The sequence below is a fragment of the Lissotriton helveticus genome, chromosome 6 (genome assembly GCF_964261635.1).
Source record: "Lissotriton helveticus chromosome 6, aLisHel1.1, whole genome shotgun sequence".
In the NCBI taxonomy this organism is placed as follows: domain Eukaryota; kingdom Metazoa; phylum Chordata; class Amphibia; order Caudata; family Salamandridae; genus Lissotriton; species Lissotriton helveticus.
Genome location: NC_136067.1, coordinates 1,838,397,755 through 1,838,469,843, shown reverse-complemented (window position 1 = coordinate 1,838,469,843; position 72,089 = coordinate 1,838,397,755). Strand labels below are relative to the sequence as shown.

Here is a 72,089-nt window from a genome sequence, read left to right as displayed (position 1 = left end):
TTTGCAGTCCTAGCAAGACCATTGATAAAAATGACAAAGAAAGGAGCTAAGGACCCAGTGGAGTGGGATGACGAAAGCATGACTGCTTTTGTAAAGTTACGAGAATGCCTGTGCACAGCTCCTGCATTAGGAACGCCTGACTATTCGAAAGAATTTGAATTGTTTCGTGACACACGAGACAATTGTGCAATTTCAGTCCTGACCCAAATTCATGGCTTAACAAGACGTCCAGTGGCATATTTTTCTTCCACATTGGACCCAGTGGCAGCTGCATTACCTGGATGCCTGAAAGCAGTAGCTGCAACATGCATGAGTCTTGAGCAAAGCAAATCCATCATTATGGGACATCCCGTAACTGTGTATGTTCCACATGCAGTTTTAATTTTGCTTACAAGAACAAGTACCCAGTATCTCACACCTAGTTGGCTAAGTACGAGAGAATCCTTGTAGGTGCAGGAAACGTAACCATTGCTAGATGTAATATTTTGAATCCAGCTACCCTACTACCAAATTCACTCTCAGCAGAAGTAAAGGGAGAAGTTGAACATGACTGCATTGATCTGACCGAGTTTAGTACAAAACCACGCCCAAACATAAAAGAAGAGCCTTTAACTAATGCAGAATTTGAGCTGTTTGTAGATGTCTCTTGTATGAGACATGAGGATGGAGGCACTTGCGCCTCAGGGGCTCTTTGAGACCCATGATCATTCCCTTGAGGGTCCGGTTGAATCGCTCAACCAGACCGTTACCTTGGGGGTGATATGGGGTGGTGAACTTGTACGTCACCCCACATTGTTGCCAGAGGGATTTCATGTACTTCGAGATGAAGTTTGTCCCTCGGTCGCTCACTACTTCTCGGGGGAATCCCACCGGGAGAAGATCCCCATGAGGGCCCGCCCCACTACGGGGGCCGTCACCGTTCGGAGGGGAATGGCTTCGGGGTATCGGGTGGCATGGTCCACCAGGACGAGGATAAATCGGTGGCCTAAAGAGGTCCGGGGGTCGAGAGGCCCCACGATATCTATTCCCACCCGCTCAAAGGGGGTACTGACCACGGGGAAGGGTTGGAGGGGGGCCTTGCGCCTTCCGCCGCTCTTCCCGCTGGACTGACATGTGGGGCAGGACTTACAATGGGCCTCCACATCGGAGCGCATGCCGGGCCAGTAAAAGTGCGTGACCAGTCGGTGATACGTTTTGTCTTGTCCCAAGTGTCCTGCCAGGGGCACATCATGGGCCAGGTTCAGGAGGAAGCCGCGGAAGCGTAGGGGTACCACCAGCACTCGGGCTGAACCTAGCTCGGCAGACTTCTGTTCGCTGTACAAAAGGCCGTTTTCCCAATAGACAAGGTGGGAGCCGGACTGGTCACCGGCGGCCTGGGCGACGGCCTGCTGCCGCGGCCCAACCAAGGACGGGCAGGAGATCTGTTCGAGGCAAAACTCTTCTCGGGACGGTCTCCCTTCCTGGCGCCACTGGCCCAAATCAGGAAGGTCGTCGAGGCTCGGGATCGGTTCGACGTCAGGCCCGAGGGGACCTGCGTCGGAGATGAGGCTCTCCCCGGGGGACAGCTTGGGGGTTTCAGATGACCTGGGGACCTCGGGGTCCTCTGGGACTGGCTGGGCGTTCTCAGGGATTACCCCCTCGGGGGTGGCCACTCGGGCGGTCATGGAACGGGTGCTCACACATGCCCATTCGGGCAGGCCCACCATCTCCAGGTGGGTCCTTCGTTCTACCTGCTTCCACGGGGAGCTCTGCAGGTCATTGCCAAGCAGGCAGTCCACGGGCATGTCGGTGCGGACCGCTACTCGTAATTCCCCGGAGACGCCCCCCCATTCGAACGGGACTTGAGCTATCCGGCAGGTGCGGACGGAGTTATTAGCTGCGATCACCCTGCAGGAGACGCGGGGTACAATTTGGGCTTCGGTGACCAAGTGACACTTTACTGCAGTGATGCTGGCCCCTGTGTCTCGGAGCGCCCCTATGCGGTGGCCATTGACGGTCACCTGCTGTCTGTATTTCTCAGTGTTGTCTGGCAGGGGGGCTCCGGGGACCATTTCCCTATCACCCAGGGAGACTAAAATCATGGCTGCTGGGTCACCCCCCTCGAAATCCTCCCCCTCTTCTTCTTCTAGGGCTACAGAGGCTATCTGGCACGCTGAGGGACCCGCAGCAGCGGGCTTCTTGAATAGGAGGCATCGGGGGTCATTGGCATAATGCCCTGGTTGCTGGCAATGGTAGCAGGCTTGGCTGACTCGGGGCCCTGGCTTGGCTGGGGGGAACCCTGCTCGTGCTGTGGGAGGAGAGGTTCCGGACTGGTTTCTGGGGGGGCTTCGTGGGGACCCTACCTGGGACCCCCTCTGTCTACTCTGACCCCCCCTCCCCTCTGGCGGGAAGATCCTTGTTCATTTCGGCCATAGTCTCCCCCGGGACCCTGGGGGACTCTGGTGCTCACCCAACGATCTGCCTCGACGGCCAGTTTCCGGGGGTCAGCCAACTTGCTTCCAGGAGGTGCTGTCTCAGTTCCACAAAGCAATTTGTGGACAAATGTTCATAAGCGATGAGATCGAGGAGTCCCTCAAAGGTGGGCCCCTTGCTGCCCTTGATCCACCCTTCCAAGGCCCGGCTGTAGAAATTCACATATTCTACCCACTTGGTGCCGGGGATCTTCTTGCAGTCTCTAAACCGTTGTCGGTACATTTCTGGGGTGAGACCGTACCTTGTGAGGAGGGCCTCTTTCATGTGGCTTTAGGAGGTTTGTTCGGAGGACGGTAGATCGAGCAGGGTGTCTCTCCCCTCGCTCAGGAATCGACCCCACAGCCCGGCTCCCCAATCCGTCCGCGGAACTCGGTGGGAGGTCATGGCGACCTCGTAGGCCTTGAACCATTGCTGGATGTCATACTCCTTTACCACATCCTTGGGGAGGTGGACTTTGGGTTCCACCGGGGGAACGGCCTCTTGGGTCCCCGATGTTCTGTTGTCGTCGCTCCGGGCCTTCAGTTCGATCGCCTTCAGGCCGCGTTCGTGCTACAGCTGGAGTCTTTTCCCTTCGTGTTCTCTCTGGAGTTTCTTCTCCTCCAGTTCTCCTTGCAGCCGTAACTGGTCGATGGCTAGCTTCTTCTCGGCCAACTTGAGCTCTCCTTCTATCTTCAGGCGTGCTAGTTCTAGCTCGTGGTTTCGGTTGCGCTCTCGGTCTGTCATCTCCTCTGGTGACAGACCTCTCTCCGTGCTGGGACTCCGCGTCGGGGACTCTGCTCTCTCACCCTCTTGGGCGCGGGTTTCGGTCAGTGGCCCTCCCTCTCCGCCGTCTTCAGTTGGCGGGGGAAGATGGGCTCCGGCCTCGACCCATGCTGTCAGGGCTCTTTGGAAGTCCTCCTTGGTGCTTAACCCAGTTGTCGTGATATGGAGATCTTTGCAAAACTGTTTCAGCTCTCGGTGCGTATACTTTTCCAGACGCTCCATCTGGAAGGTGGTCTCGTCGTTCGTTAGGATGAGGCTCATGGTTGTTCTTCTTTCGGGTAGTGTGTCAGTACTGTACGATCCCTAGACGTAGGTTCTTATCGCGACGCTGCCACCAATGTTAGAAGGGGCGATCTCAGGGGGCCAGGTTGTGCTCACCCGACCCCCCAGGACCCACCTCTCCCCCAGATATTGCCGAGTCTTATCGTGAGGTCCCCACCGGGGAGGACTTCGAGTCTAGGATCGTACACACTGAGCTCACACCACATTTACGAACGGACACCACACCGTAGGTTTTCAGTAACAAGTTCTTTATAAACAGTGAAAAGGAAGTAGCATTCTTATGTACAACGATCGAGGGATCGTGAAGTCTTTAGGGATTCGGGAAGAGGGAAGCGGGACAGTCTTTTAGTCTTTAGGCCCGTACGAAGCGTACCCTGCGCACAGCTCTCAATCCTCGAGCTGGGGGATACGGAAGATGATGGGCGTACTAGCTGCTTCACTCACGTCGAGTCGGCTCAGGTCGTGATGGTAGCGTCGATGGTTCAGCCGGACCAGAGTACTTCTCGGGCCGCGGCGAGGTCAGCAGGGCTCGATCCGGAGAAGTTCTTGAGAAGCCGCGACAGCGTCAGCAGGGCTCGAGGTCTTTGAGAGGACGAGCCGCGACAGCTTCAGCAGGGCTCCGGGGTCTTAGTTCGGTCTTTGCAAGGATGAGCCGCGACAGCGTCAGCAGGGCTCCGATGGTTCAGTTCCGTGTTACGAGAAAGGAGCCGCGTCAGCGTCAGCAGGGCTCAGAGATTCAAAGGTTCAGTTCTCGTTCAGGTCAGCCGCAATCAGATCGGCAGGGCTTTCTTGTCCAGGATACAACTGCCCGCTAGTGGTTGGGCGGGCCTTGATATAGTCCATTGACCCTTTGATGTCCGGACCCTCGCAGGCGGAGGTCTCATGCCTTGGGGGCTGGTCGTTGGAGAGGTCCGGCGGTTGGCTCTTTGATCCTTTGAAGATGCGCCCGGGAATTCCCAGACGCCCAGCAGGGTCTGGAGCCAGCACTCGGGGAGGCCAGAGGTGCGATCGAAACTGGCCCACAGTGGAAGGCCAGAGGTGTGATAGAAACCAGTCTCTCAGGGGAGGCCGGAGGTGCCATCGTAACTCCCTGGCTTATCTCACTCGGGGAGCCCTTTACCCCCCAGCCGGTACTGGAGCGCCTTGGAGTCTGAGTTTCGCTAGGGCCGGGGTCACGCTAGGCCCAGGGAGTCAGGGATCTCGGGAAGGGAAAATGGCTGCCGGGCCTTGTGGGGCATGCAGGTTCTAGGCGCTCGGAGCCGGGAGTGGGACGGGATAAGCGGGGCTGGTCGTCGGTTACGGGGTCTGGCGTACAGGGAGCAGGACGACCAGGGAACTCAGGGTGCATGGCTACGCTAATGGGGTGCTGAGGAACGGGGGGAACCACACCACGAGGCCAGGTTCAACACCTAAGTGCTGCTTACTCAGTGTGCACTTTGGGAGGTCCAGCTGAAGCATCCTATTTACCTGAAGTTAAGTCTGCACAAGTAGCTGAATTGGTTGCATTGGCAAAAGCATGTACATTTGGAAAGAACTGGAAAGTAACCATATATCGTGACAGCCAATATGGTTATGGAGTCGTGCATGCCTTTGGCCAATTGTGGATGCAAAGGGAGTTTCTGACTTCTTCGGGTACTCCAATCAGAAATGGAAAATATGTACAAGATTTACTGGAAGCAATCCAGTTACCGAAATAATTGGCTGTGGTCAAGTGTGCTGCTCACAAATCTGGCAACGACAAAGTGACAGCAGGTAATCGATATGCTGACCAGTTAGCCCAACATTGTGCAAAATACAAAATGGCTATTAATAAAAAGGTTGGGGTGAACGGAAACAGCTGCCAACTTATGATGCTAGAAGGAATAAACACCTGGGAAGAGGTGAGAGATTTACAGGACACAGCAGAGCCAAAAGAGAAGGAAAATTGGAAGACATTTGGTTGTCAGAGAAGGGTTGAAGATGGTGTCATTGTTTACCTTGATGGTATGCCTGTGTTACCAGACTGTCTGCTTGCTCCTATGGCTAGGTTGATACATGGAGACACGCATTTGGGAAGAGATGCTATGATATGCATATTTAGACAGGCATGGTTCAACTCGAAATTCAGAAACATAGCAGAGGCACTCTGCCAAAGGTGTCTGGTTTGTCAACAATTTAAACCAGGAAAGAAAACAGTAGTGTTGCTAGGAAAAATTGGAAAAGCAGAAGACCCTTTTATACGATTACAGCTTGATTTCATTCAATTACCCCCCTGTCGAGGAATGAAGTACATACTGGTCATTGTATGCCTGTTTTCAAAATGGGTGGAAGCCTACCCCACACGCAGGAATGATAGCATCACAGTAGCTAAACTGTTACTTAGGGAACTTATACCTTGGTATGGTTTTCCAGTTACAATTGAATCAGACAGAGGAAAACATTTCCATAGTGAAGTGATACATCAAATTTGCGCAGCATTCAATATTACGCAAAAACTGCACTGTGCATATCGCCCAGAGGCTTCTGGAGTGGTAGAACAATTGAATGGCACAATCAAATCAAGTTTGGGAAAATGTGTGAATCAACTCAAATGGAATGGCCAGATGCTTTGCCCCTTGTTTTGATGGGACTCAGAAGTATTCCAGACCGGAACACAGGCTTGAGTCCCCATGAGATACTGATGGGAAGAGCAATGCGGCAAGCATGGGTGCCAGGATACAAACTAATAAGCATTTCTGATGATTTGGTGCTAGAATACTGCAAAGAACTGGCTGACCAAGTGCGTTCTATCTCTCACCAGGTTGGGGAAAACACTTTCGCCAGATCAGCAACACCAGCACATGACCTGAACCCAGGTGATTGGGTAGTGATAAAGAAACATACTCAGAAAACTTGCCTTGCACCAAGGTGGGGAAAACCACGACAAGTAATTCTGGTTACCACCACAGCTGTGAAACGTGCAGGAGTACCACATTGGATCCATGCCAGTCACACGAAGAAAGTGACTGAACCTGAGGAAACTGAGGCGGAAGGTTGTGCAGCTGAAGGGTCTCGAGAACTTGATCTAGAAGCAGCTGAAGAGGAACAACCGAGCTCCAGTCAAGGTGATTGGGTCTCAGTAATCAACCTGACAATAGATCCTGTGAAAAAAAGAAGACAAACCTATTTAGATAGACAGTTGGAGAGTGAGGACGAGACAGGTGTAGAGAAAGATACTCAGATCATCGAAATCCAAATCAAATCTGATACTGAGGAGGATCAGATAGGGAAAGAGCTATAAGTAATTGATCGTTGTACTGTGCTTGTGCCATGCCACTGTTGAAATGCTATTCACTGTACTTGATCTCTGGTGCGTCTTACCAACCCTTATGTGCGACACTGTTGGCCGTTTTGGTCTGTAACCTAAATAAAGAGTATTACAAAAAAAAAAAAGATAGGGAAAGAGCAGGTAATCGACACACCTCCGAAAACTCCTGAGCCAGAAGAGGGACAGATAGAAATTAGGCCAGAGGTTCAAGCGGAAGAAAATCAAAAGCTCGAAGAGCTTGATCAGATAGAAATAGACAATTGTGTTCAGGAAGAAGAAAACGAAATAAACCAAAGCCAAATCCAGCATATACCTGAACAAGGCCAGTTTAGAGACCAGGCACAAGAAGCAGAAATAAGACCTGGACCTAGTCAGTTAGGGAAGAAAACAGAAGACGATCTTGAAACCAATGTGCCACAACTGAATGAAAATAAAAGAGCATTTGAAGAGGGCCAATACACAGTGCCAGTTAAAAGACTCAGAAAAGGAGACAAGCTGCCTAGATTTGTCAAAAGACTGAGACTGCGACTAAAGACAATCAACGAAGAACCTGAACAGGTGAATGAAGTCTCAAGTCAAGCTGAACCATCAGTGATACAAACCAGAAGAAGGAGTCCCCGAATAAAAAGACTAAATAATAAATATAAAAGCCCTGAATGGACTTATTTTGTGTTGGAAGACTTTGAAAACCTGGAAATAAGTGACGAGAGTGATGAAGAATTGATTACTGACCAGACTGATGAAGAAGTGAGACCGACCTGAAAATTCCACACAGGGTAAAGAAACTGTGTAAAGTTACAAAGAGGGGTCGAATCTCTTTTAAGTCAAAATGGCTGATTCTTCTGTTAATGGAAGACCGAAACGAGGTTGTTTAAAAACATGCTGTAAAGTATGTTTATGTAGTATAGCAATAGTACTTATTCTTTGGATAGGACTAACAATAGCTATTCCTTACATGATGAGTAAAGACACAAACCTGTACCCTACTAATCAATTGCCAAAAGACACAGAAGAAACTAGAGAGACACCACAAAGAGTAGATACACCAGGAAGAGCACTTAGCCTTAGACAGACAAAAGTAGACTTGGAAGCACTAGATGAGGAAGGACTACATTATAATAAAATGAGTGAATATTTTCTAACTGTAGGTAAAATAAACATAGATGACGCACACAAGAATAACCTAACATGTTTATTACACGAAAAAGAGAAAATGTTTCTGAACATGGTAGAGAAAAGAAGAGAAAGTTTCCAAAAGAAAGCAAATGACAAGAATCAGAAAACTCCTAAATGGGCTGAAAGCATAGGGAGCACCTCAAATGGTGGGGCTAATGCTGCTATGTTGCTGGATTTCGAAAAGAAGGGGAAACTTTGTCTTCACAGAGAAAGAACCAGTTATTATAACAATATATTCATTGGTTCCAGTGAGTGCGAAAACACAATTACAAGGTAATTGGGGGTTGGGGTTTCAAAGATGGGTCAGAGCCTGTGTTTCCTGGAATTTATTATATATGTGGGAACAAGGCTTATTTCAAATTGCCTGACCATTGGTATGGGAGCTGTTATTTTGGTATTGTCTTCCCAAAGATATACCATGCGGGGAAAATCACTGGAAGCAACGAAAGAACTAATGAATTAGTACGTAATAAAAGAGAAAGTGTTGGTGAAATAGTATATGATATTTTTAGTGCATTGATACCTACAGTGGGAGTGGCTCTGAATACACACAGAATTTGCAAATTGTCTACAGTAGTGGATCGGTTATCCACTTACACTGCTGGAGGTTTCCTGATGGTCAATACCGAATTGGTTTCGATCAGATCAATGGTTTTACAAAATCGACTTGCTCTTGACACGTTATTGGCAAAAGAGGGCGGAGTCTGCTGAATGTTGAAAGTGCAACTTTGTTGCACTTACATACCAGACAAGAGTGTGGAAATTAAAAGGTATTTGAGAAATATTACAAATTTGGAAAAAGAGCTTAAACCACTGGAGGTTGACAGTGCATGGAAGAGACTTACTGATGGTCTCTCCGCCGTATGTAGTTGGTTTTCTAATTTAGGCAAGAGTCTTGTGAGCAAAATACTGATGTCAATAGCGGGAATAGGTCTACTAGTATTCATAATAATAATTTGCTGCAAATGTCGAAAACACAAAAAGAAATATTCTGTGAATAGGCGAGGAGTAAAAAGAAATGTCGAAGAGCTCGAATTAGAAGAATTGAATATTCAGATTTACAAAAAGATGAACAATTCTCCTCCTGATAAAAATGCTGAGAAAAAGCTAAATAGAAAGTTTGAAGAGATTGAAATGGGTGAAATGTGAAAAGTTGGCATCTGGTTCCATTAATTTTGATGATATAAAATATCATCAAAGAGGGGATTAATGGAGCAAGGATTCGCACTTAAAGCGACTTGCTTGCATTCATGAACCTCGAATAATAGTATTAAAAGGCAACCAACATGTTTGTCTTACTAAACTTTCCTTTTCCCTTACTTCCTGGGTGTCCGAGTGAAGCTTGCTTATGTGTTTTCTAATCCTAATACGCTTGCGAATAAAATGGCTGCTGCTACGCTGGAATTTCTACTGCGCATGTGTCAGTCATACCCATGTGACGTGACGTACTCGCAGTTTTGGAGGGAAGCTGTTCGCATCTGTGCATTAGAGCTAAGATGGCTGCTTTGTGTTCTCACATGCGAGAAGCTTGCATCGCTGCTTTCGCTAAGCTGTTCGTTCTGCTTAATCCTAATGCTATAGTTTATTATAAAGTAATGGGAGTACTGTAGAGATTCATGGTGTACAGGGTATTCATTTATTCTGTGTTCTAAAACTGGTTTCCTTTTACTTTTCATGTATCATAATCTTTGGGCCGGAGGGACGGGAATATTCCATTTTGAAAATCCTTTTGCACACGGCACTCTACAAGAGGAGGGCTTAAGTCATTTGTCATTGAAACCCAGTCAACACCGTCACAGCCAAGATGCGCCTGGGAAGCTGACCTCTCCCCTTGGTGGAAGAAGTCAGAATGTACCTGCTGTATTACATTGTATTTATTAATAAAGCGACCATTGTGAAGTGAAATGCAGATGTAATGTGAACCTGAAAATGATGGGCGGGAACGTAAAAATTTATATTCAAAGTTGAAGTATCAAATATTTAGGTGGTGTGTTGACCTCTCCTCCTCTCTTGTCCAATCAAAATTGGGGATCCTTACACTTGCAACATTGGGGGGTGGTACACTGACCTGAAAAACAGTATAACTAGCGTAGGTTTAGCTAGAGAATTTGTCCGACTTGTCCGAATAGCTGACCTGTCACTGACCCAACGCACTCAATAGCTGATCGAGAACAGAGGTGCTGCGGAGCACTCTGTCAGAAGACTCGCTGACCCAATCGGGGTTCTGGGACCTTAAGTGCTGGCAAAGCACTTTGCTGGGGAAATTGATAACCCAATCGGGGTTCTGACTGATAGCTGCAGAGAGGGAGTAGTGCAGGCGTTGCAACTGAACTGCGGGTGCTGGTCTCAACTTTCGGTGGTCCTGTTCTGATCCTAATCTGGTCTACCCTGTCCTGATTTTCCACACTGCACCTGCTGGCCTACTGGCAACTGCATTCCTTGGGGTTTCTTCTGTCCTTTTTACTGGGTTGGTCTTCACACCGTTCTAGGTAAATATAAATCTGCGTGGGAAAACAAATAGTTCAATTTTGCGTCCTTTTTCCTACCCTCCCTGGATCTTGCTAAAGTTATAATTGCATATGTTCCATTTCTATCCCCCTCCTTTGTGGTAAAAAATCAAATCGTGATTCTTGCTATTTTAGCATGACCCATTTTCTCCTATCCTTTAGATTTGAAGATAAAGAACTGTTCATGAAAACATGAATGTTCCTTTTCTTTACCCTCCCTTAGAAGAACTAAAGTAGTTATTCTGAATTATTAGAGTGTTCCACTTTCTTACCTTCCCTATAGCTACATGGTTACCCAATTTTCGTCATTATAAATTGTGTTCCCTATTCTTATCCACCCTTTTTTTTTAAAGCAATTATACTGAGACTTCTATCATGTCCCTAATCTTTCCCATCCTTTAGAAAATATCCTTTCAAATCTAATTTCTATAAGTTCATTTCAGTATGTTCCTTGTTCTTACCTTCCCTTTAGAATTCTAAATGGTTGGCATAATATATTTTTTGCATAGTTATACACTTTCCCTGATTTTGATTATTGATAGTTTTCTTGCTGTAAACCTTTGGCTTATGACGTACAAAGAAGATTAGATAAAGGTTTTCAAAACTTCTCGAGTCTGTGATTATTATAAATGAGTGCAAATGTTATGGTATTTTTGACTGTTTACCTATCTTTACAACCAACTCCCTGATCCATTGTGGTGATAGGTACCAGTGATAAGAATTGGTAAGTTGATGGTATAGGAATCAGGGGGATTAATAGACTGGTATTAGAGGGTAGGTTACCCGATTGAGTAAATATGGTGAATTGAATTATGGGCCCAAGTGATCATTAATAAATTATAGTCGGGTGACTTGCACGCTCTATCAAGGGCAATAACTTCTGTGACTAAATAGTTCTAGCAGCCAGTTTGTCCCGAACAAACAACGAAACCAGAGATGTCACGTATGTAATGGTCAGTATTGACACTCATAATATGGTATCAAGTACTGTAGCGTAATTGCATACATAATTCTTTTCCCTATGTCTTCACAATAAATCAACCATATGCATTTTCCACACTGCCCGTCATAAAAAAGACTAACGCAGGAATCCTCCTTCCTCCAGTTGATCATAGGTACAACTTATTCCGACATTACAGTACACTATTGGTGGGTGGGTTGTAGAATGTAATCTTTCATAGGATCCAAGTAGTGATTTTTATTCTGTACTTCCCAAAGGTTGTCAACAGGGCAACACAAGTGGGAAAAAGATGTCATCCTGGATGGCCTCCCTCTCTGAGTCTTGCCCAGAATTCCCAGAGTAAGTCATAATCCCAAAACGACAGGTATTATTCTAGGAGGTGGGTTCCTATTGCCTCTGTAACGTGGAGGTGCAAGCCTCTAAGTAAGATTGCATCACTGTGTCTTGTCCATTATTTTAACCATGCAACCACTTACACAGCTATTCACACACACATACAACCTCTGAACACAGCCATACACTCACTCATGCAGACATTCACACAAACATCACTTACCAGTACATCCACTTACACAGCAACTCATTCAACCAAACACCCACTCAAGCAGAAAAGTGTCACCTATACTGCCAGTCACACACCCACTCACTCAACCATTTAGCCACTCACACACCCAGTCACTGATTCAGCCACTCAAGCACCCACTCGCACACCCATAGAGCCACCCACACATACATTCACCCACCTATACAGTCACTCATCTATCAATACAGCGACTCTCACAGCACTCCCCAATACAGGGACTCACACACCCATTTATTCAACCATACAGCTACTCACACACCTACTTATTCACTCATACTACTCACACACCACTTACATACCCATAAAGCCACTTGCAAACGGATACAAAACAGTCACTTACATAATATATGTTAGAAATAGTATCACTCAGTAGTACACAAAGTATATTAATTTAGTCTTTGTGGTACTTTGGTATTTATTTTTCAAGCTCATAAACTTTGAAAAAACACTCACAATCACTGGACGATGTCATCATTGATGTCATTTGAGATGTCATCAGTGATGTCACTGACCATGTCATGAGTGATGTAATATTTGAGGTCATAAGTAGTGTATTGCAGGGGTCTAAGTTATAGTTGGCTCAGATAACTAAAACTGCTGAATATCTATTGACATCTGAGCCTAACTATAATGTTCCCTTTAACCTGAGTTTTTGTCTGAGTATGTATACATATATATATTTGAACCATGCAGGGGTAATCAAATGTGAGCAGTTAACACATTATTTGGAAAACAAAAAATTTACAGATTCCTACATTTATTACTACAGTGCAAAGATGTTATTATCCCAGTAGAACATAGCCGGCTTGAACAATCTGATTAATGCATCACAGACTCAATTCTATAATCCTTTTTCATTCTTTGTAGCTCTAGCTTTTCATGTGGGTTCAACAATAGCAGAACTGATCTTGCTGAGCAACGGTCACCAGTCTACAGTACTCGGTGTCAAAATATCCATGTTATGAACCTTAAAAAGCATATGACAATTAACACTGCCTCTCAAACAGCCGAGCTTCGGGTTGGAATTAAAAAGTGAATAATTCTTGACACTTGAGTAGTCTGTTAATCTCTGTCAAATTCGTGTCATTTTTCTTGGAGGGGCCTGATTTCTGATGTCCACATGAGCTCTTAGAAATAGAGGCTTTGTGTTCTGCTTGCCTGCTCAAACTTATTGCTGATAAGATACGGACTAAAGATCTTCTTTAACCCCTCCCATGCTGGTGACGGACCCGCTCTGTCACCAGCCTCGGTCGCGCTGTGCTGACGGCGGAGCGGGACCGTCACGTCCCGCTCGGCGCGCCTGCACGGCGCTGATTTCGTGCCTGCGCGGCGCGTTCTATTGAGCGGGCGGGACCGTGACGGAACCACTCCGTCATCAGCACAGCGCGCCCGAGGCTCGTGACGGAGCGTTTCTGTCACGAGCATAGGAGCGCCGCGCGGCCCCCCCTCCTCCCTAGCGCTGCGGCGGAATTACAGCCGCAGCCAAGGGGTTAAGGTTTACCAGGCTGTGTTCTGTTCTGCCAAGTCAGCAGAGGGACATACTCAGATGCCCTGGTGGAGTACAGCTCACCATATTCAGAGGTCTCTGCCAGGAAGGCCTTGAACTCTGCCTTCAAAGCAGTTTTCCCGGTGCATGGTCATTCATCTCTTTTCATATTTGGCAAGCCCAGATTTCCCAGGTAGTTACAGTAAAAAAAAGTGACTGATGTCCTAATATCAGGTGTGCTATCAGAGATAGTGAATGCTCCACTGACAGAAACATGGCAGTTCTGATTCTAAATAGAATGAGGAACCACGGGATTTGCAGTCAAGATACACCACCATGTTTTTGGCTTAGTACCTTATCTGCCAAACTCTGAATATATTACAGTTATTCATGAACACAAACCTGCTTCCATAGGATAATACAGCCCAGCGAGGTCCCTATCATCCTATTTGAGAATCCTACAGCATAATTTGCAATAAAACTGTTTGGGGCCCTCTCAAAGGATAGAATTCTGTGACTTCTTCTCTTTATCATAATTGTAACTGTTGTGTATTTCTTAACCTGTTATTTTCTAGACAATGATTCTTGCTGGACATTGAAGTGTGTGTTTTATTTTTGTGCCATACTGTACATGATTTCCAAATCCACAATCACCCTTGGAGTAACGCTTGACTCCTCGATCGAACCACCTTTGAAGCGTCCAGGGTGCAAAGGGAGTAACACGCTTATCCGAATGGGATTCATGACCCTACATGAAAGCTTGAAAGGGCGGGGGTAAACCACACTACCCACCACAGATAATACCCAGTAACCACTGGCTGCTCCAGGACTAAAGGAAAATGTCTCAAATGATGACAACACTCAGTGTTTTTCTTCATCACACAAAGATGCAACAAATCGTCTAGGTTTATTCCATTATGATGCATGACATTTAGAAACACCAGGGTGCTGCATGTTCTCACTTTAGTTGGAGGTAATTTTCTGTTGGAAAGAGAGAGGGGAAAGTTTTAATATAATTTATTTATCATAAGTGGTGCTGGTAATGGTATGCATATCTTGTGCAATGAGTCTTTCTATCAACATAGCCCTTGTTCGTTTTATTTATTACTTTTTTGCACTAATATAGACTACAAGCAATGTTGGGAACCAAAGCTTTGACCACAGCAGGATATGCAGCTTAAGGATGTACATTCCATTCAAACCTCTGGATATAGAGCTCTACACTACAAATCCACAATTACTTGTAATGCAACAATGTCTATGGGGTACTAAGACTCTGTGTACAGAGCTGCTATTAGTCTCCTTCGTTGGTTGACCAATGGCTTTGGAAGGCTAGTTAGTTATGAAGTTAGCAGTGGAACTCACACCTACTTAGCCCAAAGCAGACTGTAACACATCATACGTCACTGACATGTAGCAACAGAAGATATATCACACTTAACGCAACTTTCAGCAGAATTTATAAAGCTTACACATCAAAGAGCTCCAACATACAAATAATAATAATGGTCAGTAGCATGTAAATGACAGCAAACGAAAGCTGAGAACCAGCTCTCTTTATTTATCTGCCATAGATGACTTACTTTACTCCGCTACCCCTGTGCTGAGCATCATGGCATTAACCCAAAAGGCCAGTAAAGCCAGCTTGCATTGGAATGTTCCTCATGCAAACTCCTTATAATCCCAGCCTTTCCCTATTCTTATCATTCACTGCCAGATGACACACTGTTGGAACCTAACCAAGCATCACCAGAAATAAGATCGGTCATTGGATGGTGGTGCTGGTGCAAGGATGTGTCTGGTTGCAATCAAAACGTTGCAGGTGGGAGCCAGAGTTCCATCCAATTTAATCCATCTGGTTCTGAGGACACCCTACTTGGCCACTGTATCTCAAACAGTATCCTGCCCCACATTTTCTAGTGCAGGCCATAATGGCTACCATCCACTACATGGTGTAAGTATCATGATATTCTCTTGGAAGATCATTGGTACTTTTGTACTATTTTTAACAGAATCTTTGTGGTTCAATATTGTCCCAACACTAAAGTGAGGAGATGAATTGCCCTATACAATTTCTCTCTACAAATCCCACTGTGTGATTGGCATGATTTTTAGCTCTTCCATAGCAAAGATCCATTCTCTTTAGTATAATAATCATGAGTTTTTCTATCTGCATGATGAGCAATACACTGTATTCACCGTACATATTCTATATTGTACTGGATATATTAGATATAGAAAACAAATTATGAAGAGCTTAGTGCAATGTACATCCATTCTCCACAACCGGCATGCTAGCTTTATAAGTGCAACACATACTATGTACTAATGTTGAAATCCACATGACGCCTTGTTTACATGAAGATAAGAAGTGTCTACTCACGTCATTGATCCAGTCGATGTAAGCGGAGACGCGAGTGAAGACGGTGGGCTTTTTAGCAGTGTTGCAACCCGTACTTGAACCAAAGCTCATAATGCCATGAACGTCCCATTTGCCATCATCTGCTTGGCAGTTCAGAGGGCCACCAGAATCTCCCTGTCATCAACAAAACAGGTGAATTTAATGTTGCCACTTATTCTTTTACTAAGATATTGCGAGAATAAACGAAAGATGTAATGTGTGCATTGGAAGTTTGCGGAAGTGTTGTACTGCTTTTGAATCCAGGTCAATTTTATTGTGTATTTTAAATAACTAACGTCTACCCTATACGTCCTGACCCACATCCAATGTTCAGGCATGCCATCTTTTTTTGTCTGGCTAACAGAAAGGCATATCTTGAGTTTCATGTAGCTTCAGATAGCATTGCATTCTTCATAATCTACCTCGAAAAGTCCCTAAGAAGAAGTATCTTGGACTATTACACACCATGAGGCATACGTACACTAAAGCATTTTGTGGTACATATGGTAATAGGTCTTTAGTACTCTTTTACGTACACATACAAGACTTAGTGAATTGGCCTGAAAACATCTGAAATGGGGATATTTGGGATATATTCTGATGCAATTTTTATAACTGGAAATGACTATGTCCTCTCTGCACTCTTACTAATTGGGAGTTGAATGTTTCCGGAGGATTCATTGAGGCTTGTAACAGAGTATTCCTATAGCCTCACTTCAAATACTCATAAATTCTTGTTTGAACCAGCATCTTTGTAAACACTGAGCTAAATGCTTTACCGGAAATTAAGTCTGAGGGCTTCCTTTCAATAATAATATACATGTTAACAATTCGTCTTGGGAGGGAACCTTGCTAGACAGCAATTAAGCCATCAAGAAGAGATAGCTGTAAACCATACCTGCCCTTTGTGTTGAAAGGGGTGCAAGATACTTCTGCTGAGCAGCCTCTTCCATCTGCCTTTCGAGCAAATGATTCAATGTAACAATTGATGGACAGGATGCAGGACAATGTCACACATTCACCCCAGTACAGAGATCTGGGCCTAAATCCATCGTTCTTTTACTCACCATGCCATTCCAGTTTGGACCCAGCCATATGCAAATCACTCTTGACCCTGCCCCCAATGGGAACAGTCCAGCCCGAACTGCCAGGCCAGGTTCTCCCTGGAATGGAAACAAGAATCCTAGGACCGGTTTTGGGCTTTCTGCCCTCATCAGCCTGGATAGCTTGACTTCAGTGGCATGGAGAGCACGGGTCGCACATCTGGCCTTACCCGTCCCACTCGACAAATGCAAAAACAACAATTGATGGACAGAATGCAGAACAATGTCATACTTTCACCCCAGTACAGTGATCTGGGCCTAAATCCATCGTTTTGAATGTTTTGGGTTGTTCTGCATTCAGTCCATCAATTGTGTGTCTTTTGCTTTCTTTCCCTCAGTGCACCAAATATGCCCAGGTGTGGGTCCTGGGATCACGGTGCCACTGGAGTTAAGCTATCCTGGCTGAAGAGGGAACCCTGAAATCGATCCTAGGATGCTTGTTTCCGGTCCAGGGAGGTCCTGGCTTGGCAGTTCGGGCTGGACTGTTCCCATGAGGCACAGGGTCGAGACTGATTTGCATATAGCCAGGTCTAAACTGGGGTGGCATGGTGAGCAAAAGAATGATAGATTTAACCCAGATCTCTTGACTGGGGGAGAATGTTTTGATTTCTTCTGCATTCAGTCCATCAATTGTGTGTCTTTTGCTTTCTCGCCCTAAGTGCGCCAGGTATGCCCAGACGTGGGTCCTGGGCTCACTGTGCCACTGGAATCAAGCTATCCTGGCTGAAGAGGGGTGAAAACCCAAAACCAATTCTAGGAAGCTTGTTTCTGGTCCAAGCTATCCTGGCTGAAGAGAAGTGAAACCCGAAACCAGTCCTAGAATGCTTGTTTCTGGTCCAAAGAAGACCTGGCTTGGCAGCTCGGGCTGGACTGTTCCTATTAGGCACAAGGTCAAGACTGATTTCCAAATGACCTGGTCTAAACTGGGGTGGCATGGTGAGCAAAAGAATGATGGATTTAACCCCGATCTCTTGACAGGGGGAGAATGTTTTAAATTCTTCTGCATTCAGTCCATCAATTGTGTGTCTTTTGCTTTATTTATTTATTTATTCATTCAAGAGTTTTATAAAGCGCTGGCTAGACCCGGAGGTATCAGAGCGCTTTGCATGAGGTTCCACAAAAATGACAATTACAAGATTACATCAGTTCCAAATTACATCAGTTGCTAGACAAACAATTGCAAGAGCGTAGAAGACGAGATACTTGAAGTGTAGAGGGGAAGTAGTGCGGGGTAGGGGAGGTGAGAAAGTGAAGATAGGGGAAGAGAACAAACAGTAGAGACGAAAGGAAGTCTGTCTAAAGACCAACTGGGTAGGTGACGACCAAAGGAGGTTATCCACGGCCCATCTCCCCTATAGCTAAACCAGGTAGCTCCATTGGGCATCAGACAGAATAGGTCAGTCTCACTACATTGAGAGAGGAGAGAAGGAGAGAAATAGAAAGAGCGAGGAAGCGAGCGGAGACGACAAGAGAGATGAAAGGAAGTCTGTCAAAAAACTGACTGGGTAGGTGACGTCCAGGGAGTGAATCCCCGCCCTGTCTCCCCTATAGCTGAACCAGGCAGCTCCATCGGGCGTCGGACAAAATAGCTAGATCTCAAATGACGAGGGAAAAATTCACAGATAAAACGGGGGGACTAAAGGGCCAGGACAGGTGAGGACAAAGGTCAGAAGCAGGAAAGTGGAGAAGAGTAGAGTGGGAAGAGTAGAGTAGAGTCATTGCACAGTTCCTTTTTGGAATCTTTTAAACATAACCGCCAAATCCGCTTTTGTGATCACCATTGCAGAGGCTCCTGCGTCATCTCACAGCCACGGGCGTTTGTCTGAAAGAATGAAAATAATCCGAGACTTTACCCGTCTGCTTGCTCATCGTCTTCTTTGACGGCATAGGGTGTGGACGAGGCTGGCCCCTGAGTAGCTGTCTGGGATGAGGCTGCTGCACTCCCAGTTGTAGGTGACTGAGTGGGGGGGTTAAGGCAAAGTGAGGGCTGTCGGACCCCCAGGCGCAAATTCTGCGAGGGATATGCGGCCTCAAATGTAGGAATGCCTCATGGGGAGTGCATCGTGGCTAGTCGGTGCCAGCAATGCCATATAGGAGGACGACCAGCAAGTAAGGACCGATGCGGGATGGTATGGACTGTGGCCCTTCTGGTCGTGCCGGAGTGCATAGGCAGCACGTCGAGAGTCATTGGTGTGGGCTGGGTCCAGCCTTCAGGCGTTGGTGGCCGCTGGCAACGTGGTGTGTGGAGGCCACGGACCCCCAGGGCATGATCAATATCGCGGAATCGGTGTTGTCAGGGTCATATCAGGTCCGGAGGCAGATCAAGGTTGCTCTATAGGGCCGTGAGGTAATCTGGCAATGTCGATATCCCCGGACCATGGTCTAGGCCAAGTAGCAGGCTGGAAATGCAGGGGGAGATCGCAGGCTGAACAGGGAGCTGGTGCGAGGTTAGAGTGAGCCAGGTAAGGCACTGATCTTCATCCGACGGTTGCCAGCGGCCGCCATCTTAGAGTCAGGCAAGCGCCCGATGGAATGTCTCAAAGTAGGGCCGCCGCCAGAGTGAAGTCGATTTGTGTGCCCCCCCCCCGGTCCTAGGATGCTTGTTTCCGGTCCAGGGAGGACCTGGCTTGGCAGTTCGTGCTGGACTGTTCCCATGAGGCACAGGGTCAAGACTGATTTACATATGGCCAGGTCGAAACTGGGGTGGCATGGTGAGCAAAATAATGATGGATTTAACCCAGATCTCTTGACAGGGGAGAATGTTTTGAATTCTTCTGCATTCAGTCCATCAATTGTGTGTCTTTTCCTATGGATATGAACCTGTTCATGAGTACTATAATGACCCATTTTCAGAGTTGTCCCATGAACCTGCGGCTGCTTCAAGATGCATTGTATGAGCCACTCCATCAAGTGGAGATAGGTGCTTTAGCATCAGGATTACCGAACTCTGGCTGTAATAAAACAGATGCAGGTCAACAAGCTACTTCCTCAGTATCAACTGATCACGAGGATCATGTCTGCTCTTTAGAGCTTTTAAAAGTGGCTAATGAGGAATCATTGTCTGTGGAAACTGAATCAGTTTTGGATTCACTAAACATCAATCTTTTTGCAGAAATATTGCCCCGCCACCCCCTCTCCAGCTACACCTAATTTGGCCCCTTTTTTCAAAATTTGCAGTTCCATTTTTAATCATTGTTTTTCATATTCCTGTTTATTAAATGCAATAGCATTGTACTGAATGTGCTTAGCTTGCAATTTTTATCATTTTGCTATCAGCAAGTTGCTTTCCCAACGAATGAGAGGGTGTACTCATTCCCCTTCTGGCCCAATTTGGTTCTCCCTTAGTTTTACTTATTAGATGTTTTAGGCTGCCTCTGCACTGCACAGCCACACATAATACATTTGTTTTGCGACATTGTTTTGGAAACATGCTGTACCTTGTTGTTTGTTATTCGGGAACTCCTCACTCTACACATCTACAAGGTTGCCTGATTATGCACAACAACTTGGTTCATTGTTCTCTTTGTTTGTTTTAGGAACAGCTCCTAACATTCTGAACATAACACGGTGGCATAACTGCAGCTTCCCAACACAGTAGTTTCTCAACACATTTGTTTTATTATATGAACTGTGATTTGTCTCCGTGGGAGCAGAGGGAAGAATTCTGGCAGAGAGGCTGGTCTTTGAATGAAGGCATGCAGCAGCCTGGCGTAAACTGAGTTTACTCTCATGATGCCGACCACCTAACTACACCAGGGAGGGGGTCTGTTGCTGGTCTCAGAGATCACCTATAATGTCCATATGCTCACACAGTGAGGATATGCCTAGACAGATCTATCATTTGCCATGATAGAGCTATTCATTGTATACAGTTTGCCAGTAATGTTGATTACTTTGCTTAGTTGTATTTATTTTCTAATCGCAGGACAATTGCTTCATAAAAGACTATGGAGTTCATTAGGATGGCGGGCGGGCTTTGCCCGCCAGCCACCCTTGCGGTAAACGGGACCGCCCGCCTAAAGGGCGGGGGTCCCGATATGTGCATTAGGATGCGCCCGCCACTGTGGCAGGCGCGATCCTTATATTTAACATTGTGGCGGGCGGTGCTCACTGCACCGCCCGCCACAAACTTAAAAAAGAATGCACGCATTTGCATACACGAAGCGGCAGGCACCGCGCAGTGCCTGCTGCTTGGTGTATGCAAATGCTGGGGGGTACCACAGGTACCCCCCCCTTTGCACCCACCACCTCAGACTTCACCAGGGGGGCCCGCAGGGGGCCCCCAAAGCAAAGACCGCCTGCCTTTCCGTGGCGGCATCGCCGCCGCGGAAATGCACCTCTGGCCACACATCATAATATGGCTGGCGGTGTCCATTGGACACCACCACCATATTATTCCTTTTCCACCCCGGTCGCCTTGCGACCGGGGCGGAAAAGCGGCGGACGGTCTTTCCGTCCGCCGAGGTCCCCCCCGCCATACTAATATGGCAGGGGGGAAAACGGGAGATGATGGCGGGCGGATTGCCCCCGCCAGGCTGGGGGTGGCCACCGCCAGCCTGGTGGGGGCAATCCGCCCGCCATCATAATGGGCCCTTATGATAGGTTCAATAAATATTGTAACTGTATCTGTTTGTTTCTTTCTTTTGTTTACTATGGGCATGAATGAGTGAGAAACAAAAGGTGATGACCTGTTTCCACCGTTCTCTTTGGAACTCGATGGAGCCTATTATGCTGGGAAGATTAGGATTTCAAGCGAGGCACTGTGCGCTAGTCGGATTTGGGCCTGCAGGTACAGATGTGGTAGAGAGACTCAGTCCCCACAGTCTGACGTCCTATTATCCCGAGACATAGTTCTGTTTACTAGCAGAATCCACGCGACAGCTAATAGTGGCTCTAGTGACCCTTTGGCCAGTTTCAGTTGTGGCCCATTCTCAGCCATTTCTCATAGAAATAAAACGCTTCGGAAAAATCCAAAGACTTTGTGTGAGAAATCAATCTATTGCACAATGATCCACAGTTTGTTCCACAGAGTCAAACAGATTTACTTCGCTCACTTTCAGTAGATAGGCTACAAACCCAAGCCAATCGTTAGAGAAAATGTGTGAAGTGTTATAGTTACCATTATACAAGGACAAGGGAACCCAAAGGTAATTCGGTAGGGACCTTGGGTAGTATCATGTTATAGAGAACAGTGGTTCCTATTCTAAAAGAATAAACAAGGGGAGATAATCATACACTAGATAGGAAGTATGTCTTTTGTCCAGCCAGACAAGAATTTATTTTCATAATAGTTTTCAATTAGTAGCGTTTAAGAAACCGTCAATAACAAGTGGGCACAGCCGTGACCCACAAAACACAAGACAAAACAACGAAAAGGATTCGCCAAAAGGCAAGCCAAAATGGGTCTGTATACTTGTACTCAGTTTACACAGACATAGATTAACTTATAAACACCATTGCACACTCTAATACAGCTCAATCTTAGTGCATAAGGTGTATTGGTGTCGATGACGTTTCGATGCCACTATTAAATACAAGGCATCATCTTCAGGACAATAGAATTATACATTGTAGTCTTGACAGTAACATGCTGCGTCTTTTTACATTTACTTTACATTTAAATTGACCAGGATTCAAGCAAGCCGGGCCGACGACGCCTGAAATGGCAGAAACCGGTCCCCGGAAGCTTGTTTCCTTCCCAGTACAAGAATTGGCTTGGTAGTTTGGTTTGCCCTGTTCCCATCATGCACTGGGACAGGAACAGACTAATTTGCATATAGCCAAGTTCTGAGCTGGGATGGTGCAGTGAGCTAAAAAACGGTGATGGATCAAGCCCTGATCTTTGGACTGGGTAAGAGTGGTCTGCTTAATTCAGGCACTCTGTTCATCACCACCCCCTTTTCTGAATCATTTTGTCCACCATAAGCGTGGAAGGGTATACTCAGATGTGAGTCCCTTGCTCATTGCACCATCAGGATTCAAGCAAGCCGCGCCGACGACGCCTGAAATGGCAGAAACCGGTCCCCGGAAGCTTGTTTCCTTCCCAGTACAAGAATTGGCTTGGTAGTTTGGTTTGCCCTGTTCCCATCATGCACTGGGACAGGAACAGACTAATTTGCATATAGCCAAGTTCTGAGCTGGGATGGTGCAGTGAGCTAAAAAACGGTGATGGATCAAGCCCTGATCTTTGGACTGGGTAAGAGTGGTCTGCTTAATTCAGGCACTCTGTTCATCACCACCCCCTTTTCTGAATCATTTTGTCCACCATAAGCGTGGAAGGGTATACTCAGATGTGAGTCCCTTGCTCATTGCACCATCAGGATTCAAGCAAGCCGGGCCGACGACGCCTGAAATGGCAGAAACCGGTCCCCGGAAGCTTGTTTCCTTCCCAGTACAAGAATTGGCTTGGTAGTTTGGTTTGCCCTGTTCCCATCATGCACTGGGACAGGAACAGACTAATTTGCATATAGCCAAGTTCTGAGCTGGGATGGTGCAGTGAGCTAAAAAACGGTGATGGATCAAGCCCTGATCTTTGGACTGGGTAAGAGTGGTCTGCTTAATTCAGGCACTCTGTTCATCACCACCCCCTTTTCTGAATCATTTTGTCCACCATAAGCGTGGAAGGGTATACTCAGATGTAAGTCCCTTGCTCATTGCACCATCAGGATTCAAGCAAGCCGGGCCGACGACGCCTGAAATGGCAGAAACCGGTCCCCGGAAGCTTGTTTCCTTCCCAGTACAAGAATTGGCTTGGTAGTTTGGTTTGCCCTGTTCCCATCATGCACTGGGACAGGAACAGACTAATTTGCATATAGCCAAGTTCTGAGCTGGGATGGTGCAGTGAGCTAAAAAACGGTGATGGATCAAGCCCTGATCTTTGGACTGGGTAAGAGTGGTCTGCTTAATTCAGGCACTCTGTTCATCACCACCCCCTTTTCTGAATCACTATTAAATACAAGGCATCATCTTCAGGACAATAGAATTATACATTGTAATCTTGACAGTAATATGCTGTGCCTTTTTACATTTACTTTACATTTAAAATGACCAGGGACAAGGTAAGATACACACAGGAAAAAAGGGGGGAGAAAAAGGACCACCTTGACAGTTTTTTGTATTTGTTCCAAAAGTTTTTTTGCGTCGGGTGGTATTTTTGTCTGTGATTTGTTTTTCTAAATCAGAGATCTCGATGTTTAGTTTTTTCAATTCTTCCATAGCAATGTCTATCCCAAGCACCATCCAGTGCCTGGAACATGTGGTGCTGATATAAGTAAAGCCGTTCAAATATTTGGGGTTATTGGTAAAGACACCCGGAACGTTTCGGACTTGAAGTCCGACTGGAATTATGTTGGCTTTTAAGTAGTCTGTCAATAGTTTGATCATGAGTATCATGCGTACTTCTTTTTTCTTTCATTTTTCCAAGTCATCTCCTAGAGAAAAGCTCGGCTCAGAGGGTGTTTCTGCAGAATCTGATAACAGGGAAGGACCTCCTAAGATTTTATTAATGTATTCAAGGGTGTACAAAGGTGGGTGGTCGGACATGCCTAACAAGGGGAACGTACCAGGGAGTATTAGTGAGGACAAGGAAGGAGGGGTTACATGGGGTGGACCCACTTGTGAAAAGGGGTAAGGATTTTCCAATCCCTTGCAATCCAGCGATTGCGCTAAGTACTATTATACAAGGACAAGGGAACCCAAAGGTAATTCGGTAGGGACCTTGGGTAGTATCATGTTATAGAGAACAGTGGTCCCTATTCTAAAAGAATAAACAAGGGGAGATAATCATACACTAGATAGAAAGTATGTCTTTTGTCCAGCCGGACAAGAATTTATTTTCATAATAGTTTTCAATTAGTAGCGTTTAAGAAACAGTCAATAACAAGTGGGCACAGCTGTGACCCACAAAACACAAGACAAAACAACGAAAAGGATTGGCCAAAAAGCAAGCCAAAATGGGTCTGTATACTTGTACTCAGTTTACACAGACATAGATTAACTTATTAACACCATTGCACACTCTAATACAGCTCACTCTTAGTGGATAAGGTGTGTTGGTGTTGACGCACTTTTGTTTAATTGTACGCACTGCGCCGATTTTGAACCACACACGGCATAAATGACTACCCGTTTTCCAATCGCCCTTCACCACTATGTACTGCGCCCTTTTTAAATTTTTGTATCAGCATGTACCCACGATGGAACCCGTCCTCACGAGCCAAGTTCGGACCAACCTGCTAAACACGCCAATTTTAACCTACAGGACTGGGTCACGCGCATTATGCTTGAGAAAACTATGAACAACCACCTATTTTTTTTTTTTTTTTTAAAGACCTTTATTGTCCAACATACAGTGTACACAGCATTATAGCTTACAACCCAGCCGGGCCAGCTGCATATAAAGCACCTCGTAGTACATAAAGTAAATGAACACAGCTGAAAGTCCGGCAACCCTGGGGTCCGGCAGCGTATACTAGTACTACACGTTACACCTTGGCATGTATACATTTAGTGTCTGGTAAGTGCATGGTCTGTGGGTTTTCCTGTATGGAGTCAGTGGATCAAAGTGGATGTGCCTAATCTACCCTCATCAGTGGCAGTGGTGGTAGCCGTGCCTGTCACGTCTAATGTGCGTCAATTGTGATTGCCTTTGTGCGGGTCGGCATTCAGACGGGCTGGGCGTCATATGAAGGAGCGTTGAGGGTATTTGGCGACTAAGCGCATTTGGGGCGTGTAACTTCCTGATGTACCTATTCCGGTGGAAAGAGTTGTTCTGCACCTCAGTGCCCAGGCGAGGTGCCCCAGCTTCGGTTGTCACACCCAAGGGTGTACCGTGGCGCAGAATGATGTAAAGTATGAAGTCGTATGTGTACGGACATGGTCTAGGGTAAGATGAAACCAAATCAACAACTAACTACGAAACAGGGACATGGACTATACAGGAGGCGGGTAGGGGCAGGTATGTGTAGAGTTTGCCATAGCGTCGAGGGAGTGGGAATCCGAGTCAGCTTGTCAGTCGTGTCTCGCGGGGTAGGCAGGCGGGGGGGCCGGGGTTCGGGACGGGCAAATCGGTTGTGTAGTGGAGCCATTAGGGGGGGCGGGCCCATGAGCGGTCGGCGGGTGTGGCATTCCGGTGCGGGGCTCAGGCTCCTTCGCAGTGTCTCATGTGACGGTGCGTATCCGGGAGTGAGGCAGGTGATCGTTAGTGTGAGACAGGAGAGTACAAGGCAGACAGTGTGCTGAGCCTGACGGCGACAGGAAGGTGTGTGATACAGCATGTGCGTGTATTAAGGTGCCGTATCGGAAAGGAGGGGTGGCAGCACAGGGTCCTTCACGTAATTCCCTGTTCCGTACATTTCTGCAGGAAGGAGTGCAGTATGTCCTCCCATTGTTGTGCGATGGGGAATTTTCTGAGCCTAGCTGTCTCTTCCCGCTTTAGGACAGAGCTCTCAGCCCGTGCCCAGTTTGTCAGCGACAGACACCAGTGTCGGAGGTGTGGGGGTGTGGCTGCCTTCCATCTCTTGGTAAGTAGTCTTTTGGCTGTGATAAGTCCAAGATCCCAGTATCTAGTCTGGACCCTATTTAGGTGCGTGCGCTTATACAAACCCAATATACAGGCTTCCCACGTGTACGGTACCTGTTCCCTAGTGCAATGTCGGAGTATCATGGTCACTCCGTCCCAGTACTGCTGGAGGGCAGGACAGAGCCAGAGCATGTGGAGGAGATCCGCGCCTATGAGAGAGCAGCGGCCGCAGGCAGTGTCTGTCACTGAAAAGTATTTATTTATCTTGTCAGGGGTGAGATATGCGCGGTGCAGTATATAAAATTGTATGATTTTAAAGCGAGGACTGCGGGGGATGTTCACCGGACCAGCCAGGATCATAGCCCACTCTTTGTCTGTCCAGTCCCGCCCTCTGTCTGTCGCCCATTTGTCCCTTAAGTGCACAGTCGCCGGGAGTGTATGTAGGAGTGCTTGTGTTAGCCAATGACTAATGTGAGTGCCGTTGCTCATGACATGCAAGTACTGTATGAAGTGGTGTATTGGTGGCTCACTAGACATGTCCCCCCAAGCGGTGGTCAACGCGTGGACGAGGGATGCATGTGTTAGGAACTGTCCAGCCGGGAGGGACGCATCCTCTACCAGGGCTGCAAAGGGCAGGAGGGCGCCGTCAGAGTAAAGGCCGCCCATCGTGTCAACTCCCGCGGTGCTCCAGCTATCTAACTGTGCAGCGGTCAGGGTCCCCGCAGTCATCAGGGTGCCTAACAGTGGCAATATCGGCGCATATGGCGTCGTTGTCCGTGTCAGACGTAGGCAGCGGAGGAAGCATTTGCGTGCCACTGCGAGCAGTAGTTGCGGTGGTCGGGGAGTCCGAGTCAGTGGATGGAACAGTATTTGAACCTGGAACAGGGACCAAACGGTGGTATCTGTGGCCGTGTCGCTCAGGTTCTTACCGCCTAGCCAGCTTGACACCCACTGCATTTGTGCTGCCAGGTAATATAATTCCATGTTTGGAACTGCGAGTCCGCCCTCCGCAGTGGGCATGTAGAGTTTCATCAATGCAACCCGAGGTCGACCTTTGTTCCAGATCAGGTTTGGTAGCAGAACTTCGAGATCTCGGAACACCCGAGTAGGGACATATGTGGGTATGTTCTCAAAATAGTATAACAGCCGCGGCAGTACTATCATTTCAGCTAATGCTATGCGACTAGGGACATTGAGCGGTAGTGTGTTCCAGAACCCCACCTGTGCCCTGGTAGAGGCGATCGCCCTCATCAGATTGCCTTCCAAGATGTCCATTGGGTCTCGGTAGATGTGTATCCCAAGATACCTGAATGTGCTGGGGTACCACTGCAATCTCCCACCTCCGATGTGTATGTCACATTCGGGAACGTCCGGGCTAAAGGAGTAGGCCCCCGATTTGGCCCAGTTTACTCGTAATCCCGACATTTCCTCAAAGGTGTCGAAGATGGTAGTGAGGGATTCTGGGACGTTGTTGAGGTCCTTGACGTATAAGAGTAGGTCGTCAGCATATAAGGACACTACATGCAGTCCGTCCGCCAATGGTATTCCCCAGTCAGCTCCCTGCGACCGGAGCATCACGGCCAGGGGCTCCACTGCCAGGGAGAACAGCAGGGGCGACAGTGGGCAACCCTGTCTGGTGCCCCTCTGCACTCGAATGGGGTCAGAGAGCAATGCCCCAGTGCGGACTCGGACTGTTGGCTTACGGTATAAGAGGCCGACCATCATCAGATAGTCATCCCCCAGCTCAAACTTCTCCAACACCGCTCGCAGGTAGGGCCATTCCACCGAGTCAAAAGCCTTCTCCAGGGCGAGTACAAGGCACCCTGCTCGTGGTCATTTTCTCGTGGCGTATTCCTGCAAGCGGAATAGCCGTCTGATATTGTGGGATGTGTGTCTCGTCGGTACAAACCCGTTTTGGTCTTGATGCACCAACGCAGGGACTATAGAGGCCAGCCTGCGGGCCAGTGCGGAGGCAAGAATCTTGTAGTCAGTATTCAAAATTACGAGAGGGCGGTAAGGGCCCATCTGCGCGCCATTCCTGCCAGGCTTGAGTAAGGAGACAAGCGTCGCTTCATTAAGGGTCGGGGGCAGGGTGAAGTCATCGACAGCCGCGGAGTACATCTTCACCAGGTGTGGGATCAGGATGTCAGAGGCGGCCTTATAGAACTCGGCCGGCAAGCCGTCCGGTCCCGGAGTCTTGCCGTTCGAGAGGTTTAATATGGTGTCGCGGAGTTCCTCGGGATCCAGTGGTGCTCCGAGGTCATCCTGTTGTGCCGCCATCAGGGTAGGTAAGTGTATGGCAGAGAGATAGTCCATAATGGCAGGCAATGGGACACGGAGTCGAGAGCGGTATAGGCCTGTGTAATGATCCGTGAATGCCTCGTGTATTTGGCGCTGAGAGTATAATGACCTGCCATCACCGGCTTGTATGGTCGATATCGGAGCCGATCGGTCTTCCCGTGCGATCAGCCAGGTCAGCAATCTTCCCGGTCTGTCACCCTGCCTGTGGATCCGAGCAGAGTGCGCCGCAAAGTTGACGCTTTTCAGACGGTCTAGTAGGCGGTCCAGTTCCGCCTTAGCTGCAGTCAGTCGGGTGTTTGCACCTCCCCCCGCGGGGCCTTCGAGGTCTAGTAGTTCCGATTCCAGTCGTGTCAGGTCTCGCTCAATTTGGCGTCTCATGTGTCCCTGTGTTCCCAGGCAGAGCCCCCGTGTCACCAATTTGAAAGCATCCCACTCGGTTTGGGGAGAGGACGCCGTGCCAGTGTTTAGTTCAAAGTATTGGGCTGATTGCGTAAGCAAGGAGTCTCGGAATGTCGCGTCAAGCAAGAGGTCTGGTTGGAGGCGCCAGATGGGAATGGGAGGATGCGGGGCGTCCCATGCAACAGTCAGTGTGTGAGGGTTATGATCTGAGTGGGTGCGGCCCATGTATTGGGAATCCAGGATCAGCGGAAGGAGGTCAGGGGAAACCATGTATCTGTCCAGGCGGACATGTAGTGCGTGCGCGCCTGACCAATAGTAATACGTGCGTGTCGTGGGGTTGCGGGTCCTCCATGCGTCCTGTAGGCGCCATTGTTGGGCCCAGTTGTGGAGAGCCTTCGTCGTGACGTGTGTCTGAGCGTTAGGTGGGGGAGCAGTGGACCTGTCTAAGTGTATGTCCAGGACACAATTATAGTCTCCTCCAAGGATCCACGGAAGCCCATGCCAGGGCGCCAGCGCCGTGGAGAGGCTGTCGAGGAAGCTACCTTGCTCAGTGTTTGGGGAGTATATGGAGGCAAGTACTACCGGGTGTCCATCAAGTCTGCCTCTCGCTATCACGTACCGGCCTCCTGCGTCTATCTGTGTATCCATGCTTGCCCAAGGAGTACCTGGCCTTATCCAAATGAGCGCCCCTCGGGCATAAGAGGAGTACTCCGTGGCATAGATTTGTCCGCGCCATCTCCTGCGCAGCGCGTGAACCTCAGCTTTGTTTAGATGTGTTTCCTGTAATAAAACTACATGGAATTTATGGCGACGTATATATGAGTATATTTGGTAACGTCTCGATGGTGTGTGTATTCCTCTCACATTCCATGTGCAGATCTTAATCTCAGCCATAATCACTATCTCGGTACGAGGTATCCGCCTCCCCTGTCACCCACCCCCCAGGCAACCGCTTCCACAAGGTTCCCCGCCTCCCCTCCTCACCCCCCGCAGACACACAATCCGACATTTCTATCAAGGGCATAGGCAGTTCTCCGATGTGGGGAAGGAGGAATGTAACTGGGTTCACAAACACTGCTAAACAGCAGTAAATACCAAAAGGTCGGCAACGAACATGTCGCCGTCCAAACGCGCCAGTAGGGCGAAATATTAACGTTCAAGTCTAGGGGGCAGTTCGAGCTAGGTATCAACAAGGCAGTTCTTCAATGTCCAATCAAGTGAGAGCGATTCGTCTGTTGCCCCTCCCCGGACCACAAACTATTCCCACCATGCAGTCTAGTGCGGCATCCAATTAGGCCATGTCTTCACCTGAGGTGTAGCCCCCGGGTGGCTGTGCATATGTTCGTGTGGGAAGCAAACTGTATTCCCCGAATGTGTGGGGGAAAAGGCCCATCCACGCGGTCTGGACGGTTGACAGAACAATCCCTCCCCCACCTTGCCCTTTCAGCGTCCATACCTCTGGGTCAGTACTCACTGCGCTAGGGCTTCTCCGTCTGTTCCCAGGGCGGCGAGGGGCGTCTCCAGCTGCAGCCGCATCCGCTGCATCCCATTGATTGTTCGTCTATGAGTCTCGCCTCCGCCGCCCCGGTGCCATCCGTTGGTTGCATATGTCGCGTTTCAATGGGGCAAGTCAGCCGTTTGTGGCGTGACCTCCGGAAGCTCCACCGATAGTTGAGAGTCTGGAATTCCGTAGATGGCTTCATCATCGCTTTGAGTCATCTGTGGGCTGGTGGCTTGAGCATTGTCAGAGGTTGGTGAAGCGCTTAGCTGGGAGACCCTTCGGAGAGCGTCCCGTTGTTCCTGGAGCATTTGGTCCAGCGGCGGGGAGTGGCGAGTCGCGTCGTCTGGGCGGTCGTTCGTGTGGCCTCTGTTCCTGCGTCTGCGCCGCGGTCCGCGTCCCCGGGGTCGCATCTCAGGATGTTGCGCATTCCTCGGCGCCGTATCCGTCCCTCTATCGAGCCAGTCGCTCACCTCCACTGGGTTGTCAAAGAAGTAGGTTTTGTCTCGCGCTACTACCCTCAATTTTGCGGGGAAGAGTAGGGAGTACTTGAGGCCAGCCTCCCGTAGTCGACGCTTCACCTCCAGGAAATCATGGCGTTGGCGTTATACTTGTATGGTGTAGTCCGGGAAAAACATCACCGTGGTGTTATCAATCCGTACCTCCCCGAGCCGTCTGGTCTCCCTTAAGATAGCGTCTCTGTCACGGTAGTTCAGGACCTTGAAGAGTAGCGGCCTCGGGTTGGAGCCGGTAGTGTGAGGTCTCGTGGGCACACGATGCGCTCGCTCTACCACAAACTGTGGCGAAAGTGTGTCCTCAGGTAATATCTCACGTATCCAGTCTTCCACACGCTGAGTCGGTCTGGCGCCTTCCCATTTTTCCGGGACTCCGACGAGCCTGATGTTGTTGCGTCTCGCCCTCCCTTCCGCATCCTCTGCGCGGTCTTCCAGGAATTCTACCCTGTTCAGGAGATCCTGTACTTGCTTGTCAGTTTGTGAGACTTTGGGGCCAAGTTCGTTTACCGTGCCCTCCAGTATCTTGGTGCGATCAGCCAATTTCTTGTGGCCGTCTCTCAGGTGGGTTAGGTCTATGGCAACACTGTCTATCTTTGACTCCAGGGACGTCCTGGTCTGTTGGAGGGACTGTTCCAGGCGTTCCATGGCAGCGAGCACGTTATCCAACCGCGATGCGACTTGGTCAGCCGCCATCTTGCGTAATGACTTGTCAGATTTTCCCTTCGGCGGGGCTCCTCCTGTACCAGTGCGGGTTCTCACTCCTCCGGACATGTGCGAGGTGGCCCACCGGCGGTAAAGCCCGGGGACGGGATGACCGTCGTTCCCAGGGTCAGCTGTGTCCTCAGGGCACAGGGGGGTGCTCCCGGCGTCCGTATCCGCGGGGCAGCGCAGCTTGTCCTCAGTGCGTGTCTGACGTGAGGGGTGAGTCAGTGCAGCGGTGCGCTGCGGTAGGCAGCCAAATCCTATCTCAGGGATTGTGTGACACCCGTTGTTAGCCGAGCCCCCAGGTGAGCCCGACCCCACAGGTGCAGGGGCCTCAGGTCCTGCCTAGGCCAGTAGGAGGGTCAGCCTGTAGTTCGTGGTTGCTGGGGAGTCCGGGGACATCAAGCGCGGCCAATGTTCACTGTCGACTGACCGCGTAGAGCAGTGTCGCTGTGACCCTGCGGTCCCCAAAGAACATTCAGCGCTGCATTCGTTCCGGGCCCACAGTGTCCACCTCATGCAGTTTCGCGCCTCCTGAGGGCTGGGGTCGTGCCTCAAAGTCCCGCAGCCAACCGGCACTGTGCCTCGCAGGTCTGCCTACTGCGCTAGGACGTAGAGGGGGAAGTGGGGGGCACCAATCAAGTAATGTCCTCCTCCCCCACACAGGTCGTCCAGTGAGGAGGCGCTGAGCCCGGCGTGGTGTGAGCACCGTCAACACGTGGGTGCAGCCGGTGTGGGCCGGTCGCCGCGGACATCAACTCTTCTGTGTGGCCCCGGGTGTACCCATGGAGGGAGTGCCAGTGGGTGGGGGGCCGCAGTGTTCTCACTGGTTTAGGCGGGCAGGGCCCTCTTACCTCCGCACCTGGCCTGCTCTCCTAGCGCTGGTCTCACCTCCACAGGCGCTCGGGCTACCGGCCCGCCCGCCGCACCATAGGTCCGGGCGTCGTCCATTTTGCTGTTGTGTGCCGCCGGGTATCTACTGGCCGGGTCCCCCGTGCCCGTTCCGCTGCGAGGGGGGAGGGGCTGTCGCCAGTGAGCTCAGGCAATCTTCGGGTCTCGGGCCTGGAGCGCGGCCGCCACCCCGTGCTGTGTCGTAGGTCTCAGTCAGCGGGCCTCCGCCTCGGGCCCTCGCTGTCACTTTTGCTGGTCAGGCGGCGGCAGGAGCCTCCCAGTCCATCCCCTGCGCGGCGTCCGTGTAGAGGGCCCAGCATCCACGGCCCCGGCCCGGGCCACCGTCAGTGTAGGGCCCCCGGCTCACCTGCGATGCCGCCTCACTTCACCAGGCAGTCGCATTCGGCTTCATTCCAGCGGGGGGGGAGAAGGGGGTACAGGGAGCATGTCGCCTGAGGGCCCTCCGGGGTCCGTTCCCAGATTTGATCGGATGCAGGCAAGTCCGGATCATAGGCCGCGTGGCGAGGCCTAGACTCACGGCCCAGCCCCCGGCCTCTCGTAATCCCTCCGCCGGCCGTGTGGCAGCGAGCCCCGCCTGCGAGCCTCAGGAGAGTCCGGTGCTCCGGTGGTGGACCTCAAAATTGAAAGTCGGCCAGAATGCCAAAAATACCTTGCCGGTGGTCTGCCTGCAGTTTCAGGCAGTTTCGACTGTAAATACCGGATAATTGGTCCGGGGAAGGGGAGTCTCGACTCGGAGCTCTACCCGGGTGCTGCTGTCCGCATTGCGCGCCTAGCCACGCCCCCATGAACAACCACCTATATAGTCCTAACATGGTTCTGACATGATTCTCATATCTATATCACCCGAGCACGAAATTCGCACAGCAATAACCATACAAATTGCCGTTTTATTCACAAATGTCACCGTTTCTATGCTGAAAACATGCCTAACTTATTTTTCTAAATATGATTTACACCTTTTTCTCCCCCCTTTTTCCCTGTGTGTATCTTACCTTGTCCCTGGTCAAATTAAATGTAAAGTAAATGTAAAAAGACGCAGCATATTACTGTCAAGACTACAATGTATAATTCTATTGTCCTGAAGATGATGCCTTGTATTTAATAGTGGCATCGAAACGTCGTCGACACCAATACACCTTATGCACTAAGATTGAGCTGTATTAGAGTGTGCAATGGTGTTTATAAGTTAATGTATGTCTGTGTACACTGAGTACAAGTATACAGACCCATTTTGGCTTGCCTTTTGGCCAATCCTTTTCGTTGTTTTGTCTTGTTGTTGGAAATGGGATCCCCTGCTGGCAAGGGCTTTCGCCAAAGTCAGTCAGAGACCACCACCCCCAAGTCAGGGCAAGGGAGTTACACGCCAAGATAACCCCTACTCACCCTCTAGGTAACGTGGCGCGAGCAGCAAGGCTAAACTTGGAGGCGATGTAAGTTAAGTATTTGCGCATGCACCTCAGCAACAACACCCAGGCCCACCACAAAGGAAACTCCACACAAGGTTATATAAAAATAGCCTTTGTATTACACCAAAACACATTAGATAAAACACACACTTTACAATGTGCCAGAGGCACGGGCAGAATTTACAGGGGATATGTACAAGACATGGCCACCTGGACCACTGTCAGGAATCAGAAGTAGCACTTTCAGAAATAGCACTTTGAATATAAATCACTGTAGCACAAAATCACACAACCAGTAATTACTGGTAACCAGGATCTCACTAGCACCACCTGTACTAGGGAGAAAACAACCACCTATGTATCACAATACCTGTAGGGGTGTAAGAACATACACATGATGCAATGCATGACATTCATTCAGAGGTGTAAAGAGGAAAACACATGATGCATCAACAATACATTCAGAGGTGTAACAATAAAACACAGTTGCGCAAAACTCACAAGTCACCACCTGTGACTGTCCCTGTGTCCCAATGTCAGGGCCTAAATGTGGCAGTTGCCCACAAAGTGCTGGGCAACTGGTGCAGGGAAAGTTAGGGCACTGTGGAGCCTCTCTGGCTCAAGAACCACCACTGTGGCACTGCGGAGCCTCTCTGGGCTCAGAAGTAAATCAAAATGCCCCCCTAGAGCCTCTCTGGACTCTTGCAAATGTGGCACCAATGTTGGAGTCCCCCCTCTGGGGACTCGAAATCAATGAAGGCCCCTTGAGCCCCTCTCAGGGCTCTAAACACGACTGTGGCACCTTTGAGCCTCGCTGGGCTCTAAACAAATAAAGGTGATGCCCCCTGAGCCTCTCAGGGCTATTAACATCAAGCAATGCCCCCAAGAGCCTCGGGGCTCTAAGAACACTTGCCCCTTCGTTGGAGTCCCACTCGGGGGACTCTAGAGACACCAATGCTCCCTTTGCCGGTGGAGCCTCGCAGGCTCGAAAGAAGATGTGGGCGGGAGCCTCTCTGGGCTCTGCACAAATGTGGCGCCGTGAGCCTCGCACTGGAGGGGAGGGGCGGGCACCGTCAATGTGCCCCGACGCCCCCCTCTCCCTGAGCAGTCACTCACCGGCTTCTGCAGATGCTCCCTCGGTCTGGGGAGTAGCGCGTCTCCTCTGCCCGGCGGCTCTTCTTCTCCCCGGGGCTCTCCCTTCACATGGAGCCCCGGCAGGCAGCAGCTTCCGCCTGCCTCTCTCCTGCCCCCGGCCTGCCTGACTTCCGGGTCGCGGCTGCCGGGGCGGGACTTCCGGTCGGCCCGCTCTCCGATTGGCCGGCCGGCGAGAACACTTCCGGGTCGCACTTGGCAGCGGCCCGGCAACGTTTTTAAACACCCCGGGCTGCGGCGGTGAATCTCGAGGGGCAATGCCGGGTGGGCACCGGCCTTAATTACCATAAAGCGCGGTGGGCACGCGCTCGATTATTCAAAACCAGCGAGGTGGGCACTCGCTTTACAAGGTCGATAAGGCGCTCCCAAGCACCAGGGGGCAATCACAGCGCTCCCAAGCGCTACAATTCCAAATAAAGCGCTCTCACAGCGCTAGAGGCCAATAAAGCGCTCCCTCAGCGCTAGGACCAAAAGAAAGCGCTTTCAAGCGCTAGGGTCCCAAGTAAAGCGCTCCCAGGCGCTTAGCAGAAGCAAAGTCCAGCAAAGTTCAGGGAAGTAGGCAGAGGGGCAAGGCTGGGCCCAGAGCCAGCTCACTGGGTCTCCAGGCAGGGAGACAGCCCAGGTGGCGGTCCTCTGGCCCAGCAGCAGCAACAGCCCCCTCAGGATCCTGGAAGAGAACAACTTCTGTGGGGACACAGCCCCATTTTTATACACCATTTTCCTTTGTCTGAAGGTGCAGAGTGGGGGCGGAACCAGTCGCAGCTGGTTCTTGAGTACTCTGTTTACCTCAACCACCCTCTCTATTCACTGGCAGGGCTTGGGTCATTAGACACACCACAGGGGGGCGGAGCCAGCATTGTGTGGGGAAAACCCAGCCCATCCAGGACACAGGTACACTCCTCCCACACATTACTCATGCAGATCTCCCACTCACCACCGGGCAGACCCATCCAGACTTCCTGGAGCCTGGCATGCCAGCCAGCTCCAGCCAATCACACGCCAGCACCCTCACAGCACACGTACAGCCATGTCTAGAAATGGCGCTTCCCTACTAGACACATACATGCTGCATACACAGTTGCGCAGCATTCACTCACACGAGTTCACACATACCAGACTCAAGCCTGTACACCCCACGCATCAGGAACTACCAGGGACACATACATTCCCCATGCATTTCTATGGGCGGGCAGGCCTAGCTCAGCACATGCACTCAGAGTGCGCACGCACTTTCCACTGGGACACAGTGAAAGTGGGCAGAATCTCAAAAATCACTATTGCCAGGTCACCATTTCACGCAAAAAGTCTAGGGGTGAACCTGCCCTAAGGGCCAAAGTCCAACACTTGTGTTTTGTGGGTCACGGCTGTGCCCACTTGTTATTGACTGTTTCTTAAATGCTACTAATTGAAAACTATTATGAAAATAAATTCTTGTCCGGCTGGACAAAAGACATACTTTCTATCTAGTGTATGATTATCTCCCCTTGTTTATTGTTTTAGAATAGGGACCACTGTTCTTCATAACGTGTTATAGTTACCATCACGAATAACAATGTACTTAATAAATAAAGAACGTAATGGTTCAAACTAAAGAAAATATTTAAAAGTTGTAATAATAGGATGAATGAATCTAAACATCATAACAAAACAACTGAATAGAGACATGTCCATCCCCCATTCTGCTGTGACAGTAACATACATCAGGAGATGTGATAGTCTGGCATCGAATGAGGTTGGTGAGCGGGTATAGGCCAGTGGTTTAATCCATATTTAGTTTCAGTCCATTAATTCCCATCTACTCCCTGCCCTCTAGAAGACATTGTTAAAGTGTTTGCGCTGACTGGCCTTTGTTACTTGTTAAGCATACAAAAGCTCATGAGAGGAATTCTTGCAATTTGTCAAACCACTAGCAATTGCTTGGTGTACCATCCCAACTCATCATTCTTTTGCTCACTATGCCACCTCAGTTTGGACCCAGCCATTTTCAAAACAGCCTTGAACCTGCTCTTCATAGTCCAGCCAGTACAGGTAGGCCAGGTGCTCTCCCGACCAGAACACAAGCAAACTAGGGTTGGTTGTGCCCTGATAATGGCTCATCAGCAAGGTATAGCTTGGTTTCAGTGGCACAGAGTATAAGACCCATGTTTGGAAATACCCTTGCCACTTAGGGCAGTACATCAAGCACACAAAAGGTGATGGAAGGAATGCTTATGATTTGTCTAACCACTGGCAATCACTCGGATAGCATCTGAACCCATCCTTCTTACGCTCACCATGCCACCTCAGTATATACCCATCCAAATGCAAATAAGCCTTGACTCTGCTCCTCATGGGAACAGTCCAGCCCGAACTGCCAGGCCTGGTCCTCACATGGGCCCAGTGCTCACTGTGCTACTGGAATCAAGCCATACCTGGCTGATGAGCCCTTCGCAGGGCAAAACTGGTCATAGGTCGCTTGTGGTCCAGTTTAGGGAGTTCATGCTGGACTGTTCCAGTGAGGAGCAGGGTCAAGACTGATGTGCATGTGGCTTGGTCCAAACTGAAATAGCAGGGTGAGCACAAGAACGACGGGTTGGAAGGCTACCCCAAGTGCTTGCCAATGCTTAGACAAATTGAAAATATTCATCTCATTAAGTTTTGTGTATTCTTTATTACTTTCTAACAGTCTATGAAAAAGCACACATCTAAAACATGGGTCCATGGAGGCAGAGCAGCTTTGTCCGAAGCTTTTCATAGATGCTTACCAGATATGGAGAAAGATCAGGTGACCGGGGAAACTCAGTAGGGAAAATAAACCATGGTAACACTTAGGAAAATAGAGAAATGCATTGAGTTTGGTTTGCAAGGAAATAACTCAACCTAGATCAGTAAAGTCTGTTTCAGCCTGGCAGGAAATATGTGGTGGACCGTCTCAAATGCACATGAAAGATCAAGCAAGATCTGTGTGCAAACAGCAAAAATCAATTTGTTGAGACGAAGCTCATCCTAGGCAGACAAAAGTGCTAATTCTGTGCTATGTGCCAGACACAACCCAGCCTGAGCATCATCCAAGCATAAAAAGATAGTTCTCATCATTGAGGTGGATAACTGGTTGGTAATCAGCCGCCAGTCACCCTGACGCTTTACATAGGCTGGATATACTGGGGCACAGACAGGTACTGGGATGAGATTCTCATTTCTTCACTGATGGGAGCATCTTAGAAAAAACCTGTTACCAATCATTTTCAATGTTGTAGCATTATTCACGCATTCCTGGATGGCCGACATTTTGCTTGTTCAGGGAACTCCACAACCAAACAGGTCTACTTGGTCTTTCCCAGAACCACAGAGGTAAGCAGGGGATTCCTTCAGAACCTCTCATCTCAACAAGACCCTAACCCTTTAGAGACAAGCTCACAGGTCTTCAGTCCTGGGCTGTCAACAGGCAGCCACTTGATGTATGGTTCTCTTTGGCCAACACCTCCATGTGTGTCCAGAACTAAGGATGTTTCCAATCCTGCATCTCCTTGAAGCATCATCATAAATAAATGCTTATGTTGGGGATACCCCTATCCAACATAGTAAAACATATATTAACATAATTTCACCAATATCTGCAACAATATAAGAGTAATACATTTTTCACATCTTCTCATGCCTTTAAAATCACATTTCCACACAATCTAGTTATCACAGCATTTCTTTCTCCAGTACTATGAGGAAAACAGGAATGTATCCACACTAAACACAACAGGAACACTAGCACCAGATTTGATTATCCTCAAAGCAGCTTTATATTGTGTCACCCTTGCAGGCTTCATATAGGAGTTATTCACTTTCGTCGAAGTTGAGCACAGGCAGTACAAAAAAGAGCAAACCTGCTACAGTTTTCCTTTCCAAGTAACACTTTCGGCATATATAAAGATGAGGAATAGCCATTTGCAACTAAAACTTCAGACCGGTGATCTTCTATGCCGCATTTTACGTACAGTTGCTTAGCAGCAAAGGGACGGATATCACCTGAAACTACCTCAAATGTTAGCTCACTCTTAAAATCTAGGAAGTGATCAATGATATATCCATGTCTAAATGCAGCACTCCATGCATCCATCACGTTTGGCCCGTTTCTCCCTCTGAGGTGTTTCCTTGACATCCTCATAACAGAGCTCAGGTTATCCTACAACGCATTCAGCCCGAGAATATACAACCGAGTTTTTTCATTTTTCAGCCATGGGAAGGCACACAAGCACTTCTTGGAGACCCATTCTATATGGGCCCAACTCCACGGTGGACACATTTCTAAACCAATATAAAATAGGTCTAATAATAATTGTATCGGCTATATCTTTTATACCAATGTCCTTGTGCAGGGGGAAAAGATCAACGCTTCTGGGCATGTTGACCAGTGCTCTAAGAGATTGATTTTCTGCCTACATTATTATAACCCCACATTCCTGCACCACAGAGATATGCTCCTAGAGATATTGCATGATATGCATCCAGGGCTGGTGAAACCAATCTGGAGATAGTAGATATAAATATTTTTTTTAGTACGGCTGATGCATTATGCTGGAGCGTTAATTGGCACTTGGTTGGTTTGTGGGGTCCATGACGTGGCATTGGACAACTTTTCACTCAAATACTCCGAATTTGTGACCCCTTCTATCTTACAGTTCTCCATTAACAGTACACGCCTATGAGTTGTGAGTGGGTCGAAACACATGTAGTTTGTGTTCAAAGCATTTATTTCCAGTCACCAATCGTCATGGAAGACAACAAACTGATCTAAAATGAACTGAAACCCTATTGAAGAACTAGATATCAATAAGCTGTCATCAGTGAAGAGTAAAGCGGGCATCTTGTGGCCAGACAAGTTTGGTGAATCATTTACATAAGCATCTAGATCCTTCAAGACACCATTAATGTATATGTAGAAGAAAGTTGGAGCCAACACTCAACCCTATCAGACTCCTTTATCTATTGCAATGCAATCGGTTAGTACCCTGTATTTCCCCCACCTAACTTGGGCATAGTCATTAGTGTGCAAAGTAATAATTATATACAGAATGCTTTCAGGCTCAAGTACTGCCCAGAGTTTAGTTCCAAAGATTAGCTTGAATGCTGACCTTAAATCAATGGAGGCAACATGTAGATGTTCCCCATGCACTGCTTTCCTGTAAATAAGCAGGAAGCGGAAGGCCTAGTCAATAGTGCTCACCTAGCTTCTAAAACCTGCCTTTAAGGGGGGAAAAGGCCTCGCTTGCCATCATCCAATTTTGGAGTTTGGTGAAGACAGGTCTACAAAAAAATTTCTGAAGGTTGCCAATTAATCTAATGGGTCTATAATTAACAGAATTGTTCTTGTTGCCTTTCTTTAAACTTCTGATTCAAAGTAGCGTTTGATAAGGTGTTAAGATATGGAGCACAGACCTGGGGCTCTGATAGAAATAGGTCCCCAAGAATTCTCTCAGGACCTTGGACCTTGTCAAATTTTATGTTGCTTGAAGAGTTTTAAAAACTCCAATTCCCCCAGCACCAAGTGTCGGGTTCAGTGCAACGGATACCTCAACGCTATTATTAATGGCTAGAAAATAGAAAGCTCACCAAATTGTTTCAAACAGACATGTTGTTGAACACAAAAGTGAACACTTGTATGTGTGTGAAGGCTGCCATGGACCACTATAAGGCAAAGTAGTCTGTTAGAGTTTCCTGTTTAATGCTGTGACAAGATCTTGCCAATTAGCTTCCTCCCACGCTCTATTACATTATGCTTCTAATTGTTCTTTGCTTCCCTAATTATGACCCTATTCTCACTCCTGATTGCAAATTAGAAGTTCACATGTTGCTTTCTTGCGGTCTTCATCAAACCAGAACAGTTATTTCTGTGAATTTCTAAGTTTTTTTAAATTTTATTTCCTATGATGTCCCTGTAACCTTTGTTTTTTTCAGTGAATTTCTATAGATTTGTTAATGTTATTTTTCACTATAATGTCCTTGTAAACCTAGGTGTGTAGAAGGGTTTGAATGGTCCTGGTGGGTGAACAGACATAATATCGAAGGAAAAATATAGAATGGACATAATATCGAGTTAAAAATATAGAATGGACATAATATCGAATGGACAGAATATTGAGGTTGAAAATATCGAATTGAAGGTAAGTAATATCGAATTTTAAAATATAGAAAGTTATAATATCGAAGTAATATCGATTTTTAAAAAATAGAAACTCAAAATTTCGAAGTAAGTAATATAAATGTTTAAAATATAGAAAGTCAAAATATCGAAGTATATAATATAGGTATTTAAATATATCGATTTTTTTATAATATCTAAGTTTTTTAAAGTTTTTTTATGTTATTTAATTTTTGCGTAATCTAATTCTGTAGCGGGTTGTGGGTTTAGAAGGGAATAGGGTGGGAAGTAATTTAATTGTAATTAAATATTTTAATTTATTTATTGGTATTTATTTTGAATTAATTGTTAATTAATTTTTAATTGGTAATTAATTAATTTTTAATTACTAATTATTTTTAATTGGTAATGTATTTTAATTAATTAATTGATAATTATGTTTATTTTATTAATTTATTTTCCGTAGTGGCTTGTGGGTTATAGGGGAATAGGGTGGGAAGTAATTTAATTGTAATTAAGTATGTTAATTTTTTAATTGGTATTTATTTTTAATTGATTGTTAATTATTTTTTAATTGGTAATTTATACGTTTTTAATTGGTAATTAATTAAAAAATGTTAATTTATTTATTGGTATTTATTTTGAATTAACTGTTAATTAATTTTTAATTGCTAATTAATTAAGTTTTAATTACTAATTAATTTTCAATTGGTAATGTTTAATAATTGATTAATTGATAATTATGTTAATTTAATTTATTTATTTTTTGTAGCGGGTTGTGGGTTTATAGGGGAGTAGGGTGGGAAGTAATTTAATTGTAATTAATTAAATGTTAATTTATTTATTGGTATTCAGTTTGAATTGTTAATAAATGATTAATTAATTTTTAATTGGTAATTTATTTTTATTAATTGATTATTTGATAATTAAGTTTTATTAATTTATTTTCTGTAGTGGGCTGTGGGTTTATAGGGGAATAGGGGGGGGAAGTAATTTAATTGTAATTAAGTAAATAATTTTTATTTATTAATTGGTATTTATTTTTAATGTATTAATTGGTAATTAATTTGTATTAATAGGTAACTAATTTTATTTATTATTATTAATTTGTATTTGTAATTGATTAATTATTATATAATATTAAATTGGTAATTTATTTTAATTAATATTTTCTTGGTATTGATATTTAATTAATTTTTATTAATATATTAAATCTTTACTTTCCCTACTGTTGCACTCACTGGAGTTGGAATAGTAATTTTTACCCCTACGCTATCCAACGTTTTCCCTACTGTTGCACTCTCTGTAGTGGGATTATTAATTTTTACCCCTGCGCTATCCAACACTTTCCCTGCTGTTCCCCTATCTGGAGTGGGAATAGTAATTTGTACCCCTACGCTATCCAACGATTTCCCTACTGCTGCACTCTCTGGAGTGGGAATAGTAATTTTTACTCCTACGCTATCCAACGCTTTCCCTACTGTTGCACTCTCTGGAGTGGGAATAGTAATTTTTACCCTCCCGCTATCCAATGCTTTCCCTACTGTTGCACTCTTTGGAGTGGGAATAGTAATTTTTACCCCTATGCTCTCCAACGCTTTCCCTACTGTTGCACTCTCTGGAGTGGGAATAGTAATTTTTACTCCTACGCTATCCAACACTTTCCCTACTGTCGCCCTCTCTGGAGTGGGAATAGTAATTTTTACCCCTACCCTATCCAACGCTTACCCTACTGTTGCACTCTCTGGAGTTGAAATAGTAATTTTTACCCCTACCCTATCTAACGCTTTCCCTACTGTTGTACTCTCTGGAGTGGGAATAGTAATTTTTACCCCTACGCTATCCAACTCTTTCCCTACTGTTGCACTCTCTGGAGTGGGAATAGTAATTTGTACCCCTACGCTGTCCAACGCTTTCCCTACTGTTGCACTCTCTGGAGTGGGAATAGTAATTTGTACCCTCCCGCTATCCAACACTTTCCCTACTGTTGCACTCTCTGGAGTTGGAATAGTCATTTTTACTCCTATGCTATCCAACCCTTTCCCTACTGTTGCACTCTCTGGAGTGGGAATAGTAATTTTTACCCCTTCGCTATCCAATGCTTTCCTTACTGTTGCACTCTCTGTAGCGGGTTGTGGGTTTATAGGGGAGTAGGGTGGGAAGTAATTTAATTGTAATTAATTAAATGTTAATTTATTTATTGGTATTCAGTTTGAATTGTTAATAAATGATTGATTAATTTTTAATTGGTAATTTATTTTTATTAATTGATTATTTGATAATTAAGTTTTATTAATTTATTTTCTGTAGTGGGCTGTGGGTTTATAGGGGAATAGGGGGGGAAGTAATTTAATTGTAATTAAGTAAATAATTTTTATTTATTAATTGGTATTTATTTTTAATGTATTAATTGGTAATTAATTTGTATTAATAGGTAACTAATTTTATTTATTATTATTAATTTGTATTTGTAATTGATTAATTATTATATAATATTAAATTGGTAATTTATTTTAATTAATATTTTCTTGGTATTGATATTTAATTAATTTTTATTAATATATTAAATCTTTACTTTCCCTACTGTTGCACTCACTGGAGTTGGAATAGTAATTTTTACCCCTACGCTATCCAACGCTTTCCCTACTGTTGCACTCTCTGTAGTGGGATTATTAATTTTTACCCCTGCGCTATCCAACACTTTCCCTGCTGTTCCCCTATCAGGAGTCGGAATAGTAATTTGTACCCCTACGCTATCCAACGATTTCCCTACTGCTGCACTCTCTGGAGTGGGAATAGTAATTTTTACTCCTACGCTATCCAACGCTTTCCCTACTGTTGCACTCTCTGGAGTGGGAATAGTAATTTTTACCCTCCCGCTATCCAACGCTTTCCCTACTGTTGCACTCTTTGGAGTGGGAATAGTAATTTTTACCCCTACGCTCTCCAACGCTTTCCCTACTGTTGCACTCTCTGGAGTGGGAATAGTCATTTTTACTCCTACGCTATCCAACACTTTCCCTACTGTTGCCCTCTCTGGAGTGGGAATAGTAATTTTTACCCCTACCCTATCCAACGCTTTCCCTACTGTTGCACTCTCTGGAGTTGAAATAGTAATTTTTACCCCTACCCTATCTAACGCTTTCCCTACTGTTGCACTCTCTGGAGTGGGAATAGTAATTTTTACCCCTACGCTATCCAACTCTTTCCCTACTGTTGCACTCTCTGGAGTGGGAATAGTAATTTTTACCCCTACGCTGTCCAACGCTTTCCCTACTGTTGCACTCTCTGGAGTGGGAATAGTAATTTTTACCCTCCCGCTATCCAACGCTTTCCCTACTGTTGCACTCTCTGGAGTTGGAATAGTCATTTTTACCCCTATGCTATCCAACCCTTTCCCTACTGTGGCACTCTCTGGAGTGGGAATAGTAATTTTTACCCTCCCGCTATCCAACGCTTTCCCTACTGTTGCACTGTCTGGAGTGGGAATAGTAATTTTTACCCCTTCGCTATCCATCGCTTTCCTTACTGTTGCACTCTCTGGAGTGGGAATAGTAATTTTACCCCTACGCTATCAAACGCTTTCCCTACTGTTGCACTCACTGGAGTGGTAATAGTAAATTTTACCCTTTCCGCTATCCTACAGTAAAAATATTGTAATTGTTTTATTCATATTACGTTTATATATATATATACGTATTAACAAATCAATTTGTATATTTTTTTTAACTTACATTAAATATTTATTAATTCTAAGGTTATTTAAGTATGTTTAAGTTAATTATATTTATTATTTCATTAATTTTGAATTAATTTAAAGCATTTAAAACAATTCGATATTTTGACTAACTATATTTTTTACATCAATATTTTTGTACTTACCTGTTTAGAGATAGGAGGTTGATATTTTTGTATTCTATATCTTTACCTCGATATTCTTGTAGTTCTATATTTTTGACATCAATATTGTTTCAGTGATCCGGTTTTGGTGGGTATGTGAGTGCATGTGTGCCTGACTGTGTAGGTCTGTGAGTGGGTGTGTGAGTAGGTGTGTGGATCTGTGAGTGAGTGAATGTTTTTTTATTGGGGGTCTGCATTCGCAAATCCACCTAAATCCGTGAGGATCCAGGGATGATCCATGGCTCCTCATGTGGTTATTAAAACTGTTTTTGGATAATTTTTTCCCATGAGGGGACCCTCTCAGACCCCTCCATTAGTCCCATGAGTTCAGAGTGCCTCTTCCCCGACCCCTTCTATCACATTTTAATTTTATTTTCCCCGATGGGAACTGAGTTCTGATGAGCAAAATGGCAGCCGCAACTTTCCTCTCAGGTTGCTGTCAGCCAATCACAACACTCCTGTTGGCATGTGGATCCGCGAATCCGAGCAGGATCCCTGGATGACCCACATCCCTATAAATACACAAATTTGTTTTCCCCTTAATATTTCAAAAACGACAATGTGTATTTACACCGATTCATAAATCGGTCGCCTTCTGGACAAGAGCTACCTCTCGGCCAAATTTGGTGTGATTCCGTTCAGCGGTTCGGGCGGTAGCCGTGTCTAAAATCTGTGTGGGAATTAACATGGGGAAAGCGTATTTTGGGACCCCCCCTTTTTCTCAGCCCCCGCTTGATGGATCACCCTTAAACTTTAAATACAGCAGCTGAACTGAGCGTCGTACTAATCTTGAAAATGTTGTGAAGATTGGTCAAACTGCGCCATAGTTATTTGCAAAACAAAAAACACTTTTCCTATGGAATCTAGGTCCAAACTATAACTACCGTGTGTGTGTGTGTGTGTGTGTGTGTGTGTGGGTGTGTGTGTGTGTGTGTGTGTGTCTCTGTCTGTCTGTCTGTCTGTCTGTCTATGTGGTATACCATTGAAGCTATAACTGCAGCTGCACCTCAGGGGTTTAGTAATCCGCACGATTAATTTCAGCTGACCGCCTTCAACTGGACGTATATATGTATGAGTCTTTATTGTCACTAAATGTTAGGACACGGATCATGGCATAGCACTAACAGCGCTGGTCCCGCCATACCCGAACTACAATCCCCACACTAACCCCGGCGGGAACTACATCTCCCGTCATGCTGTGCGCGGCGCATGCGCAAGGCGGGCACACGGAAGGAACAGTTTAAAGACGGACCGGGAACTGATGGAGGCTGTCGGATATTTCGAATCCGCCGTGAAGTCCGTGATTCGTTTTCAGGTGAGCGGTCCTTCGGGAGAGGTAACTCTCAATCTCTTGTTCCACGCGCTTGAAGCGCCAGCAAGCCCCAGTCCCCGCTCGAGGGTTCGAGCTACTTCTCGCGCATTGAAGCGCCAGCAAGCCCCAGTCCCCGCTCGAGGGTTCGAGCTACTTCTCGCGCATTGAAGCGCCAGCAAGCCCCAGTCCCCGCTCGAGGGTTCGAGCTACTTCTAGCGCATTGAAGCGCCAGCACGCCCCAGTCCCCGCTCGAGGGTTCGAGCTGAACTTATTGCGCCTTGAAGCGCCAGCACGCCCCAGTCCCCGCTCGAGGGTTCGAGCTGAACTCATCGCGCATTGAAGCGCCAGCACGCCCCAGTCCCCGCTCGAGGGTTCGAGCGGTGAAAAGCGCTTTGCTGCGTCTAAGCACACAATCCCTTTTCACAGATATTCGAGTGACAGTAACTCGAGATACGCAGAGCGGCCGTACCAGTTCGAGGGTAATCGAACTGTGTGGCTCTGCCTTTTTTGTTCGCCTTCCACCCTTCTTTTGCCCTCTGTTGGGAGGTGTCGGGACCGGCATCTATGCAGAGGACGAAATAGGGAGCACACACTCCCAAGACCCCTTTTTCAGTTCGAGTGGCATTGTCGGCCATTGCTTAGCACGGTGTCCTCTGTTGGGTGACTGACGGGACCGTCAGTTGTGCAGAGGACGGTTGGAAGCTCTTATCATCGGCTACTCCCTGCTTCATTGGCCCTTCTGATTTGTTGTACTCGTGTATTCTTTGGTGCTATTAAACCTACTGTGTATCAACACCTTGTGCGTTGTTGCTACTTCTCAACCCCAGGGTACTCAGGGGGTTACATAATATCCGACCTAATCACCTTAATCCACCTCCTGGTTGAGAAAGGAGTATGGCATCCATGGACGACGTATTGGACGCGTTACTCGACGTCCAAAATGAGCTAGCTGCATCCCGGCAGGAAACCGCGGACCTAAAGGCCAGAATGGAAACGCGGCTCAATGGGCCGTTCCTTTGGTGAGCAGAGACGACCCGTTGTTGTATGACTGGGAGGCTTTTCAGGAGGAGTTTGTCAAGGTCTTTGACAGAAGAGCCGATTCTTATACAGCGGACCGCGAATTGCTCCAGTTGAAACAGGGCTCCATGGGCCTAGTACATTATTTGAACGTGTTCAGGCGTCTCATAACGGAAACCAAGTGGCCACCGGCCAAACAGACAGCGCTCTTTCATCAGGGTCTGAGCGAGGAGTTGAAGGACGTAATCGCACAGATAGACCCCCAACCCGCACTTTGTGAGGACCTGATCAGTTTAGCGCTACGCCTTGAGCATAGACTAAGCGAACGCCGTGGTGTGGGGCCGCGAAAAGACAAAACCCCCTCCGCTTCAGGCCACACCGGCGCCAGCGACTCGCCGACACCTCCAAGAACTGAACCCATGGATATAGGGGCTGTCAGAGCCAGTCTAACGGCGATAGAGAAAGAATCCCGCAGGAAACAGGGTCTTTGTTTATATTGCGGAAAAAAGGGACACTACGTCCGTGAGTGTCCGGTGAAACCTAGAACAGGACCCTCACGCTCCAGCCGGCTGTCCACCGCGTCGGTGGAAAAGAAAGCGGAAAACTAAAGGGCTCCCGGAACAAAGAAGGGGCTTCCTGGAGTCATGGATACATCCCTTCCATACAAAGGCGCGGCGTGAATGGTTCTAGACACCTGTTCATCCCTCTGCAAGTTAAGGTCCAGGAGGAATGGGTCACTGTTTCTGCCATGGTGGATTCAGGGGCCACGGGGCTGTTCATGGACGAGACGGAGGCTGAACGAATAGGGGTACCACTCATGCCCTGTTCGGTTCCCGAGGATGTGTACGCGGTGGATGGGCGCAGGTTGGTTTCGGGGCCCATCAGTCAACACACGGGGAATATAGAGGCATGCTATGGATCACTACATCAGGAAGTCCTGGATTTTAACATCATCTGTGCCCCGCAGTATGGAGTCATCTTGGGGTTGCCATGGCTGAAGAAACACAACCCTTCCATCGATTGGGAGTCTCTCACCGTAAAGATGGATTCCATGTTCTGTTCCCGTTCCTGTAGATCCACAGGGTGCGCAGTCACAGCGAGTGCACCAGGGTACACGGTGGCCACGGCAGCCGAAAAAGACGTTGCGCTCCCCCCGGAGTATCTACAATACCAGGATGTATTCGACGATAGGCAGGCGGAAACTCTTCCTCCTCACCGCCCATATGACTGTCAAATCGATCTGGTTCCGGGTGCTACTGTTCCTAGCGGGAGACTGTATGCGCTCTCGGAACCCGAGAACGTACACCTCCGCTCCTATTTGGATGACATGTTACAGATGGGATTCATTAGGCCTTCCAAGTCCCCAGCGGCCTCTCCTCTCTTTTTCATACCGAAAGCCAACGGAGAATTGCGTGCGTGTGTGGACTTTAGGGCGTTAAACGCCATAACCGTAAAAAACAGCTACCCCCTGCCGCTCATCAACGTACTCCTGGAACAGGTCAAGAGCGCAAAGGTGTACACCAAGTTGGATCTGAAGGGGGCTTATCACCTTGTACGGATGCGGGGAGGCGACGAATGGAAGACAGCTTTCAAAACGAGGTACGGCCTCTTTGAATACCGAGTAATGCCCTTTGGGCTGTGCAACGCCCCCGCTGCATTCCAATTCTTCCTGAATGACGTGCTGCGAGACATTCTGGACGTCTACGTAGTAGTCTACATAGACGACATCTTAGTGTATTCAGACACCTCGGAAGACCACGTGAAACATGTGTCATCAGTCCTACAGATACTCAGAGAAAACTCCTTATTTTGCAAGCTCAGCAAATGCGACTTCCACGTCACCACCGTGGAATTCTTGGGGGTAATGCTAAGCCCCAACGGCCAGACAATGGCAGAAAGAAAAGTAAAGGCAGTGGTTGCATGGCCGTCTCCCACGAACGTTAAGGATGTGCAGAGCTTCCTTGGCTTTGCCAACTTTTACAGGAGGTTCATCGAGGGGTTTTCTGGACTGGTGGCTCCCATCACCCATCTGCTGAGGAAATCATCACCTTTTCTGTGGGACGCAGAAGCTCAGAGAGCGTTCGAGGCATTGAAACAAGCCTTCATCACCGCTCCTGTGTTGGCTCACCCCGACCCTGAAAGACCGTACGTTGTGGAAGCGGATGCCTCCGATCTGGCAGTGGGGGCCATCCTCTCGCAGCGGAATGAGCTAGGAGTGCTTCATCCGGTGGCTTTCATGTCCAGGAAACTTAACAACGCCGAGAGGAATTACCACGTGGCCGAGAAGGAATTATTGGCCATCAGGGAAGCATTCTTGGAATGGAGGCACTTGCTGATGGGGGCCTGACACGTGGTCATGGTGTTTACAGACCACCGGAACCTCCAGTTCATGACCGCTGCCAGACAGCTGTCGCCGCGTCAGCTACGGTGGATGCAGTTCTTTTCTGGCTTTCACTTCACCATTACATACAGGCCGGGCTCGGAAAACAAGAAAGCTGACGCTTTATCTAGGCAGTCCAGTGATGGGGAGCGCCCCTCGCCGATCATCAGGCCTATCATCTCCCCAAGTGTAGTGATAGGAGCCATCCAGCCGGGGGCCTTCCTCAGCGGTATCCAAAGAGGGATCCGTACTTTCGAGTGGAGGGCTTGGCTACAAAGACATGAGGAATGGAGGGTTAAGGACGGGATACAGGTAAAGGGCGAATGCATACTGGTCCCCACGTCACACCTGAGGAAGCAAGTCTTTGAGTGGTGTCACGAGTCGCCTAGCGCGGGACACTTCGGGCTGGAGAAGACGCTGGACTACGTGTTGCGTCGGTTTTGGTGGCCCTCCGTAAGAGCGGATGTGCGAGGGTGGGTTGCTGGATGCCCGGTATGCGCAACCATGAAATCAGACCACAGGCAAACCCAGGGGCTCTTGCGACCTCTACCAACACCGGTCCGACCCTGGGAACGCATTTCGTTGGATTTCATCGTGGGTTTGCCCATGGATAAAGGGTTCACAGCCATTCTCGTTGTGGTAGATTACCTCACGAAGATGGGACGGTTTATCGCCTGCAAAGGGGTACCCACAGCGGGACAACTGGCAAGCATCCTACTGAAGGAGGTGGTGCGGGTACATGGCCTGCCCAGTGTGATAGTGTCGGACCGCGGATCCCAGTTCACGGCCCGGTTCTGGAAAACGTGGTGTTCGGCTCTCCACGTGACAACGGCCCTATCCACCAGCTATCACCCACAGACGGACGGCCAGACGGAACGACTCAACCAGACCCTAAAGCAGTATCTCTGCTGTTTTATCGACCAGGGCAAGGAGGAGTGGGTGGATCTGCTGTGGCTTGCGGAAATCGCGTACAACAACGCCGCTCACAGCTCCACGAAGGTGTCGCCTTTCTACTGCTCCTACGGGCACCACCCGAGATTCCTTCCGTTGTCCCATCCAGAGGCCGCCTCAGGGGTGCCTGAAACCAACAGGAGGGTGGCTCACTTCAAGGAAACGATCGGGAGGGCCAGACGATGTTTGGTGTCAGCCAAGGAGGCCTACAAGGAGTACGCTGACAGGAGAAGGAGGCCGGGGCCGATATACAGACGGGGTGATTACGTTTGGGTGTCCTCAAAAAACCTGCGATTCCGCAAGCACAGTGTGTTCCACCCTCGATTCATTGGGCCATACAGAATCAAGACCTGTCTCAGCCCGGTAACAATGCGGTTGGAGCTTCCGAACACCATGAGGATCCATCCGGTGTTTCATGTGTCGCTGCTTAAACCGGCCCTCACGCCTGGAAGGCCTGTCTCTGCTGCACACATAGTGGAAGCCGACACGGAGTACGAGGTGGAGGGCATCCGAGATTCCAAATGGAGACGTGGCAAGCTATGGTATCTAGTGGCGTGGAAAGTGTTCGGACCTGAGGATCAAACGTGGGAACCTGTGGCGGGTTTAAACGCTCCGCGTTTGGTGTCGGCCTTTCACCTGAAGCATCCGGGCAAGCCGGGCCCGGGGTGAGGGTGGCTAGATGGAGGAGGATGTACTGTTAGGACACGGATCATGGCATAGCACTAACAGCGCTGGTCCCGCCATACCCGAACTACAATCCCCACACTAACCCCGGCGGGAACTACATCTCCCGTCATGCTGCGCGCGGCGCATGCGCGAGGCGGGCACACGGAAGGAACAGTTTAAAGACGGACCGGGAACTGATGGAGGCTGTCGGATATTTCGAATCCGCCGTGAAGTCCGTGATTCGTTTTCAGGTGAGCGGTCCCTCGGGAGAGGTAACTCTCAATCTCTTGTTCCACGCGCTTGAAGCGCCAGCCAGCCCCAGTCCCCGCTCGAGGGTTCGAGCTACTTCTCGCGCATTGAAGCGCCAGCAAGCCCCAGTCCCCGCTCGAGGGTTCGAGCTACTTCTCGCGCATTGAAGCACCAGCAAGCCCCAGTCCCCGCTCGAGGGTTCGAGCTACTTCTAGCGCATTGAAGCGCCAGCACGCCCCAGTCCCCGCTCGAGGGTTTGAGCTGAACTTATTGCGCCTTGAAGCGCCAGCACGCCCCAGTCCCCGCTCGAGGGTTCGAGCTGAACTTATTGCGCATTGAAGCGCCAGCACGCCCCTGTCCCCGCTCGAGGGTTCGAGCTGAACTTATTGCGCATTGAAGCGCCAGCACGCCCCAGTCCCCGCTCGAGGGTTCGAGCTGAACTCATCGCGCATTGAAGCGCCAGCACGCCCCAGTCCCCGCTCGAGGTACGCAGAGCGGCCGTAACAGTTCGAGGGTAATCGAACTGTGTGGCTCTGCCTTTTTTGTTCGCCTTCCACCCTTCTTTTGCCCTCTGTTGGGAGGTGTCGGGACCGGCATCTATGCAGAGGACGAAATAGGGAGCACACACTCCCAAGACCCCTTTTTCAGTTCGAGTGGCATTGTCGGCCATTGCTTAGCACGGTGTCCTCTGTTGGGTGACTGACGGGACCGTCAGTTGTGCAGAGGACGGTTGGAAGCTCTTATCATCGGCTACTCCCTGCTTCATTGGCCCTTCTGATTTGTTGTACTCGTGTATTCTTTGGTGCTATTAAACCTACCGTGTATCAACACCTTGTGCGTTGTTGCTACTTCTCAACCCCGGGGTACTCAGGGGGTTACACTAAACGACCATCTTCAGATAACCGCATAGCCTACATACAAGGATTCAGAACAGGGAAAGGTACAGATATGTTGCGAATAGATCTATATACGTGAAAAAAACACTAAAATAAACGAGTTGCAAAGAACACTGATTCCCATCCCCAGAAGTATTCTGCTGAAACATCTGTCAAAATGAAAGTTATCATATTCTATACATGATACGTCAAAGTCCAATATTTAGTGTGTGTTATGCAAGGGAAGCAAAAAGCTTGCTTGTTTATAAACTCTCACAAGTTTTAGACATGAGGAAACTAAAGCATGGGCAGTATGCCATTTTATCACAACACAGTCTTGTCGTATGTCATCTGACAAACACATGTGAGACCATAACTCATCACAAAGGCAAGTTGAGACAGACAGTTGCACTAAAGAAACTTACATTGCAGCCAGAAACAATGCCGTCCCCTCCGGCACAGACCATAGTCTTCCTCACGCTGGATCCCCACCAGTCTGCACGAGAACAGGTGACGTGATTGACTACTGATAACAAGGCTTGCTGTAGGTTGTCAGCAATTGGGCCATTAGCTGAAGCAGAGAACATTGAAAGTTTATGTATCAACAAATTAATATACACTGCTCAAAACAATCTCACAGGCTTTGGGTTCTAAGTTAAATCCTGGATAAAAGCATGCTATACTTTTTCTGTAGAAGTATAGATTTTTCAGAGGAAACCTGTGGTATATCTGTATGCTTGGTCTGTCTGGCTCACTAGTCTAACTGACCTGATGCTTAGAGGCCTCCTTGTGGTTGATGCAACATCTTACTGCCCTCCTTCCTTCTACCCCTTTCTTATAGGGAGGGGTAGAATTACCCTAGCATTAGCTTCACGTTCAGGTTGAAATTTCCATATCTTCCCTAGTAAGCCCACATAAATTATCGTCAAATAATATAATAATAGCTAGGAAGAAACAATGTGGGCCATAATTCCTCATCATCATCATAATTATTTGGAAAATCAGATGTATCAGTCTGATGAATGCAATATTATATTGGATAAAGTACTTCCTGCCATACATTATAAGAATTTTGCAAGTCACCAAGCAATTCCACAACCATATTGAGGGACAAGGCTGAAGGTATAGAGTCATGGAACTCTAAGGTGACTCGAATAGCCTTTTAATGTATGGCATATGGTGGTTTATTCTTTATAATAAATTGCCACACCATCAACTTTTCCAAAAAGCAATTACATCTTTGATTTCTTGCTCTTTCATGTTCATTGCTGTTATGCCCAGACAGTGGGCACTAGGACCCTGGGGTCAGAGGTGTGGGGAGGGGGACACCGGACACCACTTCCGGTCAGGGGAGCAGTGCGGGACACACAGGACCAGGGGAACGAGAGGCAGGACGCAGGAAAGAGCTGTACAACAAACAAGAATAAAGATACCTGATAACGAAGTAACCGTGTCATGTGATCCTGGGGCCATCACGACACTACAACTGGCGACGAAGGATGAAGAACACACGTGTGTGTTGACTGCCCAGCAGCTCTAAACCAGGAGCCCACCCTGGATCGTGTCGAGCGCCAAACGACGATCGAAGCGAAGCCAGGAGCCCACCCTGGTTCGCACCACAGAGGAGAACAACGGCGCGGGAGGCCACCCCGACCGCTGCAGTAGAAAGAAGAAATGTCCTGACTGTCCGAAAAGCGCCGATTCATACACGAAAGTGAGCGAGAAGATCGCTAGAGTCTCTGTGGCCATTTTGAAACCAGGCAGAAAGGGCCCACCAGCGCGCGAGAAGTTCGAGCAGCCATCTTTAAACCAGGCAACGCTCAGATTGGTCCCGAAGTCTCGCGAGAGTCTCGGCGGCCATCTTGAAGTCAGGCAAAAAGGACCAATAAAAAATAGTAACGAGTGCCAGAGAGAGCACCAGGAGGGCAGAAACAAAGCACAGATCAAGAGAAAAACTAATTAAGTGACAGAAAAGGGGATAATAAAGAAAAACAAATTACAAGAAGGCACAAAGAGATGCCAAAAGAAACAAAAGAGGACAAACAGACAAGCAAGTGAAAGAAAGGTGGAAATAAAGAAAGGCACAAAGAGATGCTAAAAGGATATAGTCAAAATAAGAAATAACGAAAAAGAATAGTGCAAACAGTGACAGAAAGGAGAAAGCACAAGGGTCACCAAGAGCACAAAGGAAAGAAAGATGGCAGAGCCAAAGAGTGAAAGGCAGAGCGCCCAATATCGCAGACCTCTCCCATTCAACCTCTCAGAGCCGCAAGTGGGAATAAGATGGGAGCGATGGGTCAGGAGATTCGAGAGGTACATGGAGGCCACATATGTAACAGAGGCCAAACAGCTAGGTCTGTTCCTCAACTTAGTGGGCGATGAAGTAGATGACCAACTAGTGACCCTACCAGAAGATGAGACATCGACGTACAAAGGCCTAATAAAATGCCTAACGAACAAATTTGATCACCAAAGGAACATTGAATTCGAGTGCTACACTTTCACCATAGCGTTCCAACACGCGGACGAGTCGCTGGATGATTTTGCGACGCGACTAAGAAAACTAGTAACTCACTGCGAGTTCGACAAGTACGACAACGAACAAGCGATTCGCCTGCCCATCATTGAAGGATGCCGTGACACGGATTTCCGTGCAAGGATTCTGAAAGAACCAACATCACTGGAGAAGATCCTGTCACTAGCTAGGGCCGAGGCAAGAGCGACAGTACAAGCAAAGTACAAGCAAAGCAAATGGAGCGGGGAAAGGAACGTCGAGTCGAACAGGCACACCGCATGGCAGAGAGCAACCTCACAAGCAGCTGGAAGAAGGGGCACAATGAACAAGCGACAAGAAAGCAACCTGAATCAACATGCTACAGATGTGGACTTGAGGTTCCACACAGAGGCACGTGCCCAGCGTTTGGCCAAACATGCAGGAAATGCAACAGAAGCAACCACTTTGCCAGTGTATGGCAGGGGCTGCAGTTTAGAGGTGAAAGAGGAAGATCGGGAAGACCGCGGATAACACCAAGCAGACATGTCAGACATGTAGAAACAGCAAACAGAAGTTCCTCGATAGAGTCAGGAGACGAAGGGGAAGAAGAAAAAGTAGAACGACTATACCTCATGTCAGACACCGCTGCCAGGCCCACAGATGAAGGCAGAACTCAAGAAAGCATCCACCTCGTGGACAAGAACACCATAAAGAAGACGGAGTCTGTGACCATAGACGTGGGACCACACAAAGCACGGTTTGTGCTAGATAGCGGCGCAACATGTAACCTCATGTGTGTGTTGGAATATGAGAAGGAGGGAAGTGTAGCCAGCGCTGAAACCGTCAAAAGTTGAGGTATTCACATGGGGGTCAAGGAAACCAGTGACAAACATGGGAAAATTCACAGAGAACCTGACATATAAAGGTCAAACGATAAAAGAATAGATTCACGTACTGAGAGGTGACATTCCAGCACCGTGCCTGTTAAGCAATGTCACAGCCCAGCTGATGGGCCTCCTCGAAATGACATATAGCATGTCAGAAAAAAAAGCATCTTGAAGGAATATCCCAAACTACTGCAGGGACTAGGGAAGCTAAAGGGGCACCAAATAACGCTGCACATCGATGAAGCTGTAAAGCCAGTAGCTCACCACCACCGGCGAGTGCCAATACACCTGCAACCGCAAGTAGAAGAAGAGATTGAAGCGCTGCTCAAACAGGACATCATAGAACCAGCTGAAGGACCGACGCCCTGGGTGTCACCGATAGTGGCAGTACCAAAAAAAAAATATGTCCAAGATTCGCATCTGTGTTGACATGAGAGTACCGAACACAGCAATCGAACGGGAAAGACACCCTGGACCTCACCTCGATGATATGATCAGCTGCCTAACAGGCACAAGACGCTTCTCCAAACTATACTTGTGCAAGGGATATCACCAGCTAGATCTCGACCCTCAGTCCAGGTATATCATGACGTTCTCCACGCACCTGGGTCTGTTCCGATATAAGCGTCTGAGCTTTGGAATATCATCTGCTGCCGAAATATTTCAAGAAACGATAAGGCAAGTAATAAGGCCAGTAAAGAATAGCCTGAACTACAGTGACGACATTCTGGTGTTCGGCAAGTCAGACGAGGAGCATGACAAGGCACTGCGAGAGGTGTGTTCCCAACTAGAGCAGGCGGGGCTCACGCTAAATGAAGACAAGTGTGAACTGGGGCGAGATGAACTGGTATTCTTTGGCCTTTTTTTTTCAAAAAAAGGAATGAGGCCACATTGCAGTAAAGTGGACACACTGGAGAAAGCAAGACAGCCAAGCGACGTTGCAGAAGTGAGGTAATTCCTTGGCCTTGCTAGTTACTGCGCAAGGTACATAAAAGACTTTGCCACAGTTAGCGCACCCCTGCGAGAACTAACAAAACAGGGCCAGAGTTTTGCATGGACAGAGGAATGCAGCAAAGCTTTTGAAGAGATCAGACACACCATGACAGCAGTAGACCACCTGGCGTACTTTGATCTGCTACTTTGCACCGAATTGACGGTGGATGCCAGCCCAGTGGGGTTGGGGGCAATACTGGCACAACACAGACCAGGCAAGGACTCACCAAGGTGTGTAGTGGCCTACGAACACCATACCGTAACATGCTGCTAACTATGCAGAAGGTGATTAACAATTTTGTGTGGAGCAGGAAACGACCTCATATGACATAATATCTCACGTACCATCTTGTGTCTGAGGGCTGCCTGGGGATACTCAATATCGCACACTACTTCCAGGCCACACAGCTTAGATTCCTAGTGGAGTGGGGATGACCTGAGTCTGAAAACCACTGGTGATTCAAGGCACTCGCACATGGAAGATACCATGGCTACCCCGACAGAGCAGATCATGGGGGCTGTACTCCCCTGTCACACAGGCCATGCTAATGGTATTAGATACGGTGTCGAAGTGAAACAGTCTGGTGACCCACCCTTTGCCACTGGACCCCCCTCTTTTCCAAGCCTTATTTCACACCAGGAATATGTAAGGACCACTTTGAGCACTAGCAGGTAGCGGGTGTAAACGGATTGGCGAACTCTTTGACAACACTGGGATCATCCCCTTCACCCCACTGAAAACAGATTTTAAGTTATCGGAGGCTGATAGCATGCAATACATGCAACTCTGACACGGGGGAACACATCTCTCATGTAAGACTGAGTGCCCACCGCCTCTAACACCATTTGAGAAATTACTCTTACGGAAAGTCCTGTGCTCAATTTTCCACGTGATTCACACTAGCCTGACTGATGACAGGCGATACCCCAAACTGATCCCAGGATGTTTGTTTCTAGGCCAGGGAGGACTTGGGCTAGGAGTTCAGTTTGGGCCGATCACATGGGGAGCAGGGTCAGTACTGATTTGCATATGGCTGGGTCCAAACTGGAATGGTATGGTGAGCCAAAAAACCTGATAGATTTAACCCAGATCTGTGACTGTTGTGAATGGTTGATTTGTTCAGCTTTCTGTCCATCACCTGTTCTTTTTGCATTTGTCACCCTAAGTGGGAAGGGTATGCCCAGACGTAGGTCCTGTGCTCGCTATTGCAACAGAATCAAGCTAGCTTGACTGATGATGGGTGATTCCCCGAAACCGGTCCCAAGATGCTTGTTTCTGGTTCTGGTAAGGACCTGGCCTGGCAGTTTTGGATGGACTGTTTCCATGAGGCACTGGGTCAAGACTGATTTGTCTATGGCTGGGTCCAAACTAGATTGGTATGATGAGCAAAAAAACCTGATAGATTTAACACAGATCTGTGACTGGAGTGAATGCTTGATTTGTTCAGCATTCCGTCCATCATCTGTTCTTTTTGCATTTGTTACCCTTAGTGGGGAGGATATGTCCAGACGTGGATCCTGTGCTCGCTATGGAACCAGAATCAAGCTAGCCTGACTGATGATGGTGATTCTCTGATACCTTTCATGAATATGGGACAGAGGTGGTGAGATGCACTCCCAATTTATCCAATTCAACTTTTCATTTTAATTTTAATGTATCTTCATTTCATCTTGTGAAGGCGTGCATGCTTGTTTAGCGCTCCGCCCAATCGCGCTGCAATCATAAAGCCAAACACGAAGGAACCACGTGGTTTCCCTTCCAAGCAGCACAGCCAAACGAATCCAATGAACCAAATTCATATTTAGCAAGATATGACACCGCATTAGGTTTTGACGAGCTTGTGAAACACATGTCACGGTAAGCATTGTGGAGTTTGTATGAAACTCGTGCAATAACAGCAGTTATTAGTATTAAGTAAAGAGGGAGGCACGAATGCATTTCTATCTGATGTTATTCCGGCACAGAGATAAAATGAAGCTTTTGGAGGTTAACACAGGGTCATGAGGGATCAAGCAATTGGGAATACTTTGACTGGAGACTTATATAGCGCGGGCGCAACGTGTTGATCAGACTATGGTTAATATTTAGGTGGGAGAATGTAATAGCATTGTAACGTTATACTCATTCAAGTGCTTAAACTAGTGTAATTTAAAATGAGTGGTTTACAGTTTTTTGCATTGTATTAGTTGTGACAACTGACTGATGGTTTTTAAATGATTTTTTTCTAGATACCCCTGATGAAGGGTTGTCCCGAAATGCATTGGGTTTTTTAATAAAGCGTGGCATGTGGAACATCTAATACTCCTGCGCATTTTGTGAAAAACTGTGAATGTTTAAGAAAAACGAGTAAAATGGATTGAATAAACTAAGGATACAAAAATGAAGTAAAGGAAGTGAAAAGTGGAGTAAACAAGGAGCTAAATATGAATTTGGTTCATTGGATTCGTTTGGCTGTGCTGCTTGGAAGGGAAACCACGTGGTTCCTTCGTGTTCGGCTTTATGATTGCAGCGCGATTGGGCGGAGCGCTAAACAAGCATGCACGCCTTCACAAGATGAAATGAAGATACATTAAAATTAAAATGAAAAGTTGAATTGGATAAATTGGGAGTGCATCTCACCACCTCTGTCCCATATTCATGAATGAACTTTCCGTCGTAACCGGCGAGATTGCACCCAGGCTGAAAATGGAATATTAAACAGGAATTAAAAGAGAGATCAGTATACAAGATCAATTACGCAGGATTGTTGTTTCTTTACCATGCATGAGCACAACTAAGGAGACTTAACTACTCATTCACAGATGTTGTGGACACTATTTTTATGGGCATATTTTACTTGTTTGTTATCACATCATTATCACATCATTTTACCCCTATTACGTTTAATGAATCGTTGAACAGCTGAGGCGCTATCTATGTAACCGAGTGTTATGCATGTTGAAGGGTTTGAGGATAAGCAAAGCGCAATGGATGAAAGTAAATGCATTTTAGACATTCCCAAAGGATTCTGGGACATGTAGTGTGTTAGTACAAAACAATGAATGCATCAGTTGAAAATTCGGTCCACATTTTAGAAAGCATTCCATGACACGTGACAGATCACTTGAGGGGAAGGAGGGATTTAAAAGGGAAGAAAAGAAACGGCAAAACTTTTACAAGATATGACACCGCATTAGGTTTTGACGAGCTTGTGAAACACATGTCACGGTAAGCATTGTGGAGTTTGTATGAAACTCGTGCAATAACAGCAGTTATTAGTATTAAGTAAAGAGGGAGGCACGAATGCGTTTCTATCTGATGTTATTCCGGCACAGAGATAAAATGAAGCTTTTGGAGGTTAACACAGGGTCATGAGGGATCAAGCAATTGGGAATGCTTTGACTGGAGACTTATATAGCACGGGCGCAACGTGTTGATCAGACTATGGTTAATATTTAGGTGGGAGAATGTAATAGCATTGTAACGTTATACTCATTCAAGTGCTTAAACTAGTGTAATTTAAAATGAGTGGTTTACAGTTTTTTGCATTGTATTAGTTGTGACAACTGACTGATGGTTTTTAAATGATTTTTTTCTAGATACCCCTGATGAAGGGTTGTCCCGAAATGCATTGGGTTTTTTAATAAAGCGTGGCATGTGGAACATCTAATACTCCTGCGCATTTTGTGAAAAACTGTGAATGTTTAAGAAAAACGAGTAAAATGGATTGAATAAACTAAGGATACAAAAATGAAGTAAAGGAAGTGAAAAGTGGAGTAAACAAGGAGCTAAATATGAATTTGGTTCATTGGATTCGTTTGGCTGTGCTGCTTGGAAGGGAAACCACGTGGTTCCTTCGTGTTCGGCTCTCTGATACCTTTACCAGGTTGCCTGTTTCTAGTTCTGGGAGGACCTGGTCTGGCAGTTCGGAATGGACTGTTCCTATGAAGAGCAGGGTCAAGATTGATTTTCATTTGGTTGGGTCCAAACTGGATTAGTATGGTGAGCAAAAAAAACGATAGATTTAAACCAGATCTGTGACTGAGGGTGAATGTTTTATTTGTTTAGCATTCTGTCCATCAATTGTTCCTTTTGAATTCGTCGGGGGATGACTGCGGGTTGGGGCATACTGGAAGTGTTGCCCTACCTACAGTTATTCAGATAATACTTATAAAATAGAAATAAAAATTCTGTCAAAAACTGGAATTGGGCACTTTGGGGCGTGACGAGAATTTAGTGACATGTAGTTCTCAATCTGGTGCCCTGTTCAGCCCTCATACTTGTGAAATCGCCCACTTGTTGTCTTCCTCATGACAACAGCTCTGCTTCAGGTGGCAGAATGTATTTGCCGTGTGTTACTACCTGGATGAAGAGTGACTCCTCTGCACGTGCAAAGAGGGCACGAGTTGTCCACTCAACATAAAGGGATCACCGTGGGTAGCTATCCCGCAATCTAAAGAGAGCCAGTGGTAAACCTGAGCAAAAGCCTTGTATGGTCCTCATTTGCAAACTATTAATCTCTTCACGTTGATGGATTTCCTACTGTCCCTGACCACAACACTGCAGTACTTCTTTAACACCACCAGTTAGTAGCCACTGAGCAAGCAACTAAAATTAGTTTAAAGCCCCAACTTTGACTAATTATAATCTATAAAGACTCTGGTTGGTTAATTTATATACAGTAAATGCTAGTATAAAGTTTAGCAAATGTAGTTAGTGTTGAAATATTGTTTCATTAAGGGAACAATCAGGAGTTTTGAAATCTTGGAGGGAATCGGTCAGAATGTTGCAAGTACTGAATCCCTGGCTTATGGCATCCACCATAGGGGTCTATTTAATTACCTGTTCACAGCAAACCTGGACAGAGTCAACTACTGTTCCTGCGGAGTATTACAATATCTAGGGTAACCCTGTGGATTAGCGTGTAGTATCTTCTGTTATCACAGGTGAGTGCCACCTCTAGTGGCTCCAGGACAACTCTGCAGAGTAGTGAGCTGCATCTTCTGTTATCACAGGTGAGTGCCACCACCTGTGGCTCCAGGACAACTCTGCAGAGTAGTGATCAGCATCTTCTATTATCACAGGTGAGTGCCACCACCTGTGGCTCTAGGACAACTCTGCAGAGTAGTGATCAGCATCTTCTGTTATCACAGGTGAGTGCCACCACCAGTGGCTCCAGGACAACTCTGCAGAGCAGTGAGCAGCATCTTCTGTTATAGATAGGTGAGTGCCACCACCAGTGGCTCCAGGACAACTCTGCAGAGCAGTGAGCTGCATCTTTTGTTATCAGAGGTGAGAGCCACCACCAGTGGCTCCGCGACAACTCTGCAGAGCAGTGAGTAGCAACTTCTGTTATAGATAGGTGAGTGCCACCACCAGTGGCTCCAGCAGAACCACAAGCAGTTGACCCACCACCACACGCCTTACTAAGGGCTGAATTCAGACATCTGACACTCGCCTGAGATGATGCCCCACACGTGTCCTCATAGTGACTCTGATAAAGGTGCAGGTAAGATAAAAAAAATCTTGAAAGAATGAGAATAGTGAGAGCTTCTTGCTTACTGTAGAGCCGGCCCCAACCAATGACGTAGCAGGAGAATTTATGGGGAAGCACAACTCCTGCGGCGGGTAGGCACGCCGGCTGAATCTTGTCGGACAATTCTACGGGCTCGGCCAGCTTGATCAGGGCGATGTCATTACTGCAAGAAACAAATATTGGCTCATTTGTGGATCTAAAATACTTTAAAGACTGAATGATTACCAGAAGCCAGAGTTAGGGAATCATCACACCTTTACGACACTACCCTAACAAGGAACGTGCTTTATATTCACCCCTTATCCCTGTAGAATATTCTGGATGTTGTTGGAAAGGGGATAACTATTAATATATGGGAGGGGGTTGTTACAGGATGAATCCCTGAACTGTGCTATCAGGCTGAGGCTTTACCCACTCACATCAAGGGCCGAGTTATGTTGACTGTGATGGTGCAACAATCCCTGGTTATATGGATTGCAGATAGGCCGACTGATAGAAGAGTACTTTGTGCACTGGTCACATGGTACAAATGTTGGTGCAAAATTGAACTGGTACTCGTTGCAGAGAATCAGACCCTTTGGCTATTTGAACCTTGACTGAGGCCCCAATATGCTCAAATAGTCTAACCAACAAAACTGGTTTCTGGGAGGAATACCAGGCAGATTGGCTCAAGGAATAAGCCCCACTCTCTCAGAGATCAAATGTGTGGTATATGCACTTTAATGTGTGTGGTATGTGCACTATAATTAGCAAAGTAGCAGTGTAGTTGAAAAATGAATGAACCTAAAATGTCTTTAAAATAAAATAAAGCTAAAAATAAAACTTTAAATTAATAATATTCTTTGTAACTCCAGATACTCGGACAGTGATGGGTGGAAACATGTCTGCATAGAAGAAAAATCCACACATTCTGAATGTGTCTGCTAGTGTGCTCTAAGGTTATCAGTAGTTGCTTCTTTGATGTAAAGGTGAGAAACTGCTTTGACGCCCAAGAAAAGCCTCACGTAAGTTAGACATAGCAGAACATACACAATGGGGAAAGAGGTCCACTTTTCATGAACGATGAGTTTTGCGGTGCCAACTGTGACCGATCCATGCTCCTCCATCTTCAGGTTGTGTTTCCCCAGAACAACGCGGTATGTCCTGGAGCTTCTGCAACAAGAAGTCAAGAAATAGCGTCATGTTAAAAAATATTCCCAGTGGCAGCACAACTTCTAAGCTCTGTTCGGATATGGTTGAGGAGAAAACACATTCTATAGCCCTAGACCCCTTGCTATATTTGCTGTCTTAGTTAGGATTTTTCTTTAAGTCGATAACCCTGCCTTAGACCAGTCTGTCTGCTCATCTCTTATGCTATCTCTGTCCAGTTAACCATCATGTTTATCATCAGTCATTTAATCGCTGATTATTCCTACAGATCCCAGAACAGGAGGTTTTGAGGCTCTTTGAACAATATAAAATATTGTAGAAAATGTACTTCGAACTGAAAACTTGTAGCTTGTGATCCTTCTTCTGGGGATCCTCGAAGGTCAGCGGTTACTGGACCTTATCTCTTGGTTGTACAGCTGTTTGCCAGTGGTATCCCTGGGTCACAATGCTGTTGCACTTAAAACTGGATAGGCAAGTGATGCCCTCGAGCTAGCAAGGACAAGCAGCTGAGGTTTACTCCAGGAAGTGATAGGGCTTGGAGAATCAGATTCCATGTGATGCATTAGGCATAAATCAATAACTTCAATGTACAGTCATTTCTTAACTTTCTAACAAGAAGGACTTCAAAAGCAGGTGAGTAAAATAATACCCAAAAATAAAGTATAGATGGAAAACCTGGGGGCATATTATCAAGGGCATTATCGCCGTTTTAGCTGGACTTTTCCCCGCGAAAACCCTATTAGCAAGCTGTCGCTAACAACAGTTAGCGAGAGTTTCTAGGCGATAGCGAGCGGTTGGGGGCCTGCTTTGACTGTCAGCGATATTTATCGCTAATTACATGCAAAGTGGGCGTACCCAAACTGTTAGCGACTGCAACTGTTAGCGACTGAAAGCAGTCGCTAGCATCGCAATCGCCTATTATCAACGCAGGCGAAGCGATAAAAAAATTATCGCCAGAAACTAACGCCTGCTCAGACCACTTCTTAACATGTATATCCAATGAGAGTTGGATATTCAGGTTAAGACCTGAATATCACTAGATTTCCAGCGATATTCATGCATTGAACCGCTATCGCCGGATATTTTATCGCATTTGAGATAAACGTTGCTAATAGCACGTTACCTCTGCGATAAAATCCGGCGATGCGCGGCGATAAAAAAAATATCGCTAAGCTCATTTAGCGATAAATATCGCTAGTTGTTGATAATATGCCCCATGGTCCCTTCCGAGCCCAAGACACAATGTCAAATGTCTCTATACCTCCCTCACAATAGGGACTACACCAAAGGGTCCTATACTATTTATTTTTTCTCTGGGTCCTTCTTTGGGTCAACTTCGAACATGTTGGAAGCCTGGGCCGCGGAGATATGAAAGCTGTCACCCCTCATTCTAGTGTCACAACTCTTATTGTCATACCGGGGCGACGAAACGTGGGGGTTAGACTATAATTTAACTTCGACTGATGGCTATGTTGATCCCACCAATTCTACAGGTTTGAGCTTTTTTCAGGTTGAAAAGAAACTAACCAAACCCTCAAACACGGTAAAGCGTGTGGGCAGGGATCTGAGCTACGCCGACCTGGCGGACATGTTAGAGCCAAACCAGAGACTTCTGCATAATCCAGTGTATCCCAAAATCATGAATCTTTGACTGCAATTATCTTTTGGGAGTAAAACCTGCCCAGATAGATCTTATTTAATTATGAATGCGGCCAGAATATATTTATAGATCTTATACAATTCTCTAATGATCCTGTTTTCACTCCTGGAGTTTTGGAAATAGTAATATTGTAATTTCCTCTCTAATTGATTCTACTGGAAAGATCTTAATGTGCTCAGCTTGCTCCTCGACAGCAAGACTGACGAAGCTCCCCTTCTCCAGAAATCCCTTATTTCAGCCTGAGATGAAGACAATGTTTCTAGATATAGGGCTTGATAAAACTTCACAAAAGTGTAGGTTAAACACTCCGGGTTCTCCTCGAAGGCACCCGACTCATTATTCCGGACATCCTTAATTTGACTAGAAGTTGTTCTCTATTTCATTTTCCATGCAATACATTTCCTAGTTTTGTTGTTAACCTTGACTGCTGTTGATGTGTTGTCTGGTTAAAACAGTGGATATTGTTTGTCCTCATACTTTGCAAATGTTCCACGTCTGAGCCACGCTTCAAGCGGCACACTGTTGAGCCATTTTGTTTGCATCACCTGTATTGTGAGAACACTCTCTGCAATGAGCACTTTTTTGCTTTGCTTATTTGCATAATGTTATTATATAAAGCATGGTTTATCAATATGGAAATTTACTTTGTTCGGTGTCTTTTTTCTTATCTTTACACTGTTTCATGGTCTAGTATGTTTGCCAATCTCAATTACTGAACTGATTTCTTGTTACACAAAAGATACCTCGTTCAAACGTTGTTAATATATCATCACTGGCCTCCACAACAGGTATCTAGACTAATCCCCTGTCACTTACTGATAATTTTCATTAGTCCGATTCCAGAATTATATTCCCTCCCATGCTAGTCCCAAAGAAAGGTGTGTCATTGGTATCTATCGGGAGCTAAACAGGTTGCAGGTCAAATATACGGAATCTGTCTACTGTAACAACAATGTCGCTTGCACTAAAAGGCACGTGAAAATTACTTGAATCGGATGTATTTATTCATAATTTGTTTTTCATTTAAAAAATATTTGTATGGTTTAACATGGACACTCTCTTTTTGGCTCATTTTGTAAAGGTTTAATAATAACCATATACAATAAAGTAAAATCAGTGCTCAATGCAGTCAGGCATAGGAGGGTCCATCCCTCTGGATAAAATAAAGGAAGAGAAAGTGACTGTGTAGCTGTGTTGAAGTTGCCAGTCCTTACTTCTAGTTGAAGCAATTCCTCGCTTCTTTAGAAATGGGAGGAGGAAGGCAGAAGAGGAGGTAATGTAGCTCAACTGGAAATCCAGTCCCTATCACCACAGAATGTTTATGCTTTTGCAACGTCAATCCCTACTCCTAAACTTGCACAGAGATAGTTAGTTACCTGATGCAGTGGGCGGCTGTGAGAACCCATTGTGGGTGGATGAGGGTCCCCCCACAGGTGTGACCCCATTGGGTCTCCGGCTGGTACTGCAACGTGATCTGGAATGGGGCGACAACCATTAGCAGCAACTCTCAATGTCTGCAGACAGGGACACATCAGGAAAGACTATTGATTTACTTTACCTGCCAAGGCCAGCTGTTGGGCCTCACATCCTCGCCTCCCACAACTCTGGAGACGTTGGGAGTGTGTGAAGGCACGCCACAGCACCAGGCTGCAACAGAAAACAACAATAACCATTCCCATTTGCCATCACAAAACACAGCACTGTCAACTCAATTAGTTGTCAGTGTCAAGCTGAGAATAGCTCCACCCCCAGCTAGTAAGCACATTAATGTCTAGAAAGTTTCACAAGCAATCAATAGGGTCTTCTGCCACTTTCACAAGCAATCAATAGGGTCTTCTGCCACTTTCACAAGCAATCAATAGGGTCTTCTGCCACTTTCACAAGCAATCAATAGGGTCTTCTGTTAGTTTCACATGCAATCAATAGGTTGTTCTGTTAGTTTAACAAGCAATCAATAGGGTCTTCTCCCTTATTTTCTCTGACATTGAGATCCTAGATTTTGCATCAATGTCGATCCATCACAAACCGAGGAAGCTGCCCCACACAGTTTTATACATGGACCAAAAGATCCTAAATTTATAATTAGGGGTTTGAACTGACTGGCAGAATATATGGAGTATTTCCTCTTTTCTTTGAGAACACACGAGGCAAAGGTGTCTATGACTGGCACCACAGCTAGTGGGAGGATGGTTATAACATGGGCCAAGCCAGGCTTGATTGTCTCCTTGTGCGAGATCTCATGTGCATGGCCTGCTGCCCGAGTGTGACACACCATCAGGAGCAAAGCGCCTTGAAGCGGCTGCTGCCAAAGTCAATGTACAGTAGACAGGCATAGAGCATGGGGCACCATACGTACTGAAACACTGTGGGTGTTCATAGCACGTGCCAGTTCCTAACATGGTAACTGGTCATGGTGGTGGCCATTTGCAACACTGTTGCCCCATCTGTTTCTAATCACATTTAATGAAATTATTGTGAAAAATTGACAAATGTATCTAACTTTTCTTAAAGCATAATTAAGTTACAGTGCGGCGTTTGACTGTGGGAGTGTAGAATGGCACTGGTATGGATGTAGCGTGTGGAATGGATGTGTGTGATGCGCCCATGTAGGGCTGGTTGGATGCAATGTGAGGGAATTCTCAGGAAAGCATATGGCAGTTCAAGTGTATGACATTGGGTGCATTTCCCCTGGTGTTGCTCCTGTATGTACAGTATTCATGTTATCTCATCTCTGCTCTGAGTCCTCCTTCCATCAGTAGCAATACATCGGTGACTGCAGAAGGAGTGGTAGGGAACCCTGGAGGCACCGCCAACATTTTGCCTATAATGAACCTGCATTGGACTGAGGTGTATCTCTAGGGAATCTGTGAGGACCACAGTGAAGTGTTGAGACCACAGACAGATGCACAGTAGCAGAGGATGTGGAGAACCGCATAGGAGGACTGACAGGTGACAACTCCAGCATCGATTTTCCGGTGTACATCATTGGGCAGGCAACATGTAGCCATTTCCTGATGTGTGACACACCCTGACCTGTTTCTGCAAGCTGTATGCATGTCTTGAGTTGTACATCGACAGCCATTTTGTATGTTGCTTTGCCTAGCAACCAATAATTAAACAAGCATTAGAAATGCAATAGGTCTCAAATTTTTTTGAGTAAGAGCTAATGACATAGTTCACCAGCTACCAGACAGAAATTGCCACTTTGCAGGTGGGGAACAGAGCATTACTCCATTACAAAGACAGCATTGTAACAACGCATGCCATAACTCTGCAAGTCGGAAAAACAACTTGCTTTAGGAGGGGCGCTGGATGTTGGATGTTGAGTAGTTCCAACTCCAATCTGTGTAACAGTAGGAAAGGTGTTGGATTTTAAATCCAGCAATTTCTGACCCCTCCGCTAGTCATTGTTCCGAGTTGCCGAGTAATGGCATGTGTTGTTACAATGCGGTCATTGTAACAACAGCGTTGTAATTTCATGCGGTGTTCCGGATTCGGGGTAAACGATGTTTACCATCAGGGAGCCCTGTGAGGCCTTTATGACATCACAACAGTGAGAAACCAGTTTTGTTATTAACTGTTGCTATGTCATTGCAGTGGGTTATGAGATTCAAAAACTGATCATTCCGATTGCCTGGCAGAGCGGCCTTTCCATGGTGGATAAACCGCCATTGAAAGGCTGGTGGAGATTAGTTTTGGGGGCCTGTTGCGGGCCCCCAAGTGTCTGGGGGTGGTGTTTGTGCACTGGGGGGGTACCCATGGTACCCCCTTACATTTCACTGCACCAAGTGGCAGGCATTGTGTAGTGCCTGCCCCATAGTGCAGTGAAATGCACAACATGCATTTTGAACATGACGGGGTGTGCTGCAATCAGCAGCACCTGCCGCAATGTTAAAGTGCAAAATGCAACGGCCATGGTGGCGGTCGCATCCTAATTGGGTGTGCAGGACTGTCGCATGTATTGCGGATGGTCCCGGTCACCACCACGATGGTGGACGGACTCCAGTCCGTCTGCCATCGTTATCGGCCCCTAAGTTTGCATAGAGAAGTTTCCATTTGCTGTCAAACAGTAGGTGTTTACCGTTCATGTTACTTCTGAAACATTCCATGGTTAATATTGTCCACAATCTATGGTACCATTGAGTGGGTACCAGACTTTCCACTTTCTTCCAACTGTAGGCTAATATCAACTCACAGATACCAGGCATTGGAGAGACAAGTATCACTCATGTCTTATCGTTTCATTCAGGTTTGTTGGCTTGAGGCCTGGGAGCATCACCTCAGGTCTGAAGGGGATCGCATTTGTCAGTACCTTACGTGGGAACTTGGAGACCACCCAGCAAAATGGCTGGATCACTGAAAAAGCCCACCAAGTATGGAGCCCCTCATCTAGAGTCCCACATCCCCTCCATCATCGTGGAGACACGGTATGGTACATGCAGTGGAGTCTGTGTGGGGTGTCTTAGCAGCCATACCAGACCTTTTAATGTATTTTTCTCCCTAGGAGGGAGGTTGAAGAGGCATTTATATACCTGTTTAGGCTGACCCACTGCTTGTCTATACCTTGCAGGCCCAGTGCTTGTTGCCACCCACTATTGTGGCTTCAGGCGATGGACGTATCCTATCTGAGGAGTTTATACAATGCGGAGGTCGTGCTCACATGCCTATGAGCTTAGGGAACATCAGTTTGAAAGGTGTTTTAGCTTGACATATGTGAATTAATGAAAACACGAAAATGGAGAAACCACATTGGAAGAAACCAAATCATGGAAAATTAATTTTAAGGAAAGACAATATAAGGAAATACAGATGAATAGAAAAGTTGTGGTAACGTCCTAAAGGAAAGATCATTTTAAGGAAAAATCCAAAATTGCGTGAAACGTGGGTGGAGATTTGGACTAGTCAGGAGTTTTTGGGTTCATGGGTGGGTAATATTTAAAAGTGAACAGGGGCTTTTAGAGGTCAGGAATGGGTGGAGTTCAGGTATGTGAAGGATTTTTAGGGTTCAGTAATGGATGGAGTTTCGGGGGTGGTGAGAGTTTTTTAGGCACCAGGAATGGGTGGAGTTTAGGGGTGATGAGGGGTTTTTAGGAATCATGGATGAGTGGAGTTTAGGGTTATGAGGTGTTTTGGGGGTGCAGAGATGGGTGGAGGTTAGGGCTGGTGAGGGTTTGAAAGTTGAGCGGTGGTTAGAGCTTGGGGTAGTGAAGAGTTTTTAAGGTTCAGAATTGGGTGGAGTTCAGGGTAGTGAGGAGTTTTAAGGATTCAGGGATGGGTGGAATTTAGATGGAGAAGAGGTTTGAAGGGTCCAGAGATGGTAAGAATTTAGGTGTGGTGAAGACCTTTCAGGGGTGATTGATAGATTTTGTTTAAGGGCAGTGAGGGGTTTTATAGAGTTACGGGAGATGAAGTATGGAAATGATGAGGGATTTTAAGGGGTATGGGATGGGTGGGGCTTAGGCATTGAATGGGGTTTTTAGGGTTCAGAAATGGGTGGAGTTTAAGGGTAGTGAGGGGTTTTAACGGTTCAGGGATTTGTGGAGTGTAGGTGTAGAAAAGGTGTTTTGGGGTTCAGGGATGGGTATAGTTTAGGGATCAGGACTGGTAGTAATTTAGGTGTAGTGAGGGATTTTGTTTTTTTCTGGGATGGGTGAAGATTAAGGGTAGAAAGGGCTTTTAGAGTTCAGGGATGGGTGTAGTTTAGGTCTGGTGAGGGATTTTGAAAAGGACAGGGATTAATGGCTCTGAAGTAATTGTTTCACAATGTAAAAGCTACAAATCTGAAAAAATATTCCCTGAAATAAATCCCTTCTGAAATTATGACCTGCAGCATTGTATTTAGACCTTAAAAAAATAAGCATGCAAAAGCCAATTTCAAACGAAAAGACGATCCATGAATAGTTTTCTATGAAATGGTAAATGTCATTCGTTCTGGAAATTTCAATTATGCAGTTTAGGTGAAATGGTTTCTCAGTAATGGTATTCTTTTAAATTGTTTTTCCGTGAAACAGTTACAACCGTTTTAGCTCTGGTGGCTCCAGGTTGAATGTTAGGATGCATCACCTGGTCGCGGAGCTGGGCATAGCAGATCCTCTCAGATTCCCGGAGGGTGAACAGCACCTTGCATTGTGGGAACGTCCTAGGTACCTCGTTTTCATACATGGACGACATCATTGTACATCTGCCCTCCTGTCATTTGTAAAAGGCCTGGCCTTCTAGGGCTGGGGCAAAGGCAGTGTTATGGTGTATAGGTGGAGGGTCTGTCACCTGCCCATGTCATTCAACATAAAAGTCCCATGCTTTGAGGGTTGTAGACAATGATGTAAGCATTATGTGGTCTACTGTGCCTGTTTAACCATACCAGGTCCTGGGAGGGTCCCTGGATGGTGGCCCATGCCCCACCAGCTGTTTTTGACTCCAGTCTGCAAAATCCTGCCACTATATGGAGCTGGATTGCAGCAAAGAAGTGAGGGATACTCGGGGCCCCAAGACTGCCCAGTTCAC

At 46.9% G+C, this 72,089-nt stretch overlaps 1 protein-coding gene across 1 annotated transcript; it reads right to left on the bottom strand.

Moving 5' to 3' along the window:
• Window positions 1-14,107: 14,107 nt before the first annotated feature.
• On the bottom strand, window positions 14,108-67,056 carry LOC144761920 (chymotrypsin-C-like). Its single transcript, XM_078647117.1, has 6 exons — window positions 66,962-67,056; window positions 63,806-63,928; window positions 62,803-62,939; window positions 53,312-53,457; window positions 15,899-16,051; window positions 14,108-14,496 (listed from the first exon to the last, which is right to left on the bottom strand). Exons 2-6 carry the CDS (start codon window positions 63,880-63,882, stop codon window positions 14,479-14,481), a joined length of 531 nt encoding a protein of 176 aa, XP_078503243.1. The 5' UTR covers window positions 63,883-63,928; window positions 66,962-67,056; the 3' UTR covers window positions 14,108-14,478.
• Window positions 67,057-72,089: the final 5,033 nt, after the last annotated feature.

Coding starts and splice junctions, on each gene's coding strand:
- LOC144761920 (XM_078647117.1), bottom strand. CDS start 63,882: ATGGAGGAGCATGGATCGGTCACAGTTGGCACCGCAAAACTCATCGTT. Junction 53,458..62,802: donor TGGTTGGGGCCGGCTCTACA/GTAAGCAAGAAG, acceptor TCTCTGCTTCAG/CTAATGGCCCAATTGCTGAC. Junction 16,052..53,311: donor GCATTGTTTCTGGCTGCAAT/GTAAGTTTCTTT, acceptor TGTTGATGACAG/GGAGATTCTGGTGGCCCTCT.